The 72,089-nt window shown below is 38.9% G+C and overlaps 1 long non-coding RNA gene across 2 annotated transcripts; it reads right to left on the bottom strand.

Moving 5' to 3' along the window:
- Positions 1–55,499: 55,499 nt before the first annotated feature.
- On the bottom strand, positions 55,500–60,719 carry LOC145136065 (uncharacterized). Of its 2 annotated transcripts, none has more exons than XR_013720201.1 (2): positions 60,567–60,719; positions 55,500–55,705 (listed from the first exon to the last, which is right to left on the bottom strand). It is a non-coding gene; the product is annotated as an uncharacterized LOC145136065 (long non-coding RNA). The 2 variants fall into 2 exon arrangements; XR_013720202.1 differs by lacking the exon at positions 60,567–60,719 and adding an exon at positions 56,118–56,212.
- Positions 60,720–72,089: the final 11,370 nt, after the last annotated feature.

Here is a 72,089-nt window from a genome sequence, read left to right as displayed (position 1 = left end):
AACTTCCCTGGACATTGACAATGGTAACATTGGAAATCCAGAAAAGCTTTCTCTTCCCAATGGAAAGGGATCGGCCATAGTCAACTCCATTGACCAAATGGTAAAGAGAAAGGCTAAGTCTGAGATAGTCCCGTGTACCATTCCCAAAGAGTCCATATGCTTATATTGCCAAAGGAAGGGGCATTAGTTACGAAGCTGCCTTATTTACCTGAAGGATCATAAGGTTGGTAAAGTCAAAGAGTTTGACTCTACTTCGAGTAAAGTCCGCTATCTAACTCTGTTAAGTTCCTATTCTGATATTCTTGTTACATGATGGGACTAGGTCTCATCTTGATGTTTTAAGAATCAAAGAAAAGAGAGGAAGCTTAAAGGAAGTATATGTTGATTCTGATCGCGAAGATGGATTTCGATCGCATGGTTCGCTGATCAGAATTTTAAGCTGTTGCTTAAGAGTTATGATACATTGCTTAGGAATAAATAACAACAAGTTTTTCATATGCATTTGCATTGTAAGGATCAGTTTTTCCGCAAGTTTTAAAATAAAAGAAAAGGTTTTAATTTTATTTATTTTAAATATCCTTACACTCGCATTTGTGAAAAATTGTTGTTTATATGATTCCATTGATAGCAATATTGGAAAATGGATTTGATTCTTTTGTTTGTGGTAGTATCATAATTTACCAAATAAGGAAAGATTCTCATCGCCCAAGTTTCAGTTGGATACAAACTTGGAATCATGCAACTTGCATTGTATGATGAATGAGAATTTTCATATTTGGGAAATTAAGACTAATTCCTTGATCACATATATATGTTAGTCAAGTGAAGGATTAAGGGATCGGGTACACTTGAGTGTGCCCTGGTCAAAGTCCACCACAGAAGATCAATAACACTATTCGTCATGATTTACTAAAGTTTAGTAAATATGGTTATACTTACAAGCTTAAGTGTAATTCTGAAACATTGGAAAAGTTTCAATGTATGGCAGAACGAATGAGAAGAATCAAATTAGGCAGAAAGATAAAAGGTTCTCAAATATGAAAAGATGGGAGAGTACTTTAGTATCATGTTTTATGATCATCTTAATGATTAATATACCATATCAAAATTGATCCTCTAAGGACATCTTAGTGCATTCTTATGGCTAAGAAGAGGTGTAACATCCGAAAATGCGACCCAAAAATTTTCGTTGAATTAATAAATAAAATCATGCACTGAATATCATATCATAGAGACCGTACGTCAAATATCTCAAACCATAGTAAAATATCATAAAGAAACTGTATCAACTCATATCAAAATAACTGATCAAACTCCCAGGACTAAAACTGAAGCTGTGGTGTGTGCGATGCCATTAACCTGAGCTCTTCCCTTTACTTGCGGAAGTACCTGAAACCAAAATTGAAACTGTAAGCACAAAGCTTAGTGAGCTCCCCCAAACTACCACATACCATACAATAACATATAAGCAACTACTGGGCCTTGCCCACTGCATCAGACCGAAGTCCGGAAGCTGCATCGGACCGATGTCCGGGAACTGCATCAGACCGAAGTCCAGAACTAACCAGGGCCTTGCCCTCTGCATCGGACCGAAGCCCGGAAACTGCATCGGACCGAAGTTCAGAAACTGCATCGGACCGAAGTCCGGAACTAACCAGGGCCTTGCCCTCTGCATCGGACCGAAGTTCGGAAACTGCATCGGACCGAAGTCCGGAACTGACTGGGACATAACATAGCATAAACACATATCAACTAGCATAAACACATATACTGCATACTGCATCGGACCGAAGTCCGGAACACATAACACAAATCTTGCTTAAATCACAAAGACATCAAGCACACCGAACTACTGCATCAGACTGAAGTCTGGAACTACTGCTTAGCTAAACGGGCCGGCATTGTGGCCGTAGACCCGTTCCTACTGGAAGGAAACTCACCTCGTAACGCTGGCTGCTGAGGTGCTAAATCTGAGACTGTCTGACAGCTGCTCCGGAACTCCCCGGCTACAAATTTCCATAAACACTAAGTCAAATACTGATAACTAATCTTAGGGTAAAATGAATGTTTTACCCCCCTGATCAAAGTCAACTTTCTGGTTGACCGGACTCGCCGAGTTGGGCCGCCAACTCGCCGAGTCCCTTCCATCTGTTCAAGTCCTCTACTAACTTCTACTCGTCGAGTTTGGCGAAAACTTGACGAGTTCTTCTTTGACACATTCATCAAGTCTAACTTCATCCGACTCGCCGAGTTGAAGAACAACTCGTCGAGTTGAAGAACAGCTCGCCGAGTTCCCAACATGCTATTACTACTCAGTCGATTCTAATCGATTCTAGTGCATCCAAAACATAGATCTGAACTTCTAGGACTGGTTTTACACGTAAAGTTTCCAACTTTACGTGCATGCACAAGGGTATGAGGCTAAAATACCCAAAATCATCAAATACAAGCACTTAGGGTTTGGAACAAGGCCAAGATTGCATAAAAGGTAGCTACTTTGAGTCCCTGGAGCTCAATGATAATCAGATCTATAGTCTCCATCACAAGAAGAGCTCAAATCTCTAGTTTATATTGCAAAAAGCTTGAAAAAGAGGCATAAACAAGCATAAAGAGGGTTTAATGGAGGAATAAGCAAGGTAATGACTTTATTACCAGAATATGAAGCAAATGAAGCCTAGAATATGGATCTCCTTCCTTTCCTTTGGACCTTCTCTCCTTCCTTCTCTTATTCAACACCAAAATGCACACAAAACACACTAATTAGGAAGAACTCACTCAAACTCAACAATGGGGGGGGGGCTAGGGTTTACAGGGTGAGACGTTCTGAAGGTGATGGAGGCTGGAAAGGGGCTATAAAGACGTTTAAATAGGGTGCAAACCCTATGGATTAGGGTTTCCTCCTGACTGGTCTACTCGCCGAGTCCAGGCGTGGACTCGCCGAGTAGATCACTTAGAACTCGCGTCCAACTCGACTTCTACTCGGCGAGTTAGGGCTACTACTCGCCGAGTAGCTCTTCATAAAAGGCATTTAATACGTTAAACACGTACCAGGAACGGGGCGTTACAACTCTCCCCCACTTGTCTCAGACTTCGTCCTCGAAGTCTGCTGCTGCTGAATCTGAAAATAACTCCGGATAGTGCTCCCTCATCTCCTCCTCGGTCTCCCACGTCCACTCTGACCCCTTCCGGTGCTGCCACTGCACCTTCACCAACTGAACCACCTTGTTCCTCAAGGTCTTCGCCTTTCGATCTAAGATTGTAACTGGTCTCTCGATATAATTCAGGTTGCTATCAACCTGAATATCCTCCAAAGGTACGACTGCTGACTCGTCCACTAAACACTTTCTCAACTGAGAAACATGGAAAGTGTTGTGGATCTGGCTAAGCTCTGCTGGAAGATCCAATCGATAGGCGACCCGACCCACCCGGGCCAAAACCCTAAAAGGACCAATGAACCTGGGGCCCAGCTTGCCCCTCTTTCAGAATCTGATGACACCCTTCCAGGGTGATACCTTCAGGAGGACCATGTCTCCCACCTGAAACTCCAAGTCTGAACGCCTCCTGTCGGCGTAACTCTTCTGCCGACTCTGCGTAGTCTGCAGTCTACTACGAACCTGCTGGATCAACTATGTCGTCTTGAGCACCACTTCGGTGCTCCCAATGACACGCTGACCGACCTCGCCCCAACAAATCGGGGTCCTGCACTTCCTCCCGTAGAGCATCTTGAAAGGAGGGTGGTCAATACTCGCATGGTAATTGTTGTTATACGAAAATTCCGCTAACGGAAGATACGTATCCCAACTGCCACCGAAATCTAGGACACATGCCCGGAGCATGTCCTCGAGAGTCTGAATCGTCCTCTCACTCTGCCCATCCGTGTGAGGGTGGAAAGCGGTGCTGAAATGGAGACGAGTTCCCATATCGTCGTGAAACCGCTTCCAGAACCTGGAAGTAAAACGGACGTCTCGGTCTGACACCACTGAAACAGGCACTCCATGCCGTGCCACAACCTCTCGCACATAAATATCGGCTAGCTTCTCCGCCGATATGCTCTCCTGGATCGGTATAAAATGAGCACTCTTCGTCAACCGATCCACAATAACCCAAATCGAATCCACTCCCCGTGCGGTCCTGGGAAGCTTAGTGATGAAATCCATGGTGATGTCTTCCCATTTCCACACTGGAATGGCTAACGGCTGCATCTTGTCGTGAGGCCTCTGGTGCTCTGCCTTGACCTTCCTGCAGGTCAGGCATCTCTCCACATACCAGGCGACATCCCGCTTCATGCAGGGCCACCAATAATAGGGTCGAAAATCTCTATACATCTTCGTTGCCCCTGGATGGATGGAAAATCGAGACTTGTGGGCCTCATCCATCAGTACCTGTCGTACTCCTCCCCAGTATGGCACCCAAACTCTCCCATGAAGGGTCAACAATCCTCGACCGTCATAGTCGAAGGAAGCTACTCGGCCCACGATCCTCTCACACTTCTGCCTCTCCTCCTTGAGTCCCTCGACCTGTGCCTCTATGATCTGCTCCAACAATGGAGTAATCACTGTCATCCTCAGACATATATCCCTGATCGGGGTTGCTGCCGCCTTGCGGCTCAGGGCGTCGGCCACCACATTGGCCTTCCCTGGATGATAAAGGATCTCACAATCGTAATCCTTCAACACATCTAACCATCGCCTCTGCCTCATGTTCAGATTCGGCTGATCCATGAGGTACCTCAAACTCTTGTGATCCGTGTAAATGGTACAACGGACCCCATAGAGGTAATGTCTCCAGATCTTGAGGGAAAACACCACTGCCCCCAGCTCTAAATCATGTGTAGGATAGTTAGCCTCGTGAGGCTTCAACTGTCTCGAGGCGTAAGCTATCACACGTCCTCGCTGCATCAACACTGCCCCATACCTGTGATCGAAGCATCACAGTAGACTACGAAATCCTCTACTCCCTATGGCAGGGTAAGAATCGGTGCCTCGCACAATCTCTGTCTAAGGGTCTCGAATGCTGCCTGCTGCTCAGGCCCCCAGCGAAACACCACCGACTTCTTAGTCAGTCGGGTGAGCGGTACAGCTATCATGGAGAAATCCTGGATGAATCTCCTGTAGTACCCTGCCAAACCTAGGAAGCTCCGAATCTCAGATGGAGACTTCGGGACCTCCCACTGCATCACGGCCTCTATTTTGGCCGGATCTACTAGAATACCCTTCTGGTTGACGAGGTGACCAAGGAACTGCACTTCGCGCAACCAGAACTCGCACTTGGAGAACTTGGCGTAAAGTCTCTCCCTTCTCAAAATCTCTAGCACCTCTCTTATGTGCTCCTCGTGCTGCTCCTGAGTCTTGGAATAAACCAAGATGTCATCAATAAATACTATCACCGACTGATCCAACAACGGCCTACAAATACGGTTCATGAGCTCCATGAACGCGGCTGGAGCGTTGGTGAGCCCGACGGCATCACCACAAACTCATAATGACCATAGCGGGTCCTGAAAGCAGTCTTTTGCACATCCTCGTCTCTGACTTTCATCTGATGATACCCGGAGCGTAAATCGATCTTGGAAAACCAAGACGCTCCCTGAAGCTGATCAAACAAATCATCTATCCTCGGGAGTGGGTAACGGTTCTTTACCGTTACCTTATTCAACTCCCGGTAATCTATACACATACGGTGCGACCCGTCCTTCTTCTTTACAAACAAAATCGGTGCTCCCCAGGGCGAACTGCTCGGCCTGATAAAACCCTTGTCTAGCAGCTCTTGCAGCTGCGTAGACAACTCCTGCATCTCTGGGGGAGCCAACCGATACGGTGCCTTGGCTATCGGAGCCGCACCAGGGATCAGGTCAATCCTGAACTCGACCTGCCTCTCAGGAGGTATTCCGGGCAAATCCTCTGGAAATACATCCGGGTAGTCTCGCACTACCGGAACATCATCAACTGTCGTCTTGCCCTTTTCCCGGGCATCTAAAACATAGGCAATATAACCGGCGCAACCCTGCTGGAAGTAGCGCCTCGCTCTCGCTGCTGAACACAGAACTGGTCCGCGCTATGGCTTCTCGCCCTGAATCACTAACTCTCCCCCACTGGGAGTGCGAACCCTCACTAACTGTAGCTCACAATCTATCACCGCCCCATTGGGGCTCAGCCAATCCATGCCTACTATGACCTTATTCTCTCGTAGGGGAATAGGGACCAAGTCTATCGGAAATTGCTCATCGAATAACTGAAGGGAACATCCTCTGTGTACTCTCGCAACCCTAACGGTCCTGTCAGCTGCTATCTCAACCTCGAGTGGACAATCTAGCTCCCCTGGAGCTCTGCTAAACCTCTTGCTAAGTGAAAGAGAGACGAATGACCGGGTAGCCCCCGAATCAAACAATAATGTGGCTGATGTATCGTTCACTGAGAACGACCCTATACAAAACATATAACCATAAGAAACAATCAATAATAAATGCAGGGATAAGGGAAAGATACATACCCGTCACCACATCAGGAGTCGCTCGCGCCTCCTCTGCTGTCATCTGAAAAGCCCTACTCTTCGCCACCGGCATCTCAACTCGGCCCTGACGGCCATCTGTAATCCTCAAAGTAGCAGGGGCAGGTGCTGACACCTTCCCTGCAGCAGCTAAACTTGGGCACTGGGACTTTTTATGTCCCCTCTGATTGCACTGAAATCAAATCAGATCTGATGCCGCAATGGCGGTAGTAGTGTCCGTACAATCTCTGCTCATATGCCCAGTCCGGCCGCACTTATTGCAGCCGGCACTCCCTGCCTTGCACGCCCCATCGTGCAATCTACCACACTTGCCACACCGACCGTGGCTTTGCTGACCTCTGGATCTGTGATCTGACACCTTGGGCTTTTTGCCCGAACTCCCTGTACCCGAAGCCGCCTCCGGCTTCCTCTTCCTCTCCATCTCAAGGTCAATCTATCTCTCTCGAGCTCTGGCAATGATGTCATCCAACGTTTTATAGTTGAACCGGCTCACAAACTGGCGGAAATTTCTACCTTGTACAGTTATTCAAATCTATCAAGTTTAGACTCGTTTTGTCATCTTCTGGCATTGTTTGGAGTCAATTAGAGTGTTCTAAGCCTTGTATCTTCCAAGTTAGGGTTTAGAAACGAGTCCCACAAGTTCAATACTTCAAAAGTTGGCTAAACACTCCAACTTAAGGAGTGCACGGACATACACATGGAGTGTACAACCGTACACCCCCTCTGGCCGTACACTCGGGACTACAAGGGTGGGACTTAGCCTCCTTTCATCTCTTTTCATACTCTTAAGCCAAAAATCAACTTCTCTCTCAAGTATCATCCGATTTTGCTTCAAGATCTTCAAGTTGTAAGTGATTTCTTCCATCTATTTGATGATTCTTTACACTATCTAGTAAGTATCCACCATTTCATCCATGAAATTACTCCTTTGGTTTAGATCTTCAAGTATTCACCAAGGACACCAAGAACACCAGGAACACCTACTAAGTTTTTGGCCCTAAATCACCCTTTCAAGCTTCTAACACGTAAGTACTCTTTCAATAGCTTGAAATATAATGCAAACTCTTGATGATCATCATAAAAATCCCCCGATTTGTACGATCTTCAAGGGTGTACGGCCGCACACACCTTGTCTGGCCATACACACCCTTTTTGAGGCCTAAAATGGTATCCAAATTTTGTTAAGGTTGAGCAATGGGCAGAACACCCTTCCTAGTTATGAAATAGGACTTCAAAACACACTTTGGCACATTTCATAGTGAGTGTATGACCGTACGCCCACTTTGGCCGCACACCCACAAAACTTGTGCATTTTGGCCTTACACTCCATGGTGTGGCCATATACCCCTTATATGCACTCATATATGAGTGCAACACTTCAATATCAGTGTATAGTAGTCCCTAAGGAAGGTTCCTATTCAATAATTAGTTGTTATATACACTAATTGAATACATATATGTGTCATTATATGGTTAATAGGATTCGTTTGTGCTCAAGACTTTAATTGACACTCAACTTCCTATATCGATCTTTCATTCGAGTTACTCACAAATGGTGAGTTTATACCCCTTAATCTATCTTTTAAATGATTTTAAATGGTTTTATGGGTAGGGGGAATACAAGTAGAAAACATACTAGTTATATAATCAATCACATGTGATTTATAATTGTGTTTCAAATAAGGATTTCATATACTTCAAACTGTGTTTCAAACAAAGGATTTCTTATACTTTAAACAGTGTTATCAAAAAAAATGCTTTTAAATCATTTTATAAATTGACACCAAGTCATCAATATTTATTAATAAACTCTTCAAATGTTTTACATAACTTCTTTTTAAACTTATATATTGTTAAATGCATGTCTATATATGTATAGTTATATAAATAATGTTTAAAGGACTTAGGACTGCTAACTCGCTTTATTCCCTTTTCCTTATTTGGATGTGGCCTGAGAGTATCGGTTATTTGTCCGAACGTCGTTTAAATATTAGTAATATATTATGTATACGTCTGTAGACATAAAAGTTCTATTCAATCTGTTGAAAAATGTTTTTGTATGTGACCTTGTATGTGACCATCACTGAAATAAGATGAACTGTTTTTGTATTATCTAACAAAGATTATCAGTTATTTCAGGTTGCATCAATGCGTGATCAGAACGGAAAATACGAAAACGTGCGAAAGACGGAAAACGCATAAACGAGAAAAGTTAGTTGTGCGACTAAACAGTTATATATATATATATATATATATATATATATATATATATATATATATGTGTGTGTGTGTGTGTATTATATGTATATGTATGTATTATATATGTATATATGTATTATATATATATGTTGTATGTTGAAAATCAAAACAAAGGGAAAAGTCAACAAAGAAGAGTCAACAAGTCAAGGAAATGAAGTAGCAAATGAACACCCACGTTTTTGCCTCCTACTCTATCACAACTTGCAGCCAACTCTTTCAACTTAAAACTCAAGTGCGTGAAGATATTTATTTCTAATATATATGTATACGTGAGTTGTAAGTGCAAGTGTGTGTGTTCATTTGTAATCTTGTACAACTTCCTACAAACTATAAACACTCCCAAGAACATCACCAATCTTCATCTTCTTCAAGAACAAAGACAAATCCCTGGAGAAAATGAAGAACACCAAGATCAAACAACAATGAAGTGAAGAACATCAAGATCATCAACAATGAAATGAAGAACACCATCAACCATCTTCATCTTCTTCATTGAAACTCAAGGTTCTTCATCTTCACTACCTTTGTTCATCACACCATACACCACCAAACACTTCCCTTACATCAAAACACCAAAACACAACCATGAAACAACCCAAAACCTTCTGCATCAAGATCAACCACAAAACCCATCACTATTCATCATCATCTTCAAAGAAACTTCATCACCATCACCACCTTATATCAACCTCCTTCCAACCTCTAAACAACCTTGAAAACATCCTCAAAACACCATAACACCATTACCTTAGCCAAAACATCACAAACAAAACTTACCTTCAAATCACAAAAATCCCGAAATTGATAGCTGTGTGAACACGGCCCGTGTTCAGCATGCCTTATATCAGACACGGCCCGTGTACTCATCTGTTTGCCTCTGCACTTCAACACGGCTCGTGTTCAAACCAAGCCTAAATCCAACACGGCCCGTGTTCAGCATCATCATCAAGAAAACCCTCCAAAACCCTCCTAAACCTTCCTTTTGTCAGACTTGTATAAATACGGGAACGACTAAAGGCTTCAAGAGACAGACAAAAGAGTTATGCGGACAAAAGACGGAAGCCCTTAGAATTTCAGGTTGGGGACCGAGTGCTATTGAAGGTCTCGCCCTGGAAGGGGTTAATACGTTTCGAAAAACGTGGGAAACTAAACCCAAGATATATCGGACCATTCGAGATCCTTGCAAGGATCGGCCCGGTAGCATACAAACTTCGCCTACCGCAGGAACTCAATAACGTACATCCTACCTTTCATGTGTCAAACTTGAAGAAATGTTTGTCCGATGAGACCCTCGTCGTCCCTCTAGATGAAATCGAAATCAACGAGAGTCTTCACTTTGTAGAGGAACCAATTGAGATCATGGATAGGGAAATTAAAAGAACAAAACAAAGTCGCATACCCATTGTGAAGGTCCGCTGGAATGCAAAGCGGGACCTGAATTTACTTGGGAACGCGAAGATCAGATGAAACAAAAGTACCCGCATCTCTTTCCCTAAGCCAAAAATATTAACTTTATATGTAATTTCGGGACGAAATTCCCTCTAACGGGGGGATGATGTGACAACCCGATATTTTCGAATCAGTGTAATGACCTAAAAAGTCAAGAATTTGTAATCTCTTTTAATGTAATGAAATTTGAATCAAAATTTTGAATGTTCAAAAGTCTCTATTGGGTTACATAAAATGATAAACATCGTATCAAGGGTTTCAAAAATATAAAGAACACTAAAATCTGAGTTATAACGAAGAAGTTATGACCAATCTCAGAATCACAGTAAAAACCGGCAATACTGATAAGCGTAAAACGCGAAGTTTCAATACAATTATATTTTGCCTTAGGTATCTAAATGAAAGTTGTAGATATCATTAGACCGTATGCATATATAAAAGAACGTCCAAATCTGACTTCGTATGAGAAAGTTACGATTTTTCCAAGTTCCGAATATAGCAGCAGACAGCTAAAATACTCGAAATAGAGATCGAGAGATTTTTAGCCAATACAACCTAAATGAGAATCTAATATCTCAACAATATTAGCACAACGGTATAAAGTCTGACGAGAACGGACCTCATATGAAGAAGTTATAGATTTTTAACGAACTTTTCGTGTCCCGGCCCGTTAAAAATAAATAAAAATATATAAAAATAAAAATAAAGTGAAAATTTGCCGACGGAGTCTAAACGAGAGTTGTAGATCATAATCTCACCTACGCGTGGATATAAAGAACATTAAAAACGGAGCTCGTACGTGGAAGTTACGAATTTTACAAGTTTTTGGCACAAAATCCGAGGTTGTCAGGCCCACCATGACGTGGTGAAGAAGCCACGACGTGGTGTTGTGATTGATGGGTGCCAGGTTCGTCAGAAAACGTCTCGTCAACGGAAGAGGATAGAATCCCTCACCACGACGTGGTGACGTGTACCACGACCTGGCGGCCAAAATAGGGCTATAAATAGCAGTCGAAGGTGTTGAGTTCCATTGCTCATTTCTTCTCTCTCTCGTGCCGAAGCTCTGCGTTTAAACCCCCCCCCCCCCCCCGAAGCCATCCCGAAGCCCCGGTCTTCATATGCAATTTCCAAAGGAAGGTTTTTCACTCCCGAGACTCCCGAGATTCCCGAGAATCCCGAGAAATTCAACTTTCCCTAGTCGAAGTTCTGCTCAGTTTTGTTTCACCTTCTTCTGCCTATCAAGTGAGTTCGTACCCCTACAACTATGTTTTCAAATACTTTATAAATGCTTTTATACACTTTCAAGGGGGGGATACAAGTAAACACACGGTTACTCTCGTGTGGAGAACATTAAGCTTTTACTACATTTATCTTTGTATAACAAATCATATATGATTTATAACTATCATATGAAAACGTTCGCATGCAACACCTATTCAATAACATTTTGTCCTTTAAGAGTAAAAACATGTTGTTATACAAATATCAAACACTTTATTTATATTTTGGTGTATAAATGTTCAATAGTGTTATTACAAATGTTGTACTTACATACCAAGCTGATACTGCACTAGGGTTTATCATACAACGAATCATACATTTGAGAAAAACTTTAATAGGTATAGTTTACTAGATATTCAAGAGATTTCACATACTATAAGTACTATATCAAGGAAGTACTTTAATATACAAGAACAAATGAACATTTCATACGTAAATCTATTTGATACTAAGTTTTGTGAGACGTTCAGCTTCACGTACTTTCGAGTATGCATTTAAAGTCCTGTATTATATACCATAATCTCTTGTAGGGAGAACGTGATACTTGTGTATAGATCTATACGGGATTGATAATTCCGCACCTAAACTGTTAGCTACAGTTAGACCGGCAGGTCTGGGGTGACAAACGTCATAACATTCCAACGCCTGAAGAATGTTGCTACATGCAGTCTGGGTCAATAGTATGGTTATAAAACTCACATGGAGTATTAAGAACACGTTGATTTACGGGGTTATCTAATGCCTTAGCGATTCTTTTACATACATAAATCTTCTATTCTAGGCATGAAAAACACTATTGCATAATAATCTTTGGAACTTTTTAACCACCTTACACTTATGGAAAAATATTGGAATTTTAGAAACAACATTCGAAAGAGGCGGGTCTTAGTAGAAGACTACTTTTATACTAGTAGGAAATATGAGATTTTCTAGGAGTTTTCAAACATCTACAAACAAATTCATTTAAATTTATACAAACATTGACATTAAATACTTATGAACTCACCAGCTTAAATGCTGATATACTCTTTCAAATCTACTTGTATTTCTCAGAGATTCAGTAATACAGGTAAACTTCAGCTTTTGGAGAAGTGATGCTAAGGCGTCAGTTTTAAACTCATTTTGTCATCATGTTGTAATTTGTTTTTGAAACAAGTATCATCCAACAATATAACTCTTAAATTATATATATGATGGTTGTGTTTACTTTCTATACTATGTATTCAACTATTATGATACTACATGAAGTCATCCACCCTCGAACAATTCCGCCGTTCTGGTTTGGGGGTGTGACAACAAATCACTCGACCACCGATTCGAGTTTTTAGTTGTCTACTGTTATCCCGAAACTTAAAGAAATCATAACTTCCTCATACAAAGTCAGATTTGGACGTTCTTTTTATGCTCTTTCACGGTTTAGTATAATCTACGACTTTCGTTTAGATACCTAAGGCTAAAAAGTATTTTATTGAAATTTCACTTTTTACATTTATCCGTGTTTTACCGGTTTTCACACGAATCTTCGATTGGTCATAACTTCTTCGTTATAACTCAGATTTGAGTGTTCTGCATATTTATGAAAACATTGACACAATATCTATCATTTTAGGCAACCAAATAGAGACTCTTGAACATTTTATTTTTGACGCTATTTTCATTATATCAAAATAGATTACAATTTTTGACTTTTAGGTCATTACATTGATTCGAAATATCGGGTTGTCACATCCTATATTCCCTACTTGTTATTGAAAATGTAGTTTTATCCCCTAAAACTGTTCTACTGAATGTTAACGTACTGTGTTATTGAATAGTTATCTTTAACTATCCATGAAAGTCCGTCTTGTAAATGAATTAATATACTATGTAATAGCATACTTAGTTTTAAATCTCATAAAACCATACTTTAAATGTATTGTTAGTCTCAGTTTATAGTATAATATATATATATATATATATATATATATATATATATATATATATATATATACTACAAAAGACTGAAATATGTTCGTTATGTTCCTCTGAATTGTTCTTTGAATAGTACTCTGATTGAACTCTGATTACCCTATGCTAAGACTATCTTGTGATTCACTTAGTACATACTTATTATATAAAATCAGAAACGGACAATTGATTGTGCGATCCTGTCGTGCCCCCTCATCCAAATAAGGAAAAGGAAAGTAAAACTGAGTTCTCACATTCAACTGTCTATCAGTTTCTCATCATATATAAACTTAGTGTATATACTAAATAATCACAGAAAATACTACTTAAGACTGAACTATTAGTTATGTTCTCTTTATACTTTAATCTGGTACTGTGGTCGTGTACCCATTTATATTTAAGGTTCGGTGCTGTGATCGTGTACCCCTTTTATTAAGTTTTGGATGTGATGTAGTTGTAACCATGGTTGTAGAACTCGCTACTCGGTACCAACTCGGCCGACTACCGAGTAACGAGTACCCGGGAGTACTCGGGGAGTACTCGGATTCGGTAATTCATATATAAATATTTTTATGGAAATTGTATATGTCAAAATCATAAGTTAAAACCATAAGTTGAATGAAATATATAACAAAATTAGATACATGTGAATACACAAAAACTAAAAAAAACATACAATGGACCCACTTCGTAAATAATTATTAAAAATTTAAGATATATATGTAGTAATAATCACATATGTGTGTGCTAAATAATAAATCATTAAGTATACTATACATATTAATCATTGAGTTGGCCGAGTTTTACAACATTGCTCGCTTCAATAAGGGGCCGATCAGGGAGTACTCGAATTTTGTAACTCGCCTCGGTAAGGGCCGCGTAGCGAGTACTCAGCCAACTCAGCGAGTTTTACAACACTGGTTGTAACCATACTATACGCTCCCTCTATGCGAGAGACTCTGGTTAGAAAACGCGATTTCAGCAAACAAATTACTAAGTCGTGAAGTAGACTCACATTCAAAGTTATCTTATTTGATATAATATTAGTGCTCCTCCCTGAACTATACCCATTATAGTTTACTAGTAAGTTCTCTGTACTTGATTGACTGGTCCTGAATGAATACCCTTGCTACCTAAAGGTATTGAACTCACTGAATGGAACTTTTATATCTACATACCTATACATAATATATACCTAAGATTTAAACGACATTCGGACAAACAACCGTTACTCTAAGCCCACATCCAAACAAGGAAAAGGAATTAAAACTAGTAGTCAGTCCTAAGTCCTTTAAACATTACTTATATAACTATATCCATATAGACATCAATTATACACAATATAAGTTAAAAGATTTTATAAAACATTTTAAAAGCATTTCCTAATATTTAAAAGAGTTTAATAACCTTTAAAAGCATTTTCCAATATTTAAAACAGTTTAATAACATTTGAAAGCATTTTCATGACTTGGTGTCATTTAAGATATTTAAAGAATTTCATTTATAATAAGCACAATTTCTTGTTTTTAAACTTGTATCCCCCCTTAAAACAGTGAAAAGTGATAAAATGTAGGGGTATGAACTCATCTTATGATTGGTGATCCAATTGATTCAAGTAAGGAATATAAGTTTAAGGGGGAGGCGGGGGGGGGGGGGGGGGAATACAAGTTTAAACACAAGAAATTGTGTTTATTATAAATGAAATTCTTTAAATATTTTAAATGACACCAAGTCATGAAAATGCTTTTAAATGTTATTAAACTATTTTAAATATTGGAAAATGCTTTTAAAATGTTATTAAACTCTTTTAAATATTAGGAAATGATTTTAAATGTTTTATAAAATCTTTTAACTTATATTGTGTATAAATGATGTCTATATAGATATAGTTATATAAGTAATGTTTAAAGGACTTAGGACTGACTACTAGCTTTATTTCCTTTTCCTTGTTTAGATGTGGACTTAGAGTAAAGGTTGTTTGTCTGAATGTCATTTAAATCTTAGTTATATATTATGTATATGTATGTAGATATAAAAGTTCTATTTCTTCAGTTCAATACGTTTAGGTAGCAAAGGTATTCATTCAGGATCAGTCAGTTCAATACCTTTAGGTAGCAAAGGTATTCATTCAGGATCAGTCAATCAATCAATTACAAAACTTACTAGTAAACTATAGTAGGTATAGTTTAAAGAGTCAATGATTATCACTTGGTAGATCATTGAAGTCATAGTAATGTATAGAGATCAAATACTTTATAGCTTTATCTATATGAAAAGTATGAACAAGTATGAACAAGTAATACGAATGTATCAATATCACGAATTAAACATAATAAACATAACTAGTCATTCAGTCTTAAGTAGTAGTTTCTGTGATTACTTGTAACATACGGAATTTCAGGTATGTTATTGTATAGTTGAATTCTTGGGGTTTATGGAGTGACTCGACGAGTTGGGAGTCCAACTCGCCGAGTAGGGTCGAGTTGTCGTGTGGGATTTAATGAATGTACTCGACGATTCGGGAGGTAGACTCGCCGAGTTGGTGATGGGCAGAGAAACCCTAATTTATGGGGGTTGGGGCCTATTTAAGGGAACTTATGCCCCCATTTACGCCTCACCAGTCACCCTATAGCCCTGAGAGCATACCCTAACCACCATTTGAGCTAGAAAGTGAGAGTGAAGCTATCTTGGGATTTTTAGTGCATCATTTGAGAAGAAGAGAAGGAGATCAAGCAAGGAACAAGAGGGGGAATGTTGGATCCAGTGATAGATCATCCAGAGCTTCTGAGAATGGTAAAAAGTTTGCACCTTTCTCATTATATTTGGTTAGATCTCATGTGTTTGGAGTTCTAGGGCTTTTTCCACCTTTGGTTTGGGACTTTGAGTAAGATGGATTAAGTAGAAGCCTAGACCCCAGATCTGGACCTTGTGAGGTCCCTAGAGTCCAAAGGTCCCAATTTTATTCATCCATATGAGGGTTGTTGTGCTTAACACCTTAAGAAGGGCTTGTTTTGGCATTTTGAGGCATTTATGCCATGCATGAACGTAAAGGTCGAGACTTTATGTGTCTCTTGTGTCTTAAAGGGCTAGATCTAGGGTTTGGAAAGAGAGATCTAACTTTGGACATCTGAATGAGGAATCAGACCGAGGGGACTCGCTGAGTCCATGGGTTGACTCGACTAGTCAGTGAGGGTTTGTCCCGATGAGCTTGAGCATGCGATAGCTCGACGAGTTGGGGGTCAACTCGACGAGCTGAGCTGGACCTTCGCGAGACTTCTGAGGATGTGAGTGGACTCAACGAGTTGCATGAGTGCACTCGACGAGTCGGGTCATACATGGACTGTTGACTCGAGTTTGACTTCTGTTGACTATGGGGTTTGGTCAACATGAGTAATGGAGACCATGGAGGGGTAAAATGGTCTTTTACCCAATTCAAGAGTTAGAGAGAGAAAGAATAGCCCTCATTTATTAGGGTCGTGTAAAGGAGTATTGATTAGAGATATTTTTCCTTTGTGCTAGGCGGAGGCTAGTTCGAGATTCGGGTGCGAGGTTATATACTTGCTGCTTGTCAGGTGAGTCTTCTCACTATACTTTACCTAGAGTGGTAATTAGAGTTACGTGACAGAGTATATTGTATACTATTTATGTGATGTGTTGCACTGCATTATTTCTATGTGATTTATGTTGTGTATGTGTTCCAGAGCTTACAGAGTTAGGACCGGAAGGTCCACAAATTTAGGACCAGAGGGTCCACAGAGTTACAGCCTCGAGTGGCAATATGTGCTTTATGTGGTATTTTGGGGAACTCACTAAGCTTCGTGCTTACCGTGTTACGTGTTATGCGTTTCAGGTTGTTCTTAGAAATCGCGGGAAGGCGCCGGCTTGATTGTACACACAAGAGAAGGAATTATGTTTTTGAAGATCCTGGGTTTTTACCAAAGGATTATGGAGTTTTGAATTGTAAACTTAAATGAGATTTTTGTGAAATGCATTATGAGATATATGTGATTTAAAATGAAAAATTGTTTTGAAAATTTTCGGCGTTACATTATGTGACGACCCGAAATTTATTCCGTCACCGTAACCCATTCCGTTAATAAAATTTATTTTATTATTAAAGTTTTCCGTTAAACTTTTAAGTCAAATAATTCATTTAGAATTATTATTATATTTTATTATGGGTCGGAACGAAATAATATCAAGGGAAACACTTTTAATAATCTTTTTGAAAATTTCTAGATTACGACTAAGACGGGTAATGGTTAGTTACCCGGGTAAAATATTTAACTCCGTTTAATGTCGGTATTGGGTGTATCCCCACCGGGCCACTAACTCAAGACCTATATAAAGGTTGAGTGGACACTTTTGAGCCTTTTTCCCACCTTGAACTTTCTCTCTCTACATCCTCTCTCTAAAATTCGGAATTTCTCTCCAAGAATCATCCTTTCAAGCTCCAAATTCGTAAGTGATCCTCCCTAACTAGTTGTTTAACTTAACATGCATACAATCCATGGTCTAAACTCTCCAAAAGACTCAAGAACATGTGTTTACGGTTTGGGAACATCTCCCAAAACCGTAAACTCCCAAAAAGGGGTCTTTGAAGCCCCAAAACCCTTCCAAACCTCTTCTAATGCTTAGATATGGCTTAAATACTTGCATGCATGAACTAAGGACCCCAAGATCTTGTCTTTTTGGCCATGAACATGAGTTTACGGTTCTTGAACATTCAAGAACCGTAAACACCCTCAAATGGGGTTTTGATGCCCCTAAACCTCTCCAATGCATGTCTAATGGCCTAGAAACTTGCTTGAATGATCTTAGAACCCTAAAACATGGCCAAAGAAGTGTAAACATGAGTTTACGGTTTGGGAAGGTCTCCCAAAACCGTAAACACCTCCAAAGGGTGTTTAAGTTCCCTTAACACCTTGCATGGCTTACCTTTGAGTCTAGAACCTTGCATGCAAAGCCTATAACCACCAAAACACTTGGAAAATGGACAAACATGGACAAAGATGGGTTTACGGCCGTAAACCCATGTGTTTACGACCGTAAACTCCTCAAGGAGTGGTTCAGAAACCGTAAACTCCATTCCTTAGGTCAATTAATGTCCTGATCACTCCATAAGCCCTCGAAGCAACCCTAGATCCTTCCTTGTGCAAGATAAGGCTTTGGATCACTCAAAACACCACACCCATGAGTTTAGGACCGTAAACTCATGGCGGATATGGTCTTTGGACCGTAAACACCCCTAAGGGTTTACACTTGAAGAGTAAACTCCTTATCAAGGCCCTACACTCCTTAGATGCAACCCGTATCATCAATAACACTTGAATCGAAGTGTTTTCACGCCTCGGAGTGTATTATCCTACTTAATTAGTGTTTCAAAGTCTAATTAGATACAATTATGTATCTCCTCATGTTACATAGGAACCTCGCGCATGTTCAAGCCCTAAACTGACACTTAGCATCCTAATCGGCTCAATTCTCGTTCGGTGAGTTCATACCCCTACACTTTTCGAGTTTTTCATGTTTTCAGGGGGCAATACAAGCAAATCATAAAAGTTTTCATAACTTAAAAACTGATGTAATTATACGAATTTCTGATAAGCTTTAGATACTGTATCCCTTTTGTAATATGCGGAGCATAAGGGACGTTTTCTGAATATAATTACATAGTTTTCGAATAGCAAAGAAACTAATCAAATCATGCAAATTATTACGGGAATAATTTGGGATCTTTACTACTTGTTTTACGAATTCAGATTTCACACAAAACCAATATATAAACTATGTTGATTTAGTTTATCCATGTCTAATCTAGAGTATCATGCTAAATAATTATGTTGTATTTAATTATTTATACTCTACTATGTTCCAAACGATTTCGAAATACGATAACGACCAACTATCTCGTAAAATTAGCTCATACTAGCTTGTGAGACTTATCTTCGTTATACCCCTTCGGGGTACCAGTAAATCCTCTCCGGAAGTATAACCAGAGTCTCCTGGAGGGAGAACGTGAAATTTGTGGATAGATCTATTTGGGACTGACAATCCCACACCTAAACTGCTAGCTACAGTTAGGCGGGCACGCCTGGGGTGACAAATTTTGGAAATCGAACGACGCCTGAAGAACGTCAAGGAGGTCACGGGTCAAATTAGTATGGTTATACGACTCATAATACGTATTGAATAAGCTAACTTGGTCACAAATCTCTTTCTTTCTTCTATGGTTTTATGTATTAAAACTACCTACTTTCGTAATGGAGGGAAATTCCAGGATCATAACTAATGGTTTGTCTTAACTTACTGATGATTAGTCAGGGTTTTCTTATCTACGGAAATCAACTTACATGTTAGAAAATATGGGATTTTCTGGGGAAAACATGCTTATGTAATTCATAACTCAGTAACAATGGTTTTCAATACTTAGTAATCTTTATTAAAGGAGATGAATTATTTATCACAAGATTAAATAACCGGTTTTCCTTACAAAACATGCTTATGAACTCACCAGCTTTATGCTGATATTTTAAAATTGGTTGTATTCTCAGGACAACCATAGACAAGTACTCTCACCAACCTTTTGGAGAAGACGGAGCGTATAGCAGTCTCGTCTTTACTTTTGTTCAAACTAATGTATCTATGAAACCTGTATCATTTTATCTTCAAACGAATGTAATTATTTCTATGTAATGTAATGGTTGTGTTTACTATGCTTACTATGTTCATTGGTTGTGATACTACGCATGACGTCCTCCGCCCCGGAACGTTTCCACCGTCGGTTTCGGGGTGTGACAAATTGGTATCAGAGCCCTTGTTTATAGTGAACTAAGTATACCGAACCTTACATGGTATACAACTATAAACACTAAGGGGCCTAAGTGCTCTAAACTAAAAGTATGCTTTTAAAAATATAAGTATTTTTACAAAAGTATACAAGTATACCTGAGTACAAAAATCTGTGTCACAAATAGATCAAAACAAAAGTATTCTGGATGTTGGGCACTGTGGTTAAACCTGGGCAGTTATGTAATCATGTCTAAGGTCAATATAGCCTGATCAACTATATTTATTCGAGACATGACCAACATGTGCTTGGGAGTGACTGCGGTGTACAGCGGGCCTAAAACTTACCTAATATCCATTCAACTCAAAATACTATAGGAGTATTTTAGTCCGAACCAAATACATTGTAGAAACTCATTCCGAGTGTTGCTAATCATTCCTTCCTTGGCGATAGTTTACTTGCTTTAGTAACTTTTCCTGTTCTATCGCTTAGTAGAACACTCTAACTGCCATAATGAGATATCTCCTGTTTCATATCTCTAAATCCTATTCAGAGGACTTACCACCCTCTCTTTCCTAATCATTTCAGAACAAGATGCCTCCCCGTAAAAGACCCAGCTCAACGAACAACAATCCTCCACCACCATCGCCTCCTCCTCAATTTGATCTTGTCATGTTTCAGGCAGTTGTTACTGCTGCTGTGGCTGCCGCAATGTCACATATGAATCCTGGCGGATCTGGTGGCGGATCTGGTGGACAGGAAAGTGGTCAAGGACACCAAAAGGAGTGTTCATATAAAGACTTCATGAATGCAAAACCCACATCTTTCGATGGCAAGGGAGGTGTCATTGCCTTGACTCAATGGTTCGAAAAGATTGAGTCCATCTTCGAAATTTGCGCAGTTTCCGAAGCCAACAAAGTGAAATACGCCGCTTGCACTTTCATCAATAAAGCATTAACCTGGTGGAATGGCCAGGTCAAGTCCTTAACCTTATCAGTGGCAAATGCTATGGGCTGGACAAGCCTAAAGGAACTCATGATAGCCCAGTAATGCCCTTAGGGCGAGATGCAGAAACTCGAACACGAACTCTGGACCCTGAAGATGAAGGGTTCCGACATTGTTTCCTACACTTCTAGGTTTGAAGACCTAGCCCTCCTTTGTCCGGGAATGATTTACCCGGAAAGCAAAAAGATTGAACGATTCATTTGGGGGCTGACCCAGCCAACCAAGGGAAATGTCCTGTCTGCGAAGCCAAGTACCTTCGACAGCGCTAAATGCTTAGCGCAAGCTCTGATTGATCATAGCGACGATCCCGAGGATGTAGCCACCAATCCTGAACCGGCTAAAGGGAGCGGTGAAGATAAGAAGAAATTCTGGAACAAACGAAAGGGTTAGGGTTCGCAAGGATCCTCGAAGAAACAGCAAACTGTGGCAGTTCACGCTGCTACAACTCCTGCCGTCGCTCCTGCAACTCAAACTCCTACCAGTGGATACACTAGCACCCTCCCCTGGTGCGACAAGTGCAGTTACCACCATCGTACTTCCGGGCCATGTCGTGAAAATCTCTGCAACAATTATGGTAAAAAGGGCCATCTGGCTCGAGACTGCAGAAAACCAGTTCAGCAAACTACTCAGGCGTCTGGAGTCGGTGTTGGTCGAGCCTGCTACAACTGTGAGGAGGTTGGACATTTCAAAAGGGACTGCCCCAAAGCAGCAACAACCAACAACACCGGGAGAGTTCTAACTATGGGACAAGAGGAGGCAGTCGCCGACCCCACCGTTGTCACGGGTACGTTCCTTCTCGAAAACTCTTATGCATGCATCCTTTTCGATTCTGGTGCGGAACGAAGTTTTGTTAGCCATTCATTCAAACATCTTCTTAAACATAATCCTCAACCATTAACCGAAAATTTTACCGTCGAGATGGCTAACGGTGAGAAAGAGAGCACTAACGAGATATACGTAGGCTGTACCCTATCCTTAAACGACCTTTCGTTCCCTATTGACCTTATGCCTGTATCCATAAAAAGCTTCGATGTCATCATCGGCATGGATTGGTTGAGCCCCAATCGTGCTGATATCCTTTGTTTCGAAAAAGATATCTGTCTCAATCTTTCATCGGATGAAACTCTTGTAATCTACGGTGATAAACTCAGTTCAAACCTTGGCATCATTTCATGCATCAAAGCTTAGAAACTCCTGCGGAAGGAGTGTTGAGCATTCTTAGCCCACGTCATTAACGAAAAGCAGGAAGTTAAAGACCTCGAGAGCATCCCCGAAGTCTGCAACTTTTCCGATGTTTTTCCAGAAGATCTTCCAGGAATCCCTCCTGAACGCCAAGTCGAGTTTCGTATCGACTTAGTTCCCGGAGCTACCCCCGTAGCCAAATCTCCTTACCGCTTAGCACCGACAGAAATGCAGGAGTTATCTAGTCAGCTCAATGAGCTGCTCAGCAAGGGATTCATCAGACCGAGTTCCTCACCATGGGGAGCCCCGATCTTGTTTGTGAAAAAGAAAGATGGATCTTTTTGAATGTGTATCGACTATCGGGAGTTGAATAAGCTCACAATCAAAAACCGTTATGCTCTTCCTCGAATCGACGATCTCTTCGACCAACTTCAAGGAGCCAACTACTTTTCGAAAATAGATTTAAGATCAGGGTACCATCAGTTACGAGTCCATGAGGTTGATGTTCCCAAAACAGCCTTTCGGACTCGATATGGTCACTACGAGTTCGTAGTTATGCCCTTCGGTCTAACCAACGCACCGGCGGTGTTCATGGATCTGATGAATCGGGTGTGCCGTCCTTTCCTGGACAAGTTTGTCATTGTATTCATCGACGATATACTTGTCTACTCCCGAAGCGAAGATGATCACAAACAACACTTGAGGTTAGTGTTGGAAACTCTTAGATCAGAGAAACTGTACGCGGAATTCTCCAAGTGCAAATTCTGGATTCGGAAGGTAAATTTCCTTGGTCACGTGGTAAGCGAGGAAGGCATACACGTGGATCCTTCCAAAATCAAGGCGATAAAGAATTGGTCGGCACCGAAGACACCCACCGAAATCCGTCAATTCTTGGGTCTCGCGGGCTACTATCGCAGATTTATCCAAAATTTCTCCAGAATTGCCAAACCCTTAACTACTCTAACTCAGAAAGGCGTACCCTTTTGTTGGAGTGAAAAGCAAGACACTGCGTTCCAAACGCTGAAGTGAGCCTTGTGCAGCGCACCTATCCTGTCCCTGCCCAATGGGACGGAGGACTTCGTTGTCTACTGCGATGCGTCCAATCAAGGTCTCGGTTGTGTTCTGATGCAACGAGGTAAGGTTATCGCCTATGCCTCCAGACAGCTGAAAGTACACGAAGTCAACTACACGACTCATGACTTAGAACTGGGAGCAGTAGTCTTCGCATTGAAAATATGGAGACATTATCTCTACGGAACTAAGTGCACCATCTTTACTGACCATAAAAGTCTACAGCACATCCTCGACCAGAAGGAGCTGAACATGAGACAACGGCGATGGGTTGAACTACTCAACGACTACGAGTGTGAAATCCGCTACCATCCCGGCAAGGCCAATGTGGTGGCAGATGCCCTCAGCCGGAAAGAGTACTCAGGTCGTAGAGTGAAGGCACTGACTATGACTATCCATTCCCACTTATCCGCACAAATCAAAGAGGCTCAGTTGGAAGCCTTAAGACCAAAAAACATGTCCGGCGAAGCCCTGAGAGGAATGGATAAGAATCTTGAAATCAGAAGTGACGGAGTCTATTGTTTCATGGACCGAATCTGGACCCCAAAGTTCGGAGGGTTCAGGGAGGTTGTCTTGAACAAAAATCACAATACTAAATACTCTGTGCACCCAGGTTCAGACAAGATGTACCTGGATCTCAAGAAACTGTACTGGTGGCCAAATATAAAGGCCGAAATCGCTACCTTCGTGGGCAAGTGCCTGACTTGCGCCAAGGTGAAGGTCGAATATCAAAAACCCTCCGGTCTACTCCGTCAACCCGAAATACCTGAATGGAAGTGCGAGAGAATTACTATGGATTTCATTACCAAATTACCCAAATCTCCGAATGGGTACGACACCATTTGGGTAATTGTCGACCGGCTAACCAAATCCGCTCACTTCCTTCCTATCAAAGAAAACTTCAAAATGGAGAGACTCACGCGAATCTACATCCAAGAGGTGGTCCGACTGTATGGTGTACCTGTGTCCATCATTTCCGATCGGGATAGCAGGTTCACTTCTAGGTTCTGGCAGTCACTACCAAAGGCTCTTGGAACTAAGCTGGACATGAGCACAGCTTATCATCCTCAAACAGATGGACAGAGTGAGAGAACCATCCTAACCTTGGAAGACATGTTGAGAGCCTGCGTCATCGATTTCGGCCCGTCATGGGACACTCATCTTCCTTTGGTCGAATTTTCTTATAACAATAGCTACCATACCAGCATCAAGGTTGCGCCTTTCGAAGCTCTCTATGGCCGTAAGTGCAGATCCCCTCTGTGCTGGGCTGAAGTGGGCGACACGTAGCTGGTCAAGGGACAAGTCCCTGACAGCACTCTCACTGGTCCAGAAATCATCCGCGAAACCACCGAAAAGATCGTACAAATCCGAGAACGACTTAAGGCCTCTCGAGATAGACAAAAGAGCTACGCCGATAAACAACGAAAACCCTTGGAATTCCAGGTTGGAGACCGTGTCCTGTTGAAAGTCTCACCCTGGAAGGGCATGATACGCTTCGGAAAGCATGGAAAGCTGAATCTGAGATACATAGGACCTTTCGAGATCCTAGCCAGGATTGGTCCCGTAGCTTACAAACTCCGATTACCTCACGAACTTAGCAATATCCATCCTGTCTTCCACGTCTCAAATCTTAAAAAGTGTCTTTCTGATGAGACCCTTGTGATTCCTCTTGATGAGATCGAAATCAACGAAAATCTGAACTTCGTGGAAGAACCAATCGAAATCATGGATCGAGAGATCAAACGAACGAAACAAAGCCGCATCCCGATAGTGAAGGTTCGCTGGAACGCCAAACGGGGACCCGAATTCACTTGGGAACGCGAAGATTCAATGAAACAAAAATATCCGCATCTCTTTCCAAATCCATGATTTGTATCTTTGTTTTAAATTTCGGGACGAAATTTCCTCTAACAGGGGGATGATGTGACGACCCGGAATTTATTCTGTCACCGTAACCCATTCCGTTAATAAAATTTATTTTATTATTAAAGTTTTCCGTTAAACTTTTACGTCAAATAATTCATTTAGAATTATTATTTTATTTTATTATGGGTCGGAACGAAATAATATCAAGGGAAACACTCTTAATAATCTTTTTGAAAATTTCTAGATTACGACTAAGACGGGTAATGGTTAGTTACCCGGGTAAAATATTTAACTCCGTTTAATGTCGGTATTGGGTGTATCCCCACCGGGCCACTAACTCAAGACCTATATAAAGGTTGAGTGGACACTTTTGAGCCTTTTTCCCACCTTGAACTTTCTCTCTCTACATCCTCTCTCTAAAAATCGGAATTTCTCTCCAAGAATCATCCTTTCAAGCTCCAAATTCGTAAGTGATCCTCCCTAACTAGTTGTTTAACTTACATGCATGCAATCCATGGTCTAAACTCTCCAAAAGACTCAAGAACATGTGTTTACGGTTTGGGAACATCTCCCAAAACCGTGAACTCCCAAAAAGGGGGTTTTGAAGCCCCAAAACCCTTCCAAACCTCTTCTAATGCTTAGATATGGCTTAAATACTTGCATGCATGAACTAAGGACCCCAAGATCTTGTCTTTTTGGCCATAAACATGAGTTTACGGTTCTTGAACATTCAAGAACCGTAAACACCCTCAAATGGGGTTTTGATGCCCCTAAACCTCTCCAATGCATGTCTAATGGCCTAGAAACTTGCTTGAATGATCTTAGAACCCTAAAACATGGCCAAAGAAGTGTAAACATGAGTTTACGGTTTGGGAAGGTCACCCAAAACCGTAAACACCTCCAAAGGGTGTTTAAGTGCCCTTAATACCTTGCATGGCTTACCTTTGAGTCTAGAACCTTGCATGCAAAGCCTACAACCACCAAAACACTTGTAAAATGGACAAACATGGACAAAGATGGGTTTACGGCCGTAAACCCATGTGTTTACGACCGTAAAATCCTCAAGGAGTGGTTTAGAAACCGTAAACTCCATTCCCTAGGTCAATTAATGTCCCGATCACTCCATAAGCCCTCGAATCAACCCTAGATCCTTCCTTGTGCAAGATAAGGCTTTGGATCACTCAAAACACCACATCCATGAGTTTATGACCGTAAACTCATGGGGGATATGGTATTTGGACCGTAAACACCCCTAAGGGTTTACACTTGAAGAGTAAACTCCTTATCAAGGCCCTACACTCCTTAGATGCAACCCGTATCATCCATAACACTTGAATCGAAGTGTTTTCGCGCCTCGGAGTGTATTATCCTACTTAATTAGTGTTTCAAAGTCTAATTAGATACAATTATGTATCTCCTCATGTTACATAGGAACCTCGCACATGTTCAAGCCCTAAACTGACACTTAGCATCCTAATCGGCTCAATTCTCGTTCGGTGAGTTCATACCCCTACACTTTTCGAGTTTTTCATGTTTTCAGGGGGGAATACAAGCAAATCATAAAAGTTTTCATAACTTAAAAACTGATGTAATTATACGAATTTCTGATAAGCTTTAGATACTGTATCCCTTTTGTAATATGCGGAGCATAAGGGACGTTTTCTGAATATAATTACATAGTTTTCGAATAGCAAAGAAACTAATCAAATCATGCAAATTATTACGGGAATAATTTGGGATCTTTACTACTTGTTTTACGAATTCAGATTTCACGCAAAACCAATATATAAACTATGTTGATTTAGTTTATCCATGTCTAATCTAGAGTATCATGCTAAATAATTATGTTGTATTTAATTATTTATACTCTACTATGTTCCAAACGATTTCGAAATACGATAATGACCAACTATCTCGTAAAATTAGCTTATACTAGCTTGTGAGACTTATCTTCGTTATACCCCTTCGGGGTACCAGTAAATCCTCTCCGGAAGTATAACCAGAGTCTCCTGGAGGGAGAACGTGAAATTTGTGGATAGATCTTTTGGGACTGACAATCCCACACCTAAACTGCTAGCTACAGTTAGGTGGGCACGCCTTGGGTGACAAATTTTGGAAATCGAACGACGCCTGAAGAACGTCAAGGAGGTCACGGGTCAAATTAGTATGGTTATACGACTCACAATACGTATTGAATAAGCTAACTTGGTCACAAATCTCTTTCTTTCTTCTATGGTTTTATGTATTAAAACTACCTACTTTCGTACTGGAGGGAAATTCCAGGATCATAACTAATGGTTTGTCTTAACTTACTGATGATTAGTCAGGGTTTTCTTATCTACGAAAATCAACTTACATGTTAGAAAATATGGGATTTTCTGGGGAAAACATGCTTATGTAATTCATAACTCAGTAACAATGGTTTTCAATACTTAGTAATCTTTATTAAAGGAGATGAATTATTTATCACAAGATTAAATAACCGGTTTTCCTTACAAAACATGCTTATGAACTCACCAGCTTTATGCTGATATTTTAAAACTGCTTGTATTCTTAGGACAACCATAGACAGGTACTCTCACCAACCTTTTGGAGAAGACGGAGCGTATAGCAGTCTCGTCTTTACTTTTGTTCAAACTAATGTATCTATGAAACCTGTATCATTTTATCTTCAAACGAATGTAATTATTTCTATGTAATGTAATGGTTGTGTTTACTATGCTTACTATGTTCATTGGTTGTGATACTACGCATGACGTCCTCCGCCCCGGAACGTTTCCGCCGTCGGTTTCGGGGTGTGACACATTACTTAGCATATACACCAAAGTTATGTATGATGAGAAGCTGATAGACAGTTGAAGGTGTGAACTCTGTTTTACTTTCCTTTTCCTTGTTTAGATGTGGGGGTACGATAGGATCGCACAATCAGTTTTCTGTCCGTTTCTGATTATATATAATAAGTATGTACTAAGTGAATCACAGGATAGTCTTAGCTTAGGGGATCAGAGCACTATCGGAGTTCTATCAGAGCACTATTAGAGTACTATTCAGAGCACTATTGGAGTACTATCAGAGCACTATTCAGAGGAATATAACGATCGGATTATAGTCTTTTTATAGTATATTATATTATAAAAACCTAGACTAAGTATACTAATACATAGTATATTAATACATTTACAAGACGGACTTTCATGGAGAGTTAAAGATAACTATTCAATAAAACAGTACGTCAACTTTCAGTAGAATGGTTTTAGGGGATAAAACTACATTTCAATAACAAGTAGGGAATATAGGATTCCCTAGGTTCAATGGTAACATTTTCTAGGTAAACTAGTACATTTTTAAAGGATTCTTAAGAATGTTAATGTTATTATCTCCTCGCTTAAACATTCCCGAGTTATATATAACAAAGATCTCGTAGACAATAGAATGTGAGATTTCTAATTTAGTTTCTTTTCCTTGTTTGGATGTGAAACTAAGGTAGAACCCCACAATTTATTATCCGCCAAATGTTGATTATAACATAACGTGTATAAGCTAAGAAATCATGGATATTAACTCATCACTTGTTAGAATTAGTATAACTTAATAACTATTTGTTCGAGCTATAATCCTTTAGTTTTTACATTAGGTTATATATAATGAAGACTTGATAGATTGAAGAATGTATGAACTTAATTTTACTTTCCTTTTCCTTGTTTGGATGTGGGGGTACGATCGAATCACGCAATCGACTATCCGTCTTATCTTGACTATATGTAATTAGTATAAACTAAGTGATTATAGAAGGAATTAGTTCAATCACACTTCACATTAAGAAAATATAGGATTTTCTTGTAGATCATTTCAAACTTGTTCAATTGTTAGAGAAAATACTTTCCTTAAACAAAATCTTATGCACTCACCAGCTTTATAGTTGATACTCGCTTTCAAAATACTTGTATTCTCAGGAATCTATTAATCCACGCCGGAGTACACGAAGAGGGAGCTGTAGTTTCTCGTCTTATCTTTTGATACATTTATAATATTAAACATGTAATGTTTTGAACTGGATGTAAATACTTTAACATCTATACAATGAATGTTGTTGCTTTGATTAACATTATGCAATTGTTGTGATACTACATATGACGTCCTCCTCCCCCAAACGTTTCCGCCGTTCCGGTTTTGGGGTGTGATAGATTGGTATCAGAGCATTGTTTATAGTGAACTAAGTATATCAACCTATAAAAGATATACAACTATAAATACAATAGGGCCGAAGTGCTCTGTTTAAAATTATACTTATAAATATATCAATATTATCAAGAAGTATACATGCTCACACACACACACACACACACACACACATATATATATATATATATATATATATATATATATATATATATATATATATATATATATATATATATATATACTAGAAACAAGTATCACAAGTAGAACAGAACAAAAGTATTTAATTGTTGGACACAACAGTCAAACCTTGGCAGTTATGTAATCATATCTGGGATGAATATAGCCTAATCAACTATATTTATTTGAGATATGGTGAACGTGTGTTCGGGAGTGATAGTGGTGTTGCTGCAAACCTAAAACTTACCAAATTCTAAATCTAGGGAATTCTATGGAACAAAACATAAAGTAAAATACTATAGGAGTATTTTAGGATGCTATTCAATAACAAATCTAAAAGTGTACAATAACAAGAAACTTAGGAATCAAACACAAAACAAAGATACTATAGGAGTATCTTGAATAATCATTAATAATTTATATGAGAATTAAAGACCCTTACTGATAGATCTATAACTGCAGGGTGGATACTTCCAAAGGTTATATATAATAAAGACCTCATAGACTTAGAATGTGTGGTTTTGCTTCACTTCCTTTTCCTTGTTTGGATGTGGATTTAGAGTAGTATCACATATTCGAAGGTCTATTAGATCCGAGTTATATATAAATTGTATGCACCAGGTGATTATAGAAGGACCCAGTAAGGATCACAAGTTAAAAATTTATTTACAGAAATATCTTAAATTAGTCTCATAGATTCTTTAGACATTTCCTTTCTCGCGCCGACAACTTAGCTAGAGATACCACCTCATTAGGCTAGTCAACAGAGGAGTCAAGGATGAACAGGGAGGAATTCACCAAGAGAACTCTGAGGAAGGATCAGACAAAGAGTACGAAGCTAAGAGAATTCTTAAGGACACCATAGAAAGATAAGTAGACAGCAGAACACTTTCGTCAAGAGTAGGACAGAGGACAGAGGAAACCACTCGCGAGTCATGCGAGGTGGCAGAAAACCTTATGTGTCGCTCTAATAGCTAATGGATTAATACGACCTAGTGAGTTAGTGAATACACTACTCACACTATGTGGTAGGCTTAAAGTCTTTATAAAAAAAACTCGTTAAAAATCAGTAAAGCGGGTCTCAGGGTTTCAATAGGAATCATCGCATCTATCGATTACCATAGTTATTTACTAAATCATTTTCCTTTCATGCATCAGAACCATGTCTTCGCATGGAAATAACCGTTCAGCCGATGAAAACCCGATTTTACATATAGACGCCACTGCCTTCCAAGCCGTCGTAAGAGCTGCCGTGACAGCTGTCCTAGCACAATTCAACGCTAGTGACACAAACAAAGGTGGAAACGGAGTTGACAGTTCAAACCGTGGTAACAACCCGGGAAATCAACAAACGACAGTAGTCACAAACACCCAAGGTCACAAATCTGAGAGCTACAAGCGAAAGTCTTGGAGCTATAAGAAGAGACAGTCAACACAAGAGACCACGAAGAGACGACAGTTGGTTACAAATCATGCTGCTACAACTCATGCCACTTCAGCACCGGTCAAACGATATAAGGGAACACTCCCGAAGTGTAACAAGTGTAGCTCTCATCATAATGAAGCTTGTCATGAAATGCAATGCAGAAATTGCGACAAAATGGGGCACCTTGCTCGTTTTTGTAGAGCGTCGGCACAAGCCATCTCCAAAGTCCCTGGCATCGGAGTCAGCCAGGCTTGCTATGGTTGATGTGAAATCGGACACTTCAAAAGGGATTGTCCCAGAGGGAGGAACAACGAAAGCGCTCATGTCTACATAACTCCGACTTTGCACATCACTTCAACCACCGACGCTGGTGCAAGCCGAATATGTCATATATGCGGTGAGATAGGACATCTCAAGAAGGATTGTCCAATAACAAAGAAATCTGGCGCAGATGGAAGGATACTAAGGATCACCGCCGCAGGACTCCGGACCCGTATTGAAATTCTTGTACGTTCCATAGCAATAATCTTAGACGTATAAACTTTTAAAAACTAGTGCAACTCGAGTCATATCATTCTGCGAGATTCCATCAGTTCATTGGGACTCTCGTGCTGCCTGTACTTGGTTTTTGCAGTATACCTTATTCGCAGTAGTAGTATCATAGATGACACTAAAGTACTAAAACTCTTTCATAGGTTGCGCCGTTGTTTTTTTTAACACTGTTCTAAACTAAGTCTAAACGTTGTTTATTCCGAGTAGTTCGACATCGTCATTTGACTTGAGTCGATTCGATCCTCACAAGTACTAGTTTCGTGCGAAAATTCTTTTCCCCGTCATCGACTTTCTAGCGAAGCCGGCATTCCAAAACTCTGAGGCACTCATGCGTAGAGTGCCTTATATTTCGTAACCTTCCCGAATTAACCTCAGCAAACCTCCCTGGAATACCACTCATACAGTACGTTGAGTTCAATACCAAGGACCCATACGGTTAATCTATCGCTGAGGAATGTATACGCAAGGGTGGTACATAATCAAGATTCTACAGGCTTAGAATTGATGATTCCACTTTAACTTCTTTTCCTTGTTTAGATGTGAGCTTAGAGAAGAATCATTTATTTGACTTCCTTTTCAGTCTTAGTTATATACGACTCGTATGCACGAGACTGTGACTGATGAGCCAGGTATGAGTTCTATTATGAACTTCAGGACGGAGACTGCCCAAGACTACGAGTGATTGTACTACCCATGCGAATAAAGTTAGAAGCCAAACTAAGACCTTCTTACCGATTAGGACAAGAGATGCAGATGGAACAGAAGTATCTATCCTTTTCAGAATTCGTGAGTATTCACTTTCGAATCTGAATTTCGGGATGAAATTCCCTTTAACAAGGGGATGATGTGACAACCCGAAAATTTTTTCTTTAAAATCCAGTCCAATCAATCTAAAGTCAGACTCACTTCTTCTAGCTATTAGCACTGTTTAGATTCTGTTTGAGTGTTCTGAGCCCAATACATTCAAGGAACGAGTGCTAGGAAGCATCTGATAGGGCCACTATACAACATTCCAGCCATAAAACCCATCAAGAGGAGTTTACGGCCAAGACACCAAGAGTTAACAGCCGTAAACTCCAAGTGGGCTGTAAACTCCCCCTATATATATAGCTTTCACTATTTCTTCATTCTTTTCCTTTCATTGGCCGAAATCCTTCAAACTCTCTCAAGTATCATCGAGTTCATCATCTAGATCATCATATATGTAAGTGTTCTAACCTTTGATTAGTTGTTATCCTTCATTATCTAGTATCATTCCATTATTTCATCCATGAAATCATTCCATTTTGTTAGATCATCCAGAACACCAAGAACACACACTAGTGTTTTGGACCGAAATCAACCCTTTTAGCTTCCATATCGTAAGTATCCTTTCAATATACTTCATGTCTATTAGAGAGCCTTGATTTACACCCTTGAAACAAGCAATTCACCTAGAACGACAAGAGTTTACGGCCGTAAACTCTTCCTGGCCATAAACTCCTTGTTAGTTGCATGTTTTAACCACAAACTCTTCTAATAACCAAGCCTTAGACCTTGAACCCTTAATGGATGTTGTAGGACCTTAAACCACACACATATGCATGTTTGACCATGAGTTTATGGTCGTAAACTCCCTTGGCCGTAAACCCATGGCCGTAAACACCAAGTAGTACAATTCACTTCCCTTTGATCAATCACATGTGATTCAACACTTTATTTCAATGTCCCTTAGTCCAATAGGTTGTTTTCCTTCATGATTAGTTGTATTATACACTAATTATACACGTATATGTACCAATATATGTCATTAGGACTCATTTGAGTATCAGAACCTCATTCGTGGAACTTCTCATCCTTACTTGAATTAATTGGATCACCAATCATAAGGTGAGTTCATACCCATACATTTTATCACTTTTCAATGTTTTAAGGGGGGATACAAGTTTAAACACAAGAAATTGTGTTTATTATAAATGAAATTCTTTAAATATTTTAAATGACACCAAGTCATAAAAATGCTTTTAAGTGTTATTAAACTGTTTTAAATATTGGATAATGCTTTTAAAATGTTATTAAACTCTTTTAAATATTAGGAAATGCTTTTAAATGTTTTATAATATCTTTTAACTTATATTGTGTATAAATGATGTCTATATAGATATAGTTATATAAGTAATGTTTAAAGGACTTAGGACTGACTACTAGCTTTATTTCCTTTTCCTTGTTTGGATGTGGACATAGAGTAAAGGTTGTTTGTCTGAATGTCGTTTAAATCTTAGTTATATATTATGTATATGTATGTAGATATAAAAGTTCTATTCAGTCAGTTCAATACCTTTAGGTAGCAAAGGTATTCATTCAGGATCAGTCAGTTCAATACCTTTAGGTAGCAAAGGTATTCATTCAGGATCAGTCAGTTCAATACCTTTAGGTAGCAAAGGAATTCATTCAGGATCAGTCAATCAATCAATTACAGAACTTACTAGTAAACTATAGTAGGTATAGTTTAAAGAGTCAATACTTATCACTTGGTAGATCATTGAAGTCATAGTAATGTATAGAGATCAAATACTTTATAGCTTTATCTATATGAAAAGTATGAAAAAGTATGAACAAGTAATACGAATGTATCAATATCACGAATTAAACATAATAAACATAACTAATCATTCAGTCTTAAGTAGTAGTTTCTGTGATTACTCATCATATACACCAAAGTTATGTATGATGAGAAGCTGATAGACAGTTGAAGGTGTGAACTCTGTTTTACTTTCCTTTTCCTTGTTTGGATGTGGGGGTACGATAGGATTGCACAATCAGTTGTCCATCCGTTTCTAATTATATATAATAAGTATGTATTAAGTGAATCACACGATAGTCTTAGCTTAGGGGATCAGAGCACTATCGAAGTTCTATCAGAGCACTATTAGAGTACTATTTAGAGCACTATTGGTGTACTATCAGAGCACTATTCAGAGGAATATAACGATCAGATTACAGTCTTTTTATAGTATATTATATTATAAACACCTAGACTAAGTATACTAATACATAGTATATTAATACATTTACAAGACGGACTTTCATGGAGAGTTAAAGATAACTATTCAATAATACAGTACGTCAACTTTCAGTAGAATGGTTTTAGGGGATAAAACTACATTTCAATAACAAGTAGGGAATAGAGGATTCCCTAGGTTCAATGGTAACATTTTCTAGGTAAACTAGTACATTTTTAAAGGATTCTTAAGAAGGTTAATGTTATTATCTCCTCGCTTATACATTCCTGAGTTATATATAACGAAGATCTGGTAGACAATAGAATGTGAGATTTCTAACTTAGTTTATTTTCCTTGTTTGGATGTGAAACTAAGGTAGAACCCCACAATTTATTATCCGCCAAATGTTGATTATATCATAACGTGTATAAGCTAGGAAATCATGGATATTAACTCATCACTTGTTAGAATTAGTATAACTTAATAACTATTTGTTCGAGCTATAATCCTTTAGTGTATACATTAGGTTATATATAACGAAGACTTGATAGATTGGAGAATGTGTGAACTCAGTTTTACTTTCTTTTTCCTTGTTTGGATGTGGGGGTACGATCGAAGCACACAATTGACTGTCCGTCTTATCTTGACTATATGTAATTAGTATAAACTAAGTGATTATAGAAGGAATAAGTTCAATCACACTTCACATTAAGAAAATTAGGATTTTCTTGTAGATCATTTCAAACTTGTTCAATTGTCAGAGAAAATACTTTCCTTAAACAAAATCTTATGCACTCACCAGCTTTATAGCTGATACTCGCTTTCAAAATACTTGTATTCTCAGGAATCTATTAAGACAGGTATCCACGCCGGAGTATGCGAAGACGGAGCTGTAGTTTCTCGTCATATCTTTTGATACATTTATAATATTAAACATGTAATGTTTTGAACTGGATGTAAACACTTTAACATCTATACAATGAATGTTGTTGCTTTGATTACTATTATGCAATTGTTGTGATACTACATATGACGTCCTCCTCTCCCGAACGTTTCCGCCGTTCCGGTTTTAGGGTGTGACACCTTATGATTGGTGATCCAAATGATTCAAGTAAGGATGAGAAGTTCCACGAATGAAGTCCCGATACACAAATGAGTCCTATCTAACATATATTGGTGCATATATGTGTAAAATTAGTGTATAATACAGTAACATCCAGAAAAATTCACGCCAAATTTAAACTTTTAATATCAACAAAAAGGGATCAAATAGTAATTGTTTACAAAACATTTTTCAAATCAATTATCATCAGAGTGTCCCAAAACAGATAGTAAGAATGAGGAGCGGTACGGTCATGCCTTCGCCTTCCCACGGTCTCCTGAAGTACCTGAAACAATAAACTGAAAACTATAAGCCCGAGGGCTTAGTGAGCTACCCCCAAAATACCAATACCATACTGACAGAAACCATATCAATAACAATCAATCAATCAACATGCATACTGAGCCATCAGCCTGACTGGTCCGCCCTACTGGGCCTATAGTCTATCTGGATCTATCCCGAGCCTTCGGTATGACTGGTTCACCACGTGGGCCTACAGTCTCCCCGGACCGCTCATAGGGTATGTTGGCCTTCAGCACAAAGCAGGACCGCCTCAACCCAACCAACAAGCAAATAACCATGTGCGCATAATTATCATATACGGGCATATACAAACATCAATCATATCTATCTCACTGATCATCAATCATGAAATTCTCTAGGACACTGGCCTAGCAGGTCACTAACATACCAATCCCTACGGATCATAAAAGCATAACATACTGTCTATCATGATTCCAATCAAGCAGATGATAATCACATGTAGCATACCAATACTATAACAACTAAAGGTTCGGCCTTGGTGCCGTAGACCCTATCGATATAGTGAGGATAACTCACCTTGCAGATGTCGACTCGGCAGATAAACTCCAACTCTCGGGTCACTCGACACAGGCTCCACCACCTATGATCATAGTTCAAAATACTCATAAGTCCTCAACTTATAAGGTACCCCATAACCCACTAGTCAACCCCTGATTAAGGTCTAAGTCCTCAGTCAAGGTCAACAGTCCATGTTGACCTCAACTCGCCGAGTTCACTCGGCTACTCGCCGAGTTCACTCGAAGCACATTCCAACTCGCCGAGTCCTCGGGGTGACTCGTTGAGTTCCTTCGAATCCCGATCAAACCTTAAGGCCACCCGTCGAGTTTCCTCCTTGCAACTCGATGGGTTTACACGTAAACATGTCCTTGGCTAAAACTCATCCGACTCGCCGAGTTGTTCTTCAACTCGTCGAGTTTTATGACCATCTTCATCCAACTCGCCGAGTTTCTCATCCAACTCGTCGAGTTCACGGCTTTCTTCATCTGACTCTCCGAGTGGTTCATCCAACTCGTCGAGTCCATCCAGTCCTTTTCCCATACAGACCTATTTTGAGCCATGCAGCGGCTCAAATTTACAGATCCAGGCTCCTAGGGCCTACTTGTCACGTAAAGTTGCAAACTTTACGTACATGCATTGTTTTAAAAGCTCTAAATGCTAAATCCAAGCTCTTAATGGGCCTTCATCCATCAAGGGAACCTTAATCTCGTCCAAAGCTGTAACTTTATGCTTCTATAATCCAAAGAGGGTCCAGATCTGAAGTTACAACTTCAGATCTAGCCCATAGCTTGCCATACCAACTTGACATTCTCATAAAACCCTAAAACTCACTAAAAGGGGAGGTCTAAACTAAATAAACGAGGGTAGTAGCTTAATACCTTCCCAAGATGTCCACAGAAGTAGATCTGGATTCCCCCCAAGCTCCTTGCTTCAAACCACTTGTTTTTCCCAAGCTCTCCACAGCAAAATCCTCTCTCCAAGCTTCAACACACAATGGGCACACACACACACGAGTTAGAGATGCAAAGGGAGCTGTAAAGGGACTGAAAGAGGCTTGAGCTTCTTTAAATAGGGGTGAAAACCCTGGAAATTAGGGTTTCACTTTCCAGCTCCTACTCGCCGAGTCCCACAAAGGACTCGCCGAGTAGATCACTTAATTCGCGATCCAACCCGCTGCTACTCGTCGAGTAGGGCCAAAACCAATAACATTTCATTTAAATACTACCTAAGAATCGGTAGTCAATGCACATCATGTGCGAACCGTCCTTCTTCCTGACGAAAAGGATCGGTGCTCCCCAGGGTGAACTACTCGGACGAATAAACTGCTTACCCAGCAGCTCCTGCAACTGTGATGATAGCTCTTGCATCTCAGGCGGTGCCAAACGGTACGGCGCCTTAGTGATGGGGGTCGCACCTGGCACTAGATCAATCCTAAACTTAACCTGCCTCTCCGGAGGTACTACGGGTAACTCCTCCAGGAACACATCAGCAAACTCTCTAACCACTGGGACTTCTGAAACCGAGAGCTGCTCCCTAACCTGTGTATCTACCACATACGCCAAATAACCGCCACATTCGTGCTGAATATACTGTCGAGCTCTGGCCGCCGAACAGAACCCTGATCCCAACCTGGTGCCCTTTCCGTATACCACAAGTTCTCCCCCACCCGGGGTTCGAACCACCAACCGATGTCCCTCACAGTCGATCATGGCGCCAAAACGGCTAAGCCAATCCATCCCTACGATCACGCATACATCCCCCATGGGAATAGGAATCAAATCTATCAGGAAAGGACCCCGAAAATCTCCAACTCACACCCCCGGTAAACCCAAGAAGCAGAAACCCCGTGCTCGTTGGCGATCGAAACCCGCAACGGGCACTCAAGATCATCCATCGGCACACTAAACCCTCTACTGAAGGTCCGAGATACGAACGACCGACTCGCCCCCGAGTCAAATAAAACCAAAGCAGGCAAAGAATTTACTAAAAACGTACCTAGTCATAGGTACAACCGATAAGCATAATACAAATACAATAACTGAGATAGAGAATAGAAACATATCAGCAACCACATCCGGTTCTGCCCTGGCCTCCTCGGCCGTGAGCTGGAAGGCGCGACCCTGAGCCTTCGGAGGCTCCATCTTGACTGGCCTCCCATCTCCAATCCTCACAGTAGCTGGCGCGGAACCCTGCGCCGGCTTGCCGGCGAGCTACGGACAGTTTGTCTTCACATGACCAACCTGATGACAATGGTAACAAATCCTCATGTCTGCTGGAGGGGCGGACTGAAGGCAGTCCCTGGCATAGTGCCCCTCCTTGCCATATTTGTGGCATCGACCTCCTGCTCTACAAATTCCCGAATGAACCCTGCCACACTTTCTGCAAGTGCGGCTCTGCTGGCCCCCAGACCGCGTACCAGTGGTCTTAGACCGCTTAGGCGCCGGCTGAGACTGTACCGGTGCCTGACGCTGCCCCTTCAACTACAGCTCTATCTCCAACTCACGCCGCCTCGCGGCTTCCTGAAGGTCCAGGAGAGTATCACATCGCTGGGTGGACACAAACTGTCGAATATCAGTCTTGAGCATACTCAGATAACGAGTCATTTGAGACTGCTCCGAAGCAAACTCTGGGAAAAACATAGCCCTATCCGTGAATATACGAGTAATCTCCATCACAGACTCCCCATCCTGCCTCAACGTCAAAAACTCATGCGCAAGCCGCTCCCGCTCAATACGTGGAACGTAGCGGGTGCAGAACATATCCCTGAACTGCTCCCAAGTAACATCAGCCCGCTGATCATCAGTATACAACCCAGTCGTCAGCCTCCACCAGTCCTTTGCCCCAAGCCTCAGCAGGTTCAGGGCACACCTAACCTTCTGGTCAGCAGGACATGAACACGTGAAGAAACAGCCCTCCACGTCAGATAACCACCTCATAGCTCTAATCGCATCCTGTGTACCATCAAACGTCGGGGGCTTTGTATTATCAAAGTCCCGGTACTGGAAAGCCCTGCTGGCTCCTCCTCCCACCCCTGCCGCAGTTACAACCGAAGTGGCTGCAGCGCCAGCTGTCTCTGCTAGGGCTGCATATCGCTCATCAAAATACTCAACCATCACGGTCTTAATCGACCCAAACATCTCTGGCAGCTGCGCTCGGAACGCGGCAGGAATCTCATCGTGCATGATCTCCCGAATCCTGGCATCCAGCTCCTCGGTCCCAATCTGAACGACGGGCTCAGGTGCTATCGGCACCTCTGACCCTCCGTCTCCCGTCCCCAATCCTGACCCAAATCCCGACCCGGATCCATCATCAAAGCGTCTCGTCACCACCATACCGCAAACACACACAATATATCAGATAAACAATATAATGCCGGGAGACCAATACCCTCAATCCCTAGGGGTTGTGACTTCCTTGCTACGCGTATGGGTCCTGTGCTTTCAGTAGTACGGGCCCATACTACCTTCCACACCTACCCATATTTGTCTCAAGTATCACCACAATGCCCTAATACTATACTCAACATACTATGCGCTCAACCCTCACTAATAGGGAACACCGCCTATCTCGTAACTGATCCTACAGTTCCGCACCACTCACACATCCATGAAACTTCCATCAGCCCCTGTAGCGCTAGTGTACACTGGCTGCACATAACGTTGGACCCGATAGACTTTCGAATATCCGATTCTACACTAAGGTCGAATCAGACATTCTCAGGCTATAAGATCTTGACTACACACAGCCGTGGTGCATACACTAAACATCTACAGTCATGATGTCAATTCCATATACAAGAACCCTAGGCTAATAGGCATCATATAATCAGGCAAATCTATCATGCGATTCCTGAAGATCCCTAGCCTAGCACTAGCATGCTGTTCTAACATATCAGAATATCAAATAACTGTATGGTATTTTAGGGCTTACTTACAGGCTACGGCTGATCGTACCCTCTGCGTCCTCCATCCTTTCTTTGAAAAAAATCATTTTAAAAGTTTACTTTCCGAAAATCTCCTTGATTTGAGACTGGATTCACACAAGTGTTCCTCCAATTCACTCAAACCAAGGCTCTGATACCAACTTGTAACATCCAGAAAAATTCACGCCAAATTTAAACTTTTAATATCAACAAAAAGAGATCAAATAGTAATTGTTTACAAAACATTTTTCAAATCAATTATCATCAGAGTGTCCCAAAACAGATCGTAAGAATGAGGAGCGGTATGGTCATGCCTTCGCCTTCCCACGGTCTCCTGAAGTACCTGAAACAATAAACTGAAAACTGTAAGCCCGAGGGCTTAGTGAGCTACCCCCAAAATACTAATACCATACTGACAGAAACCATATCAATAACAATCAATCAATCAACATGCATACTGGGCCATCGGCCTGACTGGTCCGCCCTACTGGGCCTACAGTCTATCTGGATCTATCCCGAGCCTTCGGCATGACTGGTCCGCCATGTGGGCCTACAGTCTCCCCGGACCGCTCATAGGGTATGTTGGCCTTCAGTACAAAGCATGACCGCCTCAACCCAACCAACAAGCAAATAACCATGTGCGCATAATTATCATATACGGGCATATACAAACATCAAGCATATCTATCTCACTGATCATCAATCATGAAATTCTCTAGGACACTGGCCTAGCATGTCACTAACATACCAATCCCTACGGATCATAAAAGCATAACATACTGTCTATCCTGATTCCAATCAAGCAGATCATAATCACATGTAGCATACCAATGTTGCTTTTGACTTCTCGGTTCCTGACTTTCCATTGATGAACCTCCATGATTTACTGGTTGTTGCGAAGATATTGAAGTTCGTTGATGTGTTGAAACTACATGTGACCAATAAAGAAGATTGTTTGCTTGGGTTCGCATATTTGAATATTTTCATTGATGGCTACTATGGGGCTTTAGCTTTAACTGATATTGAGTTAGTTACAACATTGGGAAACCTTATTTCAGTTCCTCAATCAATGTTGAAGAGACAAGCCAGTTTGAAAGATTATGAAGACGAAGAGATTTGTTTAAAGCCACTGGGTTTTGTGTTTGTTGGTAAAAACAAGAAGGGAAACAACACAAAGTTTTTATTCCATGTGGGTGATGTTGAGAGATATATGATAAGTCTATTTTATGAATATACTAAATTGTACTAAATATGTTGAATTGATGCATAATTGTCCAAGAATGGCACTACTTTGATGATTTGTTGAAATTTATATACAGGTAAATACTTAGTGCTAAAGTGGGCGGATCCCGCAAGAAAAATGAGCAACATGAAGCTAACAATTATGGGAGACGAATTGCTAAAGGAATGAAGAAAAATGGTGTTGAGAAATTTGACCACTCTTCAATGTTTTTATCATATCTCAAGATCTAGAGATCCAATTAACATGACTGAAGAAGTTCTGGAAACTACACAAAATTTCCTAAAACTTTTTCATGTTTTGCGTTTTTACTAATTCTACTATTTTCATCACCAAAAGGGGGCAACAAAGATGAGGGACGTCCTAGAACGCGTCTAAGACGCCCCCTAGGACGCCTACCCGTTTTAGGCCATTTTCAAGTGCAAATCAAGGACGACAGAAGGCGTGTAAAACGCCCTGAAGGACGCCCAGATGTCCTATATTACGTCTAAGATGCCTACTAGGATGCCGACGCGGAAAACAGCTCCGAAAATTAGTTTTTTAGCACCTATTTAAGGGAGATTAAACCCTAATCGACTTGGAACTTCTCCCCTACGATTTTCCACAGTTTTAGAGGGTTCCAAACACTTTCAAACCTTCTCCAAACACGTTTTTGATCATCAATTTCTGAATCCGAGGCTACAAATCACCAAGTTCATCATCAAGCAACGTTTGAAGATCATTCAACTGGTGAATCGTCATCAATTCCATCAATCTCCAGATTTGGTTACTTCTTCTCCAAGGTTTCATCGTTCCATTATTGATTGATCATTAGACTTTATTAGTTTTATGATTTCAAGTTTGTTTATCAATTTTAATATGAATTCCATTGTTTTTATTCAATCTGTGTGCTTTTTGATTGTTATGGAAGACTAAACCACATAGGTTACTTCCGGGAACGTTGTAGGATGTTAGGATGAACACGTTTTGATTATTACTTTTATTCTAATCAATTTCAGTTATTGTTTCATTCTTAAAGTTATGATTTTTACTTATAGTAATTGGAGTTGGGTTTTCTTATTGTGTGATATTGCAACTAAGATAGTGTATTGTTAATTCACTAATCATTCTGAATTCAAGTAGTTTAGGAACTAAGATGATCAGTTGAACCCACGTACATTATTCCGAATTTGTAGTATTATATATTCAACATTGTAATAGGTAATCGTAAGACACATTATCGCCAAACCACCAGTTGTTCCTAATCCAATTAGACATAGGGAGTAAGACAACTAGTTGGGATAACATATTGTGTGCTCAAAATTATTGGTTGCAAGTTAATCAACCTTAATTATGTCTAGGTAATTAAAATGGAATTTAAGGGAAGAAAAACGTGTAAGTCCAACCATCTGAACAACTGAACCGGAAGTATCTTGTTTTTTTTCTCATTGATAATAGTTTTTTTTAGTAGTTCTTGCATTACCAAGTTTTTAGCTTTTTCATCAACTTTTAGTTTAAATACTTTCGTGACAATTGCTAGTAGTTTCTCGTTAACTATTTTAACACAAAGTTTGACCACAACCTCCTCGTGGATTCGACCCTTACTTACCCTAGCTATCTAGTGTGTGTGAGGTTTATTTTTGACCGAGACAACGACCTCGATCAATATACTTCTTCCCATTATACAAATCTCATGGTTCGGATGAATAGTTGTGCCAAGAAAAACGACAAGGAAAAAGCTCAAATTCGAAAGATTGTCATCTGGTACGCAGAAATTCGAAGGGTTTTACATCAAGCGGCTCAGATGTTTGCAACTTAGATTCGACACTTCTCACAAAGGGGGAGAATTTTGAGGTTCGAAGGTTATTGTGAGATGTTGAATATGTCTAGGTTGTCTTTAATGTCGAAAGTCTGTTTGTAATATTATTATAAGGGCACTTTAGTTTCGAAACTGTAATGTCGAATGTCCCTTATATTTTTTTGTGTGCTTTCAGTATCCCTATAAATATGGGATGGATACACTTAGAGATTAAGAAATTGACTCTCGTTGTATTCGTTGCTTTCCTTGTGTATTCATTGATAAGCAATATATTGAGTCAACCAGATATTATTTAGATCTTGGGTTCTAAATCTGTTCTTACTCTGATTTCGTATACTTACTTGATTCAATCGTCATTACAAAAATTTTAGATTACACGATACGTTACAAGTAAATTTAGATATATTAAGTGAAGGAACTAACCCATTTCATTGACGTGTGACTGTGTTTCCTTGGATTCTTGATGTCATTTCCTTGGTTTCTTGATGTCTCTTATGTCACCCTTAGTCCCCTAGTCGACTAGTTGTTCGTCATATGAATCTTCGACTTCGCCATCTCTCTCTATCAATCAATATGTTCTAAAAAAAGTTGGGATTAAAGAAGAGAGAATACAAATTCGAAATCAGTACTCCTTCGATTACAAATTGCTATTGAATTCTGAGCTGCGATTCAAAACCCTAGTTTTCAAAATCAAGTACACCAAAACATCAAAAACATACCAGCATGCCAAAAGCGTCAATTGTAAATTGGAAGCAGATGATACAATTACCTGTAATCCGCCAAAAGCATTGCTTTCTTTGCTCCCCCGCCTACGTTGACGGCTATCACAGTCGACTGTTCTATATGGAACTGTCCGATTCTCCACAAAACAAAAAAAGTTAGAGAGTGGGTGAAATACAAACAAAGAACAAAACGGAGCAGCGGTGGAATAAGAATGGAATAAGGTCGAAGTTAAGTTGAAGGCTCAAAAGAAAAACAAGGAAGATCAGGGTTGAATTGGCGGTGAAGGAAATCTCTCCACATATCAACCGAAGATAGAAGAAGTAAAGCTGAGTTTGTGTAAACATCTTATTGGAAGCGAATCGAGGAAGATGATCGGTTCAAAAGAACGGTGGGTTACTGTTCGTTAGTAGCATAGTTTTTAATATATATATATATATATATATATATATATATATATATATATATATATATATATATATATATATATATAAAATAGTAGTAGTACTATTAAAGTTGTAATTGTGCCACAAACTCATTCCAAGGTGGGTAATACACACTACTCTTACAAACACAATCATTCAACCTCAAAGATAATTGTCTGTAAAATCTGAATAAATGCTTATCATGATGAGATAAATGGCGTGTTTGGCAAAACTAGCTGGTAGCTGGTAGCGTTTTTGTAACGCCCCTTTATTTTCTGTTTATAAAGTCAACCCTAGTCAACCAAAGTCAAACTTTGGTCAACTAAAGTCTTCTTTATTGTTTTGGGTTTTTATTAAGGTTAAAATAATAACATTGGTTTGCTAAAAATCATTAAAATATTTGTGTTTGAAATTAGAAGTGAAATGCTTAAAAACCGAGAAGTTTCGCACATTCCTCCTTCTTTCTTTCCCTTCGGACCGAGATCTCGCACCGTGAACTAAGGACTGCAAACCCTCTGGTCGCAAACGAGGGCCGTGAACGTGCGAGCCGTAAATACCTTCGGTCGTGATCAAGCTTCAGGCCGCAATCTTTTCAGATCTTATCGCTTCGCCTCGGGAACCAAACCTTATTGCATCAGATCTCGTTCTCGGCCGTACTCATCTTCTCGGCCACCACCGCCTTCGGACCGCAAGCGAGGTTCACGGTCGTGAACCCCTCAGACCGTGAACCCTCCCATATATATTCAAGGCAGCCGACTTTTCTTCACTTTTTACACTTCCAAACACATTTCTAAGCCTTTTTCTCTCAAGTATCATCAGTCAAGAACACCAAGAACATCATTTCTCCTCAAGAACACACCAAGATCATCCTTTTTCATCTTATTCAAGTGTTAATCACTAGTTATTCAAAAGATATAGCAGGTATCCATTCTAGATATTGTTATCATTCCAATAACACTCTTCAATCTCCTTATACTAGACCAAAATCATTTGATTTCACTAGTTTTCACGAAGAACATGAAGAACACACGAAGAACACCCATTAGAAAACCTTCGAATCTTCTTAGCAACTTGCTTAGGATCATCAAGTGTTCATCATTCATCAAGAACCCAGGACCGTGAACCCTTCATGATCATGGGCCATGAACACCCCCCTGTCACACCCCACAACCAGAACGGCGGAAACGTTCGGGGACGGAGGACGTCATGTACAGTATCATAACAATGCAAAGTAGTAAACAAGCAACAACATCATCCATTTCATTAATAGGATAGTTTAATACATGTGTGTTCTTTCATAGTAATAAGACACCAAAAATAAATAATCAAAATAAAAGACGAGTCTTGACTGAGCTCCGTCTTCTCAAAACCTGTCACACCCCGAAACCGATGGCGGAAACGTTCCGGGGCGAAGTGACATCATGCGTAGTATCACACAATTGTATCATAGCAAGCAAAGTTAACTCAACCAAACATTGAATACATACATGAAAAAGATTTACATTGTTTAATACATAGTTTTGTTCATATCAAAAGTAAAAAAAAACGTGACCCTAACGCTCCGTCTTCTCCGAACTCCTGGAAGTACCTGTCTATTGATGCCTTGAGAATACAAGCAGTTTTAAAAATATCAGCATAAAGCTGGTGAGTTCATAAGCGTTTTAATGCGGGTGAAAGAAATGTTTCCTTGATTCTTTGAAAAAAAATGTTTCCTAAGAAAATCCTATATTTTCTTATGAAAGAGGTTTGATTATTCATTAGTTACATGTTGAACAATCTGATTTTTGAATAGCCGGGTTATCCCGGGAAAATCCTATGTTTTCCTTTTTAAAAGTTGATGATTGATTATCCATACGCGAGTATCTACCATACTCGGACAGCAGTTTTCTTTTCGAAACTCTAGTTACACCCAGAGAAGGATATTAGCCGTATTATCGAAGCTCTGGTTACACCCATAGGAGTATATTAGCCGTATTATCGAAGCTTTGGTTACACCCAGAGGAGTATATTAGCCGTATTATCGAAGCTCTGGTTACACCCAGAGGAGTATATTAGACGTATTATCGAAGCTCTGGTTACACCCAGAAGAGTATATTAGCCGTATTATCGAAGCTCTGGTTACACCCAGAGGAGTATATTAGCCGTATTATCGAAGCTCTAGTTACACCTAGAGGAGTATATTAGCCATATTACATAAATAAATTTTTGCTACCTAAGTTGTGAGTGCCATAACCGTACTTAGACTGGATAAGGCACGAAACGGGGCCAGTATCTTTTATGACTTTGTCACCCCTGAACCTAACGGTTCCGCTGTAGCTAGCAGCGAGGGTGCGGGATAGTCACTCCCATATAGATCTATACACAATAGTCACGCTCACCCTCCAAGAGATTCTGGTTATAAGTCGTAGTCCTCCACTCACGAATCCAAGAGTGTTACCAAGGACAAGTCTCAACTTAGCCTAACAAATTTACAAGTAATAGTACGAAAATCTTGTTTAGGTTTTGTATAAATCCTTTATAAAATATCCCATTTTATGATAAGATTTACAAGTTTCTTGCTTTAGATTTGAAAACTGTTTCTACGAGTTGGTTCCTTAATCGATTGGTAAAACGGTTTTCTGAGTTAAAAGCATACTAAACATAAAATCATTTTATGCAAAACGAGATAATTTGAGCACAAGTTTCCTTGTACTTTTGCTTGTATTCCCCCCCCCCTGAAATCATGAAAAACTCAGAAAAAAGCGTAGGGGTATGAACTCACCGTTTTACGTAAGATTTGGGTGTATGATCGGTTACGAATGCTGAGTGTCAACCGATATTTCATACGCAAATGGATCCTATTAACATGTGATAACACATATGTGTGTTAGAATTAGTGTGTTTCATGACTAAACATGACGGGAAACCACCCTAAAGACTTGTAAATGTTTGTCGGGACCCTATATGATTAAATAAGGGAGGTGTACGGCCATTTGAGTGAGTATGCGGCCAGGGTGTGTGCGGTTGCACACATGAGTGTACGGCCGTACAGAGGGTGTGTGCGGCCGTACACAGGAGTGTGCGGCCGTACACTCCTCATTTGTGCCCAAAATGTCGATTTTGAGGTGTTCTTGTGCTAATCTCAAGTCCTACTAGTGAATGAAGGCCAAACTCTTTACTTTGGAGAGTTTTAAGGTGTATGCGGCCACCTTGTTAAGGTGTGCGGCCTTACACCTTCAAAGGATGAAGAAAACGAAGAACACTATAAGTTTTAGGCTTAGATTCAGGTGTCTTACCAATATAACAAGTTGAATGATGAAGTAGTTCACGTTTTTGAGGCCTTTAGAGTGTTCTTGGATGAAGTTTTTAGAGAGAGAAAGTAGTAAGAGAAAGTAGAGTGCAGCCAAAGGAAAGGAATGAGTGAAGGGGTCTCCTCCTTTATATGGAGGTGGGTGTACGGCTGGAGGATGGGTGTGCGGCCGCATACCCATGTATGCGGCCGTACACACCTCTCATGAGGGTGTATGGCCCGATTTTGCTTCTAAACGACATGTTGACTCATTCCTAATCTCATTCCCAACTGTACTCAAGCTTTGAACACTTAAACGGACCCTTAAATGGCGTTAGAAGGCAACGGAATCGAGTTTAAATATTGATATGAGGATCGATTGTACAGGTTAAAAGTTTCGGGTTGTCACATCATCCCCCCGTTAGAGGGAATTTCGTACCGAAATTCAAGAATAAGAATATAACTCATGGTCTTGGAAAAAGATGTAGGTATTTAAGGTTCATGGGACTTTCGTGCTCCCATGTGAATCCAAGTTCCTATTTGACATTCTAGCGGACCTTCACTATCGGGATGTGACGTTATTTCGTTCGCTTGACTCCTCGATCCATGGGCTTGGATGATTTTCTCACAAAGTGTAGACTCTCGTCTAATTCGAGGCTGTCGAGAGGAAATCATAAGTGTCTCATCGGCCGGACACTCCTTTTGGCTTGGAACGAGGAAGACGAGATGAGCGTTGCTAAGCGCTCGAGGTAACTGGAGTTTGTGCGCTATGGGACCGATCCTAGCAAGGATGGACGGTCTAACATATCTTGGATTTAGTTTTCTATGCTTTCCCGAAGCGTATCAGGCTTTTCCAGGGTGAAACCTGTAAGAAAGACACGTTCGCCAATCGGGGACTCCAATGGTTTTTGTCTACTAACAACATAGCCCCTTTCGTACGATCTTTTCTGCTGTCTCTCGGATGATTCCAGGACTCGTGAGAGTACTGTCGAGGACCTGACTCTTGTCTATTTGTGTGTCGCCCGCCTCAGCCCAACATAGATGGGGTATGTACTTATGGCTGCAGAGGGCCTCGAACGGCGCAGCCTTGCTACTGGAAAGGTCGCCGTTGTTGCAAGAAAGTTCAATTAAGGATAGATGTGGGTCCCATGACACATCTTCAATTGTGCGGATGGTTCTCTTAATCTGTCCTTCTCTTTGCGGATGATACTCTTCGTATGAATACTTTCGAATTTCAAAGAGAGATGGATTCTTTGAAGTTCGCATCTAGTTGTCGTCACGAGCGACGGGAGTTTCGCGATCGAACAACTTAAGACAAAAAGGGCTTGGTATAACATAGACTTAGTCGAGCTAGACAGAATAGTGTCGTAGAATCGCGTGTCAAGTTTGTCCAGGAGGAACGTTTTGCTAGCACATTGGCATCCCTAAATGAACGTCTCTGGTATTTTCTGCGTTTGATTTGGACTTGGTAGGTACTACTACTAATGTGGGGGTTCAAATGTTTTGAAACTATGGGCTCTCGATGGAATAGTTCTCACTAGATTTTCCTATGATTGCTTGGTGTATACAAGTCATGTATAATTACAACTGACCCTAATGTATACACTAGGATACCATAATTTACCCATTAGGGCATCAACTTTTAAAAGTACGTCGTGATTAAATTTGGATGGGAAAGAAATCACGATTATGAATATTTATTGAGGTTTTCCGGAAACGTACCAATAAACAGTAGGTTTCTTTGATGCTTCCTCATTCCCTAAGGTTAGATTCCTCCTGTTTCTTCATTGTTCTTCTCTGTTGGGCAGTCTCTTTTGAGATGTCCCATTTCGCCACATACGCAGAACACTTGGACTATGCTAGCATCAGTAGTGGAAGTGATGTGTTGGGTCGGGGTCTTTGCGAAGTGGGCTTCCTTGCCATCCTTAAGTCTTGGACAATTTCTTTTGTAATGTCCGGGTTCACCATAATTGTAGCAAACCTGAACCATCTGTATGCCAGGAATCGAGGTGTTTCGCTGTGCAGGTGCTCTACAGCATCGCGTGGTGTGTCCTTGTCTATTGCAGTTCTCACATCGAAGTTCACGGCACTTTCCTACGTGGTGAAAGTTGCATTTCTCGCAATTTGGAAGTTTTCCAGCATATTGTCGCGCTGGCGTTGGCACTGGTTGGGCGGATGTGACGGTCGTACAAGTTATTTCGAGTTGTCGTTTCCTGGCAAGTTTCTGAGACGACTTGTCCTTCCTCTCGGACCAAAATTTCCGTTTGGCGCTCTTAGGTTTGGGAGTTGGAATGTTCTCTTGGACAAGCCCTTGCTGATTTCCTGGTGTGTTGTTACAGCTTGAGGTGTGGGAGTCGTTCCCATTCCCATTCAGGTTGTGAGTGTTAAGAATAGCTAGGGTCGCTGCTACGGCTGTGGTGACAGTAGCTTGGAACGTAGCTGAGTCCATCTTTAGGATTGGTGCCTTACTGGTGGATTGGTTCTACTTTTTCGGAGGCATGATATGCTACATGTCAAGAAAAGAGTTTGTGAGCAACAATGGTTGCCTCTGGATGTATCCTAAATGTTTGTCTATGCATTGATATTTCCAGTTTTTCTAACTGACTCTCTTTGATACGACCCACATCCCCATGATGTGGTCTTAGCAAGGATAGAAAAGATTTGAGTACACAAGATCACGTAAAAAAAGTTTAAGAATTTTTTTGTTTGCTCAGCCCATTGAGCTGGCTGAGTAACTCTCCCATCTCTTCGGCTCCAGATGAAATGAAGGGTTAGCTATAAGAGTAGTTACGGGTATCAAGTCAATACGGGATTCAACTTGATGCTCGGGAGAGATCACTGGAATGTCTTTGGGGAAGACATCGGGAAAGTCACGGACTTCGGAAATGCTCTTGAGGTCTTTAACTTTTTGCGTCTCATCGACAACATGAGCCAGAAATGCATAACATTCCTTTGGTAGATGTTCCTAGGCTTTGACGCAGGAAACGATACGAAGGTTCGAACGATCTTATCACTGAAACTAGTGAGAACTTCGTCATAGGGACGATCGAGACGAATCGCTTCCTCGAAGTAAGGACATTGGCACGATGTGAGGCTCATTCGTCCCATGCCGATTAGGACATTGAAGTTTTTCATGGATACTGATATGAAATTGATGGGGAAATGGAATGATCGTCTGAGGTAAGAGCACATCCTATGATGCATGATTTAGCTGAAATACGATTGTTGTCATCATAAATGAAACTGAGATTACATATTCTGGAACTCAGGACCTAACAATAGGTCTAAGTCTTAATAATAAAGAGAAAATTTTGGCAATATGGAAGACAGAGATGTTTACGGGAAAGAGCTACTCAGAACATAAACATGAAAGTTATTCCTTAGAAGAGAAAGGAAGAAAGAGTAGAGTGTTCCTCTATTGGCGACGGGCACTTCTCAAGTGAAACTCTGATTCGGCCAGCTGTCACTCTGCGTAACGCAATCGTCCTTCATACTCTGACTGGCGGGCTCGGAGCTCTATGACCTCGGCTCGGGTTATAGCTAAATCTCACTGCAGAGTTTCATTGTTCCTCGTAGTTCTCCCGTTAGCAACTTCAAGATTACGAATGTGTTTTGTGTTGGCCTCCAAGTTTGCCTCAAGTTCCATAGTTCGTTGTAAGGTTGCCATACCTAGCTCCACATTGCAAGCCACTCGGCGTATCAGGATTGGAAGAGCCATGTCTGCGGGTCCTCCTTCATTTAGATTGTAGAAGTTGCGGTTTCCGTCGTATAGGAGGGGTTGGTCTTGCTCGTGGCTCCACCTATCCAGCTCCCAGCCCACATGGGCGTTGGACCTTGGAATTCAACTCGAGAATTAGGATTCAGTATTGGAGCTACTGGGGTAAGTTCTCGACTTCAGGAAATGATTCGGCAAAGCCATCGTCGAAAGGGATTTCATGGTTTCCTTCTGGCTCTGGTTCGATCCACCCACCATCTCCTTGGTTGGGAAAGTACGGGTCGCCAAGGAGATGGAATCCAGCCATGCTATCTACGCGCGGCGATGGTAAAGGAATAGTCAATAGGCATCGAATCTAATAATACTTCCAATGTATCATGGCTACGTGCTTGATTCTTGAAGGATGGGTCCTTGGGTAAGTTTTCGGCTTAGTTGCTATAGCATCCTAAAATACTCCTATAGTATTTTAATCCTTATGTTTGGCTCTAGAACCCCTCTAGTATCAAGGTAAGTTTTAGACTTGTTGTAACATCATAGTCACTCCCAAGCACATGTTGGTCATGTCTCGAATAAATATAGTTGATCAGGCTATATTGATCCTAGACATGATTACATAACTGCCCAGGTTTAACCGCAGTGTCCAACATCCAAATACTTTTATTTTGTTCTACTTATGACACGGATTCTGGTACTCGGGTATACTTGTATACTTGTTATAAAAATACTATATTTTTGAAAGTATACTTTTAGTTTAGAGCACTTAGGCCCCTTAATGTTTATAGTTGTATACCATGTAAGGTTCGGTATACTTAGTTCACTATAAACAATAGCTCTGATACCAATCTGTCACACCCCGAAACCGATGGCGGAAACGTTCCGGGGCGGAGTAACGTCATGCGTAGTATCACACAATTGTATCATAGCAAGCAAAGTTAACTCAACCAAACATTGAATACATACATGAAAAAGGTTTACATTGTTTAATACATAATTTTGTTCATCAAAAGTAAAAAAAAAACGTGACCCTAATGCTCCGTCTTCTCCGAACCCCTGGAAGTACTTGTCTATTGATGCCCTGAGAATACAAGCAGTTTTAAAAATATCAGCATAAAGCTGGTGAGTTCATAAGCGTTTTAATTCGGGTGAAAGAAATGTTTCCTTGATTCTTTGAAAAAAATTGTTTCCAAAGAAAATCCTATATTTTCTTATGAAAGAGGTTTGATTATTCATTAGTTACATGTTGAACAATCTGATTTTTGAATAGCCGGGTTATCCCGGGAAAATCCTATGTTTTCCTTTTTAAAAGTTGATGATTGATTATACATACGCGAGTATCTACCATACTCGGACAGCAGTTTTCTTTTCGAAACTCTAGTTACACCCAGAGGAGGATATTAGCCGTATTATCGAAGCTCTGGTTACACACAGAGGAGTATATTAGCCGTATTATCGAAGCTCTGGTTAGAACCATAGGAGTATATTAGCCGTATTATCGAAGCTCTGTTTACACCCAAAGGAGTATATTAGCCGTATTATCGAAGCTCTGGTTACACCCAGAGGAGTATATTAGCCGTATTATCGAAGCTCTGGTTACACCCAGAGGAGTATATTAGCCGTATTATCGAAGCTCTGGTTACACCCAGAGGAGTATATTAGCCGTATTATCGAAGCTCTGGTTACACCCAGAGGAATATATTAGCCGTATTACATAAATAAATTTTTGCTACCTAAGTTGTGAGTGCCATAACCATACTTAGACTGGATAAGGCATGAAACGGGGCCAGTATCTTTTATGACTTTATCACCCCTGAACCTAACGGTTCCGCTGTAGCTAGCAACGAGGGTGCGGGATAGTCAGTCCCATATAGATTTATACACAATAGTAACGCTCTCCCTCCAAGAGATTTTGGTTATAAGTCGTAGTCCTCCACTCACGAATCCGAGGGAGTGTTACCAAGGACAAGTCTCAACTTTGCCTAACAAATTTACAAGTAATAGTATGAAAATCTTGTTTAGGTTTTGTATAAATCCTTTATAAAATATCCCATTTTATGATAAGATTTACAAGTTTCTTGCTTTAGATTTGAAAACTGTTTCTACGAGTTGGTTCCTTAATCGATTGGCAAAACGGTTTTCTGAGTTAAAAGCATACTGAACATAAAATCATTTTATGCAAAACGAGATAATTTGAGCACAAGTTTCCTTGTACTTTTGCTTGTTTCCCCCCCTGAAATCATGAAAAATTCGGAAAAAAGCGTAGGGGTATGAACTCACCGTTTTACGTAGGATTTGGGTGTATGATCGGTTACGAATGCTGAGTGTCAACCGATGTTTCGTACGCAAGTGGATCCTATTAACATGTGATAACACATACGTGTGTTAGAATTAGGGTGTTTCATGACTAAACATGACGGGAAACCACCCTAAAGACTTGGAAATGCTTGTCGGGACCCTATATGATCAAATAAGGGAGGTGTACGGCCATTTGAGTGAGTGTGCGGCCAGGGTGTGCGGCCAGGCTGTGTGTACGGTTGCACACATGAGTGTGCAGCTGTATAAAGGGTGTGTGCGGCCGTACACAGAAGTGTGCGGCCGTACACTCCTCATTTGTGCCCAAAATGTCGATTTTGAGGTGTTCTTGTGCTAATCCCAAGTCCTACTAGTGAATGAAGGCCAAACTCTTCACTTTGGAGAGTTTTAAGGTGTGTGTGGCTACCTTATGAAGGTGTGCGGCCTTACACCTTCAAAGGATGAAGAACACGAAGAACACTATAAGTTTTAGGCTTAGATTCATGTGTCTTACCAATATAACAAGCTGAATGATGAAGTAGTTCATGTTTTTGATGCCTTTAGAGTGTTCTTGGATGAAGTTTTTAGAGAGAGAAAGTAGTGAGAGAAAGTAGAGTGCAGCCAAAGGAAAGGAATGAGTGAAGGGGTCTCCTCCTTTATATGGAGGTGGGTATACGGCTGGAGGATAGGTGTGCGGCCGTACACACCTCTCATGAGGGTGTATGGCCCGATTTTGCTTCTAAACGACATGTTGACTCATTCCTGATCTCATTCCTAACTGTACTCAAGCTTGGAACACTTAAACGGACCCTTAAATGGCGTTAGAAGGCAACGGAATCGAGTTTAAATGTTGATATGAGGATCGATTGTACAGGATAAAAGTTTCGGGTTGTCACAAAACCTGCCATTGGTACCTGTCTATTCATGAGCTGAGAATACAAGTTATTTTGAAAGAGTAGATCAGCATTTAAGCTGGTGAGTTCATAAGTATTTAGTGTTAATGTTTGTATAAGTTTACTGAAAGTGTTTGTAAATGTTCATTGAAAAAGTCTGTATATGTTTGAAAGCTCCTAGAAAATCCTATATTTTCTACTAGTATAAAAAGTAGTCTTCTACCAAGACTCAACTGTTTTGTATGTTTGTTTATCTGTAAAAGTGAATGTTTTTCCCAAGTATGACTATCATTACCAAAATATAGTTTACATTACCGGTTATGTGAGAAGATCACAATTTGAATGCAATGGGAAAAATATATGAACTATTGTACTGTATATTGTACCTACTGTAGTAATAACTACCTTAAAACCAATGGTTTAATTAAGGTAAAATGTGATAAGGTTGTTACCATAGTAAACCGACTATAACACGACGATGACAGACGTCGGAAGAAATGACATTTGGCACCCGTAGACTTGCAAGTCTCACTGTAGCGGACAGCAAGGTGTATGTAACACCTTTTTTTTTTTTTTTCTTGCGGTAAATAAATATTTACTACAGTAATAAAATATCTGATTTGGTCCCCATTTGAATATTAATAAAACTTCATTTATAATATAATGACATTTAAAGAGTTTTAAATAAACACAAATAAATCCAGGTTTAAACTTTATTACATAAAACATGATTTATTGAAATAAAGAGCGGAAGACTTTTATCCATAATTTTCAAGAGTAATGCGGTTGCCACGATAGTCAAGCTGGATTCTTCCCCTTGTTTACCCCAGAGGGTCCTGTAAAAATGTTAATAGTATCTGATAAGCCAACGCTTAGTGAGTTCACAATCTATACATTTTACCACATGCATATAATCATTATAAAAATATTTACTGTTTTACTACAGTAATTCTGAAATATTTACTGTTTTACTACAGTAATCCTGAAACATCTACTGTTTAACTACAGTAGTTAATCATGTATGTCATATAATAATCATAGTAATAACATTTACTAGTATATAATATATAGCATAACATTTTTACCGTCAACAGTAAAAATTACACATATAATATGTTTACACATAATTACCGTCAATAGTAAATAATGGTAAATAATGGTAAATATTATTTATCATAATATCTTCACATGAACTTGTTTTATAATAACTACATACATGAGTATCACATATAGAATAGTAAAACTCACCTTAGTCGCAAAACAGCAACACGAACGTTTGTTTTCTCGAGTTTATTCACTTAACAGCCTCTCGGGATTTATCTTCTCGATTATCAAGACTATAATTTACACTTGTTGTTCTTTCCCAAATGAAGGAAAATTACCTCTCTATTTATAGGTAAAAATGTTGATTATTTTATTCATGACCTAATTTCTCCATTATTATTATTTTATGATTTCTTTTACTTTTGGCCTAATTCTGGCACTCAATACCGCACCTAGAACTATTGGACCCGACTCCATTTTGAAGGAAATCGAGTCAGCTTTCCAATGGAACCAGCCACTCGCCGCCACTCGCCGCCACGCGCCGCCACTCGCCACTTTTCCGGCCGGTGGTCGGCTGCCGGATTTCATTTCGAGATTTTTGTTCAAACTTCAAAAATTCATAACTTCTTCATACGAGCTCCGTTTTCGACGTATTTTTTTTTCATGCGTAGGTATTTCCGAGTACTACAACTTTCATTTAGATCACTTTAGCTAAAAATAAATATATTTTTACTTTCATATTTAAATGTAATTATAACTTTTTAAACCATATAACCATTAAATCTTTTATACACATTTTTGATTATTTGTAACACCAAATTTACTACTATATATTTATATATAACCTATGATAATTTTATAAACATTTTTGACATAAATACTTATCTTTATTTATTTATTTATAAATGAAAACGGGGCGTTACAATTCTCCCCTACTTGGAATGATTTCGTCCTCGAAATCCTTATAAAAAGAACTCGGGATAATTCTTTTTCATTTCATCTTCTGGTTCCCAAGTCCATTCTGTTCCACGTCGGTGCTGCCATTGTACTTTAACAATTACTATTTCCTTGTTGCGTAATGTCTTTATTTTTCGATCTATAATGGCAACAGGCTTTTCAATGTAGTTAAGTCTGTTATCTACCTGAATATCGTCAAGTGGCACAATATAGGTTTCTTCTGCCATACACTTTCTTAATTGCGACACATGAAATGTGTTGTGTATCTGATTTAATTGTTCTGGTAGCTCTAAGCGATATGCTACCTTCCCAACTCGTGCAATAACTTTATATGGACCAATGAATCTAGGTCCCAATTTTCCTTTTTTCATTAATACAGCTCCTAATCCGCGATAAGATGCATCACAATAGACAGTCATATCATCGACTCCTTCTGGTAGAGTTAGGATTGGTGCTTCACATAACTTTTGCCTTAAGATCTCAAAAGCTACTTGTTGTTCATTACCCCATTCAAACAATTCATTCTTTTTCGTCAATTTGGAATATTGGTACTGCGATTTTGGAAAAATCTTGGATAAATCTACGATAGTATCCAGCCAAACCAAGAAAACTTCTAATTTCTGTAGGGGTCTTTGGAACTTCCCACTTCATTACTGCATCAACCTTGGCCGTGTCAACTTTAATACCATTCTGATTGATAATATGTCCTAAGAATTGGACTTCTCGTAACCAAAATTCACATTTTGAAAATTTGGCATACAACTTCTCGCGCCTCAGTACTGTCAATACTTCTCGTAGATGATATTCATGCTCTTCTTTGTTCTTTGAGTACACAAGAATGTCGTCAATAAACACAATCACTGATTTGTCAAGCATGGGTCGACAAACTCGGTTCATTAAATCCATGAACACTGCTGGTGCATTTGTAAGTCCAAATGGCATTACAATGAATTCGTAATGTCCATATCTTGTTCGGAATGCTGTCTTGTGTATATCTTCCTCCTTAACTCTCATCTGATGGTATCCATATCGAAGGTCGATCTTGGAAAACCAAGATGCTCCCTGCAACTGATCGAAAAGGTCGTCGATTCTTGGTAGAGGATACTTATTCTTTATAGTGACTTTGTTAAGTTCTCTGTAGTCAATGCACATCCTGAATGATCCGTCTTTCTTCTTGACAAACAGTATTGGTGCGCCCCATGGAGAACTACTTGGACGTATGAACTCCTTCTTTATCAATTCCTGCAGTTGAGCAGACAGTTCTTGCATCTCAGGGGGTGCAAGTCTATATGGTGTCTTGGCTATTGGTGCTGCTCCGGGAGTAAGGTCGATCCCAAACTCTACTTGTCTTTTTGGAGGAATACCGGGTAAATCTTCAGGAAACACGTCGGTATATTCTTGAACTACTGGCACATTGGAAATTACTGTCTTCTTTTCTGGTTTACCATCTAGTGTATAAACCAAATATCCAGTACATCCATGCTGTATGTACTTCCGTACTCTTGCTGCTGAACAGATGGATGTCATGTTCCTTCTTCCTTCCCCTTGAATGATTAGTTCTCCCCTACTTGGGGTTTGAACTCGGACTCGATGTCTTCTACAGTCGATCAAGGCATGATGCTTTTCTAACCAGTCCATCCCTATAACGATGTTGATTTCTTTCATCGGAATTGGAATGAGGTCGATCTTGAACTTCACATCGGATATTACTAATACACAACCTTTATATACATGATGTGCTGTTATCGTCTTATCATCGGCTATCTCTACTTCTAATTCTCTATCTAACTTTTCTAGTTTAACAATTATATTCTTGCTATATGCTAAAGACACAAAAGAGCGACTTGCTCCAGTATCAAACAGAACTAGTGCTGGTTTTGAATTAATGAGGAAGGTACCTGCAACTACGTTTGGTTCATCTTGTGCTTGCTCAACGGTGAGCTGGAAAGCTCTACCTTGAACTCTTGGGGCTTCATTTCTTGTTCCTGTTCTCCCATCAGTGATCCTCAGAGTAGATGGAGCTGGAGTTTGAACCGTACCTTGAGCCAACAAAGGACAATTTGGCTTAATATGCCCATACTGATTGCAATTGTAGCATATTTTCAACTTTTCTGGACAATCCCTACTCATGTGCCCACTTTTTCCACACTTGAAACATACTCCCATTCCCATACGACATTCTCCTGGATGATTCTTCCCACATTTATCACACTTGGGATGGTTCTTCTTGCCTTCAGTTTGGTTATTGGTTTGTTTGAACTTCTTGTTTGGTTCTTGAACGTGTACCTGCTTTCTCTTCTTGTCTTGAGTCTCCATATCCAGCTCCTTGAGTCTTGCTATTTCTGTCATGTCTTTGAATGTCTTGCAGTTAGAGGTTACAACAACCTCTCTGATCCTGGGCTTGAGTATCTTAACATAACGATTCATCTTCATCTTTTCCGTGGCCACAAATTCTTGACAAAAGATTGATTTTTCCAGAAATTTATCGGTGATTTCATTGACCGATTCCGTTGTTTGCTCCATAGATAGAAACTCTTCAGTTATTCTATCTATTTCTACCACTGTAACATACTCATCTTGAAAGAGTATTTTGAATTCTGCCCAAGTCATGTTCTCTATTTCAGCTTCCTTAAGCTTCTTCATGGTTAACTCCCACCAATCATTCGCCGTTCCTCGTAATTGGTTTGCTGCAAATCGAACTTTTGCTTCTGGCTGACAAAAACAAGTACGAAAAGCATTCTCTATCTCTGATATCCAGCGCATGCTGACCAGAGGGTCCTTCTTTCCATGGAACAATGGTGGTTTGGTAGCTGCAAAATCCTGATACTTGCATTTCTTGAGTTGACCAGATGCTGCCATCTTATTATCAATGATTTTTAACAAATCAGTATTTACTTGCTCGAATAACTCTGGGAGAAATTCTTGAATTGCTACTCTTATTTCAGACGCAACTAGCTCCCTAACATTGACATCTTCATGTTGATTTTCATTTCCATTTCCACTTCCATTTCCATTTCCACTTCCATTTCTTGTAACCACCATCTTTCTGATAACCATAATATAATAAATTATATATATATATATATATATATATATATATATATATAAGTAATTAATCCTATGCCTTATTCTAAAGAAACTTCCATCTGTTTTCTGGTTTTCCTTGTGGTCCTCCCGTCCCAATTATGTATCATGTGCTTTCGTTAGTACGGGCCCATACTAACGTCCACACATATACATAATTGTTTTTGGTATATCACAAAGTCTTCCAAATTGCAGATTTTAGTTTAACACGCATTTTCTATTTCACATATTGTAGACATACATATAATGTCTACAGAGTTTACTGATTATACTCTTTTTAACCAATTAATATTATCAAAGAGTATTATAAATACATAACTATACATAATGCTGAATCAAATAGTCATTCAAATAATTAACTTTTTACCCTAAAGCAACAATCAAACAAGAACATGCAGTAAGGCTTTAGTCAAAATTCTAAGTCTATGTAATTCTAATTATGCATAGTTTTAAAGCATTTACTTTACTCTTTGCTAATTTTAAGTAAACACATAATCATACGGATATTTATCTATATCCTATTCAATTCTAGCATGTGAAATATATACATATATATCATATATATCAAAATTTCTTGTATGTAATATATTATAAAAATATATTATATTATACCTTTTGAAGAATACCGGCTGACTGCTCGTTCCGCATTACTTTACTCTTTTAAAATTTTGACACTTTTTCCAAAATTTTATTTTTCTTGAAAATTTTGAGCTTCGGTTTAAGTTCAAACACACACTGATGTATATTTGAATCCCTTAAACTAAAGCTCTGATACCAACTTGTAACACCTTTTTTTTTTTTTCCTGCGGTAAATAAATATTTACTACAGTAATAAAATATCTGATTTGGTCCCCATTTGAATATTAATAAAACTTCATTTATAATATAATGACATTTAAAGAGTTTTAAATAAACACAAATAAATCCAGGTTTAAACTTTATTACATAAAACATGATTTATTGAAATAAAGAGCGGAAGACTTTTATCCATAATTTTCAAGAGTAATGCGGTTGCCACGATAGTCAAGCTGGATTCTTCCCCTTGTTTACCCCAGAGGGTCCTGTAAAAATGTTAATAGTATCTGATAAGCCAACGCTTAGTGAGTTCACAATCTATACATTTTACCACATGCATATAATCATTATAAAAATATTTACTGTTTTACTACAGTAATTCTGAAATATTTACTGTTTTACTACAGTAATCCTGAAACATCTACTGTTTAACTACAGTAGTTAATCATGTATGTCATATAATAATCATAGTAATAACATTTACTAGTATATAATATATAGCATAACATTTTTACCGTCAACAGTAAAAATTACACATATAATATGTTTACACATAATTACCGTCAATAGTAAATAATGGTAAATAATGGTAAATATTATTTATCATAATATCTTCACATGAACTTTTTTTATAATAACTACATACATGAGTATCACATATAGAATAGTAAAACTCACCATAGTCGCAGAACAGCAACACGAACGTTTGTTTTCTCGAGTTTATTCACTTAACAGCCTCTCGGGATTTATCTTCTCGATTATCAAGACTATAATTTACACTTGTTGTTCTTTCCCAAATGAAGGAAAATTACCTCTCTATTTATAGGTAAAAATGTTGATTATTTTATTCATGACCTAATTTCTCCATTATTATTATTTTATGATTTCTTTTACTTTTGGCCTAATTCTGGCACTCAATACCGCACCTAGAACTATTGGACCCGACTCCATTTTGAAGGAAATCGAGTCAGCTTTCCAATGGCACCAGCCACTCGCCGCCACTCGCCGCCACGCGCCGTCACTCGCCACTTTTCCGGCCGGTGGTCGGCTGCCGGATTTCATTTCGAGATTTTTGTTCAAACTTCAAAAATTCATAACTTCTTCATACGAGCTCCGTTTTCGACGTATTTTTTTTTCATGCGTAGGTATTTCCGAGTACTACAACTTTCATTTAGATCACTTTAGCTAAAAATAAATATATTTTTACTTTCATATTTAAATGTAATTATAACTTTTTAAACCATATAACCATTAAATCTTTTATACACATTTTTGATTATTTGTAACACCAAATTTACTACTATATATTTATATATAACTTATGATAATTTTATAAACATTTTTGACATAAATACTTATCTTTATTTATTTATTTATAAATGAAAACGGGGCGTTACAGTGTAGGATAGTCAATCCAGTATAGATCTATATGCAAACGCACGCTCTCCCTCCAGGAGATTCCGGTTACAAAACGTGACACAACAAATTGGTTGTTGTGTCATGAAGTAGTATCTCACATTAAGTTATCTTGAATCTTGTTATAATATACTTGTTATAGTAATAGTATTCTCTGTATAGTATTCTCTGTATAGTATTCTCTGTCTAGTATTCTCTGTATAGTATTCTCTGTTATAGTATTCTCATTCCAGTATTTGTATATGATAGTATCCTCCTAAACTATACCTATTATAGTTTACTAGTAATTTATGTATTTGAATGAATGAACTTATACCCTTGCTACCCAAAGGTACTGAACTGATTGATAGTACTTTTATATCTACATATACATACATAATATATAACCAATATTTAGACGACCTTCGGAAAAATAACCGATACCCTAAGTTCACATCCAAACAAGGAAAAGGAAGTAAAGCGAGTTATCAGTCCTAAGCCCTTTAAACACTACTTATATAACTATACATATATAGACATGCTTTTGGACAATTTATAAGTTTAAAAGAATTTTAATAATACATTTGAAGAGTAAAACAGTTTGAAGAAATATTGATGACTTGATGTCAGTTTATAAAACGATTTGAAAACAGTTTGTTTTATAACACAGTTTGAAGTATATGAAATCCTTTGTTTGAAACACAGTTATAAATCACATGTAATTGATTATATAACTACATGTTTTCTACTTGTATTCCCCCCCCCCCCCATAAAATCATTTAAAATCATTTAAAATATAAGTTAAGGGGTACGAACTCACCTGCAGTGAGTAACTCGAATGTAAGATCAATAACGGATGCTAAGTGTCAAGTGAAGGCTTGAGCACACACGGATCCTATTTAGCATATAATGACACATATATGTATCTAATTAGTGTTTATAACAACTAATTATGAAAAGGAACAACCTTAGGGACTAGGAATCACTTGTAATGAAGTGTTAAACCACATATGGTTGTATATAAGGGGTGTAGGGCCACTCTAAGGTGTTTACGGCCCAAATGGTATGTTACCATAAGTTCACGGCCACAAGAGTTTACGGCCGTGAACTCCTAATATTTTGTGTCACAGTGTGTGTTAAGGTCTAATGGTCATCCAAGAAGTGTTCTTGTTCACAAGCTTAGCTTCTAGAAGAGTTTAGGGTCAAGATGGCACCATTTTAAGGGTTTACGGCCAAGGGAGATGTTCTTGGCCATAAACTCCCTTTGTTCTTGTCAAATGGATGTTTTCTAAGTGTTCTTCAAGTATTTCAAGTATACAACAAGCTAAGGAGAGAGTACTCACATATTAGAAGCTTGCAATGGTGTTTAAGGTCCAAGAACTTAGTGTGTGTTCTTGACTTTCTTGAAGATCTAACTCAAAATGATTGATTTCATGGATGAAATCAAAGAGTTGTACTAGATAAAGTGTTGCATCAACTAAACAAATGGAAAGAATTCTTACATTTTTGAAGATCAAAGTGAAGATCCTATGATACTTGAGAGAGAAATCGGGTTCATTGGCTTGAAATGATAAGTAATGACTAAAAATGGCCTTAAGACTCATATATGGACATGAGTTTACGGCCAACATGAGTTTACGGCCGTAAACTCATGGTGATGTGGTTTTATGGTTTGATTAGTGCACATGGACTCAAGCAGATAGTTCCTAATACCCGATCCTTGAATGTACTATGCTTCGAACACTTAAACAGACTCAAAACAGTGCTAAAAGATAGCAGAAACAAGTCTGGCTTTGATTGACTTGAATGGTCTTACAAGGTAGAAATTTCGGGTTGTCACACCCCCTCCTGGCCGTGAACACTTATCAGATTCCAAATTAGCTTCTAACACTCCAATTTGTAAGTTATATTTACAAATTAATTCAGTTTCCAATCATTCTTATGAATATATTAGCTAATTAGATGCATATATGTCATACAAATTACTATATAGGACTTGTTTTGCTACGGGATTTCACTTGAGGAACTATACATCCTATAAAAAATCATCAATCGAATCACCCTTTAGAAGGTGAGTTCATACCCACGTATTTTCATAGTTTTTACTGTTTTAAGAGGGGGGGGGGGGGGAATACAAGTCTAACACAAAGATTTTGTGTTATTAACCAAACGGTTTCAAAATGGTTTACAAAATGGATTTTAGTTATCTTCTAAATAAATGGTTTCAAATTGTGTTAAAATGACATCAAGTCATTAAAAGTATTTCAAAAAGTTAAACTATTCAAAATGTTTTATAAACTTCTATTTTTCCTCAAAAATCATATATATATATATATATATATATATATATATATATATATATATATATATATATATATATATATATATGTGTGTGTGTGTGTGTGTGTGTGTGTATAAATAAGATTTAAAAGGCTTAGGAAAGATAACTCGCTTTATTTCCTTTTCCTTGTTTGGATGTGGATTTAGTGTATCGGTTATTTGTTCGAATGTCATTTAAATTTTAGTTATATATATTTGTATATGTATATAAATATAAAGGTTATTTCATTCCGTTTCAATACCCTTCGTAACATGTCGAGCAAGGGGTTGCATTCATGAACAGTTAGTATCTATACAGAAAGTACATATAAATTATAATAGGTATAATTTATGATTCAAGAACATTAACTTACGATACAAGTATACTAGAGTACACTGTTTTACAAGAACATGGGTTGCACTGTTTTACAAAAACATGAGTCAGATTCAAAACTAAACAAGGATATACAGTTTACAAATACATTGCAAGTACACCAAACAAGAAACATACTATCAATCATTTATTTCAAAATGGTTGGGTTTTTATTACTAGTATACATGTAACGTCTATATGTTTTTTATGAGTCAACGGATTCAGGTTGTTTATTCATTTAAACAACATAGTTAAAGTCCTGATATTATAACCAGAATCTCCATTCGGAGATCGAAACAAGTGTGTGTAGATCTATATTAGGATTGACAACCCCGCACTCGGGCTGCTAGCTACAGTCAAACATACACGCCTATGAGTGACAATTGTTATCAACAGTTTAAACGCCTTCAAAACATTTGTTTCATGCCATCTAGTCATAGTATGGTTATAATAACTCATTAAAAAGATATTAACAATACGGTTAGTGTATAATTAACTAAAACATGAGTACATTTTCAAAGTATCAGTTTTACAATCATACAGTTTACAGAAGTACATTACATTTAACAATAACAGAGGGTGGAGCCAGGCACACTTACATTTACAGGTTTTACAAAGGAATACAATCACAGAATATTGGTTTACAAACAGAACGGTTTTATGGGATTAAAACTACTTTTCATATACAACACAAAATATAGGATTTTCTAGGAACAGTTTGCATATTCAAAGAACAAAAAATATGCATTCAAAACATAAATACTTATGCACTCACTCAACTTTATTTTGATACTCTCTTTTCAAATTACTTGTATTCTTAGGGAATCAGTAACAGGTACTCCCCGAGCTTTTGAGAAGATGATGTTGTTTTGAGTCAAGACTTCTATGTTTTAGTATAACTCTTTTGGTGTCAATATACTTTGATTGAACACATGTATGGATTTATACTTTTTAATATAATGGTTGTTTGTACTTTGATTACTATAATGCATGTGTTGTGATACTACAAATGAAGTCATCCACCCCCGGACGTTTCTGCCATTTGGTTTGGGGGTGTGACAGTTTTGTTTAAACTAAACATTAAAAGCTTCTAGTGCCAAACGAGGCTTTATGTTCATAACGAAGCATTTTGTCAAACACTAAAAGGTAGAAGCTCCTAAACGCTTTGTACCAAAAATGCCTAAAATAAATTATTCCTCGTCATGATCAACAAATCTTTCCAACATCATTGGTAAATATGTCATCAATATAAAAGAATCGAAGTACGTTAAAATTATCAATAATTAAAGTTTATGAACACATACAACCTTTATAACAATCAAACCAACAAAAATAAAATTTAACCACAAACAAAGAATGAATGAAATTCGATATATCCTACTCCATTATGAGTTTATAATAACAATTCGGTTTTCTTGAAAAAAAAACATAAACAACCCAAAAATGATGAGAAATCATGAAATAACCAAAAGTCAGGGGTGTTTTAAGGAATTAACCATGAAATTTTGAGTTTTCTAAAATGACCACGAGATCCGCAGAGGGGGCTCTGCGGATCCCTTTAATCCTTTGCAGAACGATGCTCAGTACAGAGGAAATGACGTGACACCACTAAATGAGAAAAAAAATTATGGCTATAATGGTTCCGTAGAGGCGACTCTGCTGATCCTGTGAACAACTATGCGGATCGCTATAATCCTCCGAGGAACCATCAAAAAGGGGTAAAATCGAAAAAATTGCAGTCAACTACCAATTCCTCAGAGATGTTATATATCCGGAGAGCCATCTATGCGAACCATTATAGCCAAGATTTTTTTTAGTCATTTAGTGGTGTCACGTCATTTCCTCAATATCGTGCATCGTTCCTCAGAGAATTAAAGGGATTCGTATAGCCCTCTCTACGGATCTCGTGGTCATTTTCCAAAACTCAAAATTTCATGGCTAATTCCTGAAAACAACCCCAAATTTTTTACTATTTCATGAATTTTCCTTAAAACTATTACGTTTCAATGGAAGCACTCTATGACCCTATAGGAGTATTTTAAGCACTATATAACAATTATTTGGAAACAAAATAACCATTGTTGGTAGAGCTATAAATAGTAAGTGTATAATACAGTTATATATAATTAAAGTTATATAGACTTAGAATATGTGATCTAGCTTCATTTCATGTTCCTTGTTTTTTTGTGGACTTAGAGCAGGATCGTTTAATCGAAGGTCGATTATACCCAAGTTATATCTAATTAGTATACACTTTGTAGTTATAGAAGTACCCAAAACAAGTCATGTCATACATAATTCGTTATCTGTTAACTGTAAGTTTCTCTCGTAGAAACTTGTATTTGCAAATCTATCGTTACTAATTATATCCTATATTTCTTATATCCCTATTCTCGCTTAGATAACAATGGCTGGATTCCATCTACCCGGAGACCCATACTTTCCCAACCAGGTCAATGGAAGATGGCTCGATGCAGAGCCAGAAGAGAATCATGAAATCCCCCTAGACGATGATTTTGCAGAAGATTCTTCCAAAGATGTTGATTCAGGATCAGAAGCCTTTAATCCACCTCCAATTGCTCAGAACCCCAATCCACGACAAAACTTCCAAGGTCCGACACCTCTGTGGGCGATAAACTTAGATAGGTGGAGTAACAAACAGGTTCAGAACCATCCTTACCTAGGAGACCGAAGCTTCTACAATTTGGACACAGGAGGCTCAGCAGACAGAGCCCTCCCAGTGTTAGTTCTTGGTGTGGTACGTAACGAGGAACAAGAAAGAGCTGTCATCGACTGAGTCATGCAGGTTGATGCTGCTATAGGAGTCAACACCATTCACATTCTCAATTTAGAAGACAGTCATTAAGCGACAAGGGAACGTACTAATTACCTGATGAGAGAACTGGTAGCATCACAAGCCGAAGTCAGAGAACTGAGAGAACGACAAGTAACACAAGAAAGGCGTATGTATGAAATAGAACGCTAGTTAGCCAAATCCAGGGCTGGATATAGTAGGTGTTGGATTAGTGTCTAAGTTCATAACTATAATTAGTATATACTTGACCCGACCCGGCATGGTCCATTTGGGTTGCATGGCATCGGAGCATTTGGGTAGACCTTTTAATGAGAAGAAGATATTTGTGACATATTAATATATTATAAGGTCTAATATATTAATATGAAATCATATTATTTAATTAGTATTGATCTATAATTAATTTGGAATTAATTTAGTGATCAAAAGAGACTAATTAAATATATAGGGATTGATTATGTAAATCATTGATTCTTATATATGTAGGCTTATGATCCATGATTCCTTATGTTGGGCTAAACCCATGGAGTGATCCATGGATTCTCCATGGAGATTAAAACCCATGGAGCATAAGGAATGGGGTGAGTCATGGGTTACATGGTGTAACCCTAATGTGCACACTATATAAAGACCCCATTGTTGGTGAAATCGTTACTAGTGCATAATATAGAGGGCAAGCCAATTTCTATGAACTCATATCTTCTCTCATGGTTATTCCAAATGGTCATGGTGTTGCGTTAACCATTTAAGGTGTCACATTTGGGGCACTAGGCTCTTGATCTCTATGGAATCAAGCACCAACAAAAAGGTATGTAATTCTACTAGTTTTATAATACTTGTACTTCATAATATGCTAGTTAGGATAATACCTTGGAAATTTGATATTTGCATGTATAATAGAGAAAACATAGATCCAAGGTATTTAGGGTTGCATGTAAACCATAGGAGTGTTAGAATGCTCATAACCCAACAGTGGTATCAGAGCCTAGGCTTGTTTTCACTTATACTTGATGCAAATTGGCTAAAAAATCGGATTTTGGTGCTGTCTGCACAGCGACTCGCTGAGTCCACGAAGGGACTCAACGAGTCCAAGTGTAAACTCATCCAACTCGCCCAGTTGGTTCATGCACTCGACGAGTTGGACCCCCAAACAACATATCTTCGAGTTTTGGTGCTGGAATTGGTCTAGAATCATTACCTTTGACTGTTTTGGACTTTTAAAACATGTTTTTAAGGTGGTAATGATTATGTTAAACCAATTTCAATGCTATAATCAAAGTTTCAAGTTTTATATATGTTTATGTGATTCTTGAAAATTTTTGATTATGGATGTTCATGCTTATGAGTTTTGTTAGATCATAGGAATTATGTGCAAATTGTTTGTTAGTATCATTCTTGATCTTAATAAAATTGTATGGACTCCATAACTTGCCCTCAAGTTATGGATTACCAAGAGTTTTATGTTTCCTTGATTTATGAGTTAGTTTTGATTAATGAAAAAAAAATTCTGATTTAGTTGTTTTCAATCCAAATTAATCTAAAAGTAGTTCATAAGATGTGTTTGTGTAACTTGTCCTGAAGTTACATAAAAGGTCACATTTATGAATCTTAAAACTCATGAAAGTGCCATAGGTTATATAAAAATGAAGAGTCTTCATTTTAATGAACCATTAAACTCATAACTTATGAAATGAAAAGTCTTGAATAGTTTCAAAACTTGCCCTCAAGTTTTGAAATTTGTAAAGTTACTCCCTCATGTATACTTTAATTCCGAATTGAACCTTAGGATTTTAAAATGTTTAAAATTCAACACCTATACTATTATTATAATTTTATTATATAGATATGTATAAGATAAAGTCAATCTTACCATTAGTAGGCCTCATTCACGAAGCCGTTCTATAAGGGGAGTATAAGGTTACTGCCAATAAAATAGAAGTTTAATGGGTGTCCACTCTCACCCACCGCTTCCTTGACTGGTGGAGGGTCGTTAGCCGAACGGGTAGGAAAGGACTATAATTCTCCTTTCACTAAAAGTATAATGATAAATACTAAGTAACTAAACACTTATAAATTCCCAATCTTAGTTACTTAGGAAAATGTGAAATAGGTGCTAACCCATGAAATTACAGTTTGTACCTTACCAAGTCGTTAGTGGAGTGTGTGTGGTTAACCGACACACTAACAAGGACTAGTAAGAGTGGCAAAGGGTAACTTGACTTTATTATAGATCGGTGGAGTGTGTGTGGTTAACCGGCACATCGATTAGGTGATAAAGTTAAGGGTACCAAGTCAATTTGCATGGTTATTCACACATTGTTTGTGATCCTCGGCATCCCATTCACAAACTTGAGAGGGCACAATCGAGATTCAAACATGCCATTGAAAGTTCAATGTATCTCAAAAGATCTAGGAGTTTCAAATCCAATTAAAACTTAATTATATTTCGTTTTTCATGGTGGAAATTGGTAAATCGTCGTTTACCTACCTTCAACTATTTTATAACTTGGATTACGGCATCCCTCTTCCAGTTATAAGTAGGTTGTTGGGTCCTAGCCTTAATATTTCATATTATGCATTATATTAAGGACATTAAATCAACTAACTTGAATTTCTCCCTTATAGATGTCTCCTTCAGAAAACTATGGTCTTCCCAAATCTTTAGGAACAAGCTTCCTAATGAAGATGATATCCCAAATGGCAACCAAGGTGAAAGATCAATCCCTTTGTTGTGCATTAGTGGGACTGGAAATCATACTTCACTTCCTCCACCTCCTCCAATAAATCTCCCTATCCCGCAAGTTTCAAGACTTGATAAGTTCTAAGTCACTAAATCCCTATTGTCAAGCAAAGTCTATATGTGCTTACATCTTAAAGGTTAAGTCACATATTGACAAGCCGGGAGAGTCAGGTGTCGAAGTCTCGAGGTAGCTGGTTGTTGACTTGGTTCTTCAGTCACTCCCTGGTGACAGATTATGACATGACCCTTAATGATCTTACCTATTTGCTTGATGATGCTGAATCAACAATGATTTGGAGCATTGGTAAAGCAAAGTAGATTGGAAGATCTGCTTCCCAAACCTATTTGGACATTGACAATGGTGACATTGGAAGTCCAGGAAAACTTTCTCTTCCCAATTGAAAGGGATCAGCCATGGTCAAGTCGTTTGACCTAATGGTAAGGAGAAAGTATAAGTCTGTAATAGTCCCATATACCATTTCCAAAGAGTCCATATATTTCTTTTGCCAATAAAAGGGACATTGGTTGCGAAGCTGCCCAATTTACCTGAAATTTCATAAGGAAGGTAAAGTAAAAAAAAATTGACTTTGGTTCGGGTAAACTCCATTATCTAACTCTGTTAAGTCTCCTTTTGAGATTCTTAATACATGATGTAATGTAATTACATTTTGATTTTTTGTAAGAATCAAAGGAAGTTTAAAGTATAATTATGTTGATTCTGATCGCGAAGATGGATTTTGATCGCATGGTCCGATGATCAGAATTTTGAGTTGTTGCTTAAGAGTTATGATATATTGCTTAGGAATAGACAAAAAAATGTTTTTCATATGTATTTGCATTGTAAGGATAAGTTTTTCCGCAAGTTTTTAAAATAAAAGAAAATTTTTGATTTTATTTATTTAAGTATCCTTACAATGGCATTTGTGAAAAAAATTGTCGTTTATATGTTTCCATTGATAGAAATATTGGAAAAATGGATTTGATTTTTTCATTTGTGGTAGTGTCATAATTTACCAAATAAGGAAAGATTCTCATCACCCAAGTTTCAATTGGATAGAAACTTGGAATCATGCAACTTGGGTTGTGTGATGAATGAGAATTTTCATCTTTGGAAATTAAGACTAAGTCCTTATTCTCATGTATATGTGAGTCAAGCGAAGGACTCAAGGATTGGGTACACTTGGGTGTGTGTTGATCAAGTCCACCACAAAGGTTGATGAGGTTATTCGTTATGATTTATTGAAGTTTAGTAAATATGGTTACACTTACAAGTTTAAGTGTAATTCTGAAACATTGGAAAAGTTTCAATGTATGGCAGAACGGAAAAGGGCAGAAAGATAAAAGTTTCTCCAATATGAAGAGAAGGGAGAGTACTTGAGTATCTTGTTTTATGATTATCTTAGTGATTATGGAACCACATCACAATTGATCCTCAAAGGACACCTTAGTGTATTTGTTTGGCTAAGGAGAGGAATCGTGAATAGTGAAAATGGTCAAATCAAAAGATAAATCATACTTCGCTCCAAAACAAATCTTAGAGTCATACTCCAAGATTGAGCCTTGAGTGACATAATCTTAAGAAAGCTTTAAAACACTTGTCAAATGTAGAGTAAAATGTTTTCTTACTCTTGTACATTTGAAATTGGTAAGTTGTGATGTTTTGGATAAAACAAAGGCCAACTAAGACCAATTGTGCGA

Source organism: Lactuca virosa, chromosome 9 (genome assembly GCF_052849685.1).
Source record: "Lactuca virosa cultivar CGN04683 chromosome 9, Lactuca_virosa_CGN04683_v6, whole genome shotgun sequence".
Classification (NCBI taxonomy): Eukaryota; Viridiplantae; Streptophyta; class Magnoliopsida; order Asterales; family Asteraceae; genus Lactuca; species Lactuca virosa.
This window is presented reverse-complemented; position numbering and strand designations above follow the sequence as displayed.